General features: G+C 38.8%; 2 long non-coding RNA genes across 2 annotated transcripts; both read right to left on the bottom strand.

Annotated features, from left to right (window-relative positions):
* Nucleotides 1-26,303: 26,303 nt before the first annotated feature.
* LOC136786437 (uncharacterized) lies at nt 26,304-59,019 on the bottom strand. The gene is made up of 3 exons (XR_010825080.1): nt 58,839-59,019; nt 31,531-31,595; nt 26,304-27,710 (listed from the first exon to the last, which is right to left on the bottom strand). It is a non-coding gene; the product is annotated as an uncharacterized lncRNA (long non-coding RNA).
* Nucleotides 36,988-45,925, bottom strand: LOC106036999 (uncharacterized). The gene is made up of 3 exons (XR_007169446.2): nt 44,393-45,925; nt 40,070-40,231; nt 36,988-39,059 (listed from the first exon to the last, which is right to left on the bottom strand). It is a non-coding gene; the product is annotated as an uncharacterized lncRNA (long non-coding RNA).
* Nucleotides 59,020-72,089: the final 13,070 nt, after the last annotated feature.

Below are 72,089 nucleotides of genomic sequence, written 5' to 3'. Positions count from 1 at the left end.
CTTCCCTCCCCTTCCCTCCCCTTCCCTCCCCTTCCCTCCCCTTCCCTCCCCTTCCCTCCCCTTCCCTCCCTTCCCTTCCCTTCCCTCCCTTCCCTTCCCCCTTCCCCTTCCCTTCCCTTCCCTTCCCTTCCCTTCCCTTCCCTTCCCTTCCCTTCCCATTCCATTCTTTCCTTTTTTTTTTTTTTTTCCCCTCAACCTATAAACTTTTAAAAAGATTAGAATTTCTAGCTCAATGCCCTGGATATTCTGGAAAAACAAAACAATGAAACAGTTCAGCTTGCCCTATCTGAGCTTGAAATTTTGACTGACTACACATACTGCTGTCAGATGTTTAGAGGGTTATTTACCTTTCCCTTTATGTTACTTGAAAATAAAGTTCATTGTAATTGAAATATCTTTGCATCGGTGAGAAAATACAGTAGATATTTAGTGTTCGCATGCAGTTATGATCAAATATGAGAGCCATGCTATCTAATCTGTCCTCAGTCATCCAACTACTGTGTCTTCTTTCAAGGGAATCATTTGTCAATATCTGCTATTACACAGTGAAGATTCATGCTTGTGGGCTATGCATCATACATAGACGACACACTTTGTATATCTACAGGACTTCGTATGTCTACCTTTTGCAGAACTGGTGACACCTGTATTATCATCTGATAGACGACAGAAAGGCATGTTGGTATACGCTGTCAGGTTACAATAAATACGAAAATGCATCAGAAAAAAGAAGAAAGCTAACAACGTTTTATTCTCTTTTTCCTTGTTCTTCTTCTTTTTATATGTTGTCTCTGTGATTCTTTTTAATCATACAATAGCAACACTTATTCTAATAAAGCAATTTTGATGATAATTCCGGGGAGTAATTTTTATATCCTGACTGGGAGCCTAGTGGCCTACATTACTGCCTCATTATGGGCTAGAATTTGACACTGGTGGACAACAAAGCAGATATTTGCCTTCCTTCTTTCTTCATACTCTTTCGTAAAATAAACAGCAGGAAGGAAATTAACCAAGAAGTTCACAACCCTCCACCTAACTCTCAAACCAGACATCTTCTTGCCAGCTGCAGTGACACCAATTATTATAGGCATAATCCCCTTCTGGTGCTAATTTAGTGAAAAATGTGACTTTGAATAATGTTGAAATAAAGAGTCAATTGATTTACCCCCTATCAGAACTTTAGTAATTAGAACAGTGTTCATGTTGAATATGTTCATATTCATGTTGTTTCTAATTTAATTCTAAATAATTTTAAATTGATAATGAAATGTTAATGTTCTTGGAATATAGGCTATAAAAGCAGGCAGGGAAACCAAGATGGTTATCCAACTCTTGTCTTTTAGATCCTGTTATATCTTAGAAATAATAATAATAATAATAATTTACTTGATAATTTAGCAATGATTTTCTGCATTTCAAACTGCTGGGATTTTTATCTGTGCAGTATCAAACTGAACAAATATTCTATTCAAATAATAGTTTTTGTTTGTTACTTTTGAAGGACAGAGAGAATGTAAACTGCAATAGTAAAAGGTATAGAGCAAGTCATGTTTCCACATCTCAGCCTCACTACCTCACTATACCAACTGAAAAATGTAGCATTTATTTTAATTTAGTGGCGCAATGTATTGAATCTGTTATCACTATTGGCAGTGGCAGTAGCATTTGTCAACTTGACCTACAGAAGATACTATTCAGAGAAGAATTACTGTATTATTTCATGCTCATCTTCTCCTCTGTTTGTTCCTTCTCTCACACAGAAGTACCGGTAGCAAATGCCTTCTACTTTATAAATAAATAAATAAATTACACATGGAAGCTGTTTTTTCTAGAAACAATCATTTGTCTATGTATTTACAAAGGTGTCAATACCCAAAGTATCTATACTTTGTACCACTATGCAACAGGAACCTTATATTTTTCCTCTTTTACCTGAGAAATAGAATTGTGAGTCTGAATGTTTTATTTATTTATTTTTTCCTTTGCCAAGTTCTGTGGCTCCATTGGCTGAGCAAATACTGGGGATACCTTTTGTAAGTTACTTCACAGTTGTCAAGACTCTGAATCATACCAATATTATTAGCACTGTATGAGCCACCATGAATTTATACCAACAAAAATACTCCTCAGATAAGTATCTCTACCTGGTGAATTGTGAAATGTGATAATTTCCCAAGATAGCTGACTTATATCCTCTATGTCTCTATGAACATGGAAATCAGAAACAAAAATCTTGATTCAGAGCTCTCCATCCATGTTTACTACGAATCCCTGTGATGTTTGCAAGGAACATTATTATTTAGTCTGTGTTTTCTAGAAGGACTGCATTATTTTAAACCACTAGAGTTTCTGTATGACTTTTGTGGTTAATCTCAAGTGGAATGGTTTACTGAAGGTGCCTTATCCTTTACTATACATAGCATTGCAAGTAAGAAATGAATCAATCTTCTAACCATTAGAAAATGATAGAAGATAATCCTAAACAAACTTCATGGCAGCCAATCAAAGACCTGTCACGTTGCATAAGTCAGGAGAAAAAAAGCATCCAAATGTCAAGACAGCAACAGATTAACAATGAGTGGTATAATTCCCATGAAAGTCTTTGCCCTATTTTCTGACAGCTGTTTTTAGCATGAATTTATTTATTTGTTTATTTTTGGAGAAGCCTACTTTCCATAAACTTCATGACAAAATAGAGAAAAAACGGTTGTCCAGCTTTCTGTTGTTTGTGAGCATGTCTACTTGAATAAGATGACAATCAGCCCAGGTCAGAGGTCTAAACAGGTGAAGGCCTCACATAAAAGCTAAGCTCAAGATCAGGTCTATCTGTGAAAGTCTGCTCCAGGCTCTAACTATAGTTATTCTGAACCACAAGGGAACTTGTACCACATTAAAACTCTATTAGATATGTAATTATATCACTATCATTATTACTTTTTGCCAATGAACTAATCATAATTTCATTTAAAGGTATTTATTTCAATTTTTTAGTTAGTGATTTAATTTTTTCCCCAACTATTTTAACCCTAAGCACGTTTTAGCTATTATTGCAACCTATTCAAGTACATTTGTAAAAATAATAAACTTTATAAATATTAAATTTTATAAGCACTATAAAACACACGTGGATGTGAGCTCAGCAGAGAACAATGCTAATATCAAAGTTACACATTTGAAGTAATCATATACACGCCTGTGCTTTCAAAGCAACTTATATTTAGGTTTGACCCATTTATTACTATTATTAATTTGATGGTTGTATTGACAAACAAATTTACAGAGAATTTCTATTACCTAGAGTATTTATTATATAAAAGTATTGCCTACAATATGTATTCACAGGACATAGAGATTAACATTTGGGGACTTACTCAGAAACAAGTATTTGCAAAAATGGGTCAGGAAGCACAAAGTCTACACTTAAATTAAAAATCACTTAAAAAAAAAAAATGCAGACTAGATTGCTTGCTCTGTGAGTCCCTAGCTGACAGAACCTAAAATAACTTCAGCTATTGCTGAGGATGACAGATGAGCTGAATCTGTGTTGAGAGAGACAGAAAATGAATGCAGACAGGGAAGGAGCAAGGAGGTTGCTGTTCTCTGGAACTTTCAAAAGATGCTGAAAACAGCAGCTTTCAAAACTGTTCACAGACAGGCATTAAAAGCAATTGCCACATAACCCAAAAAACTAAAAAACAAACCCTGCTAGCTTTGATATAAAAAAAGTTAACATGACATGGTGGCAACAATACAGCCCAATATTATAACAACATACAAGTCTTCTGCGAGGGCAGCTAGATTTTTCTATTCAGTAAGGTTTTTGGTGAAATAATGCTTGATAGTGTTAAAGCCCCATGAAGGAACTGAATTTCTGCTTTTGTTTTGCAAAGAGATTTTGAGGTTTTTTTTGTTGTTGTTGTTGTTGTTTGTTTGGTTTTTTGTTTGTTTTCCCTATATTAATCTCACCAAGCAAAGGACTTATTTTCAAAGACATCAGTTAAAATAGGCAGAGAGAGAAAGAAAGAATAAAACATATTGTCTGTTGTGTTACTTCTTATAATATATGATTAACGTGCATTACCAATAACTGTCACAATGTTTGGTTTTGCCAGGCCAGGAGTAAGTTTTCCTCCCATCTTGGAAAAGATGCATTTTCCACAGAAATAAAACAAAACAAACTCATCAAACTGAAAACTTCAGTGTTCTGAGCAAACTGCCTCATCCTACAGCAAAATATTTAAATTTAAATTATTTTTTTTTGCCAGAATCAACCATTTCAATATTATTCAAAAGAAATTTTTTAATTGTAATTTCATTTTATTTCTGATTTTACATTTACACATTGCTAAGTATTAGGTGACTTTAATAATCTAAAAAGAAATAATCTTAAGAGAATATCCAAGATGTGTTCTGTCTTCTCCTCTTTTACTATTTTTTCATCATCAGTGATTTTAAGGATGTTTAAGGATTCCACCTTCTAAAAGTCATTTTCACAACAAACCTGATAAATTTGCTCCTAATTTCTTTGACACTTAAAAATACCATGGATGGCTGTTTGTGAGCACAAATAGAAAACATACAGACAAGCAAACAACAACAAAAACAACAACAACAACAACAACAAACAACAGAATGATAAACCATATTGAATACATTTGGATAATTTTTGTCCTCTGTTTCCCTCCACAAAATCCATGTTTTCTGAAGGAAAAACAAACAATATAGATATCTATGTCTTGCATTTTCTGCATATATATTTAGAGCAATTCTAATTCTAATATCTTGCTATTCAGAATTCTTCCACTATTCCAATGCATTTATTAAAAATCCCAATTTTTTAGAAGATTCCAATTTTTTAGAATGCTTGCTGTACATAGCAGCACATAGCAGCAAGCATTCCTAAACCATTCTGAGTAAGCCTAGTCTTCAGTAATGACATATGATACAGCACAGAGATAAGAAACACTATTGGACTGTAAGATCAACATATTAGAACTGAAGACATGATTTGTTGTTGTCTTTATTTTCATATAATTCCAATGATTTCAGCAGAATGCACAACTGCAAGAGAACTTTGTTTCATAGGAACATCACTAAATTTGATATAGCAAGATGTTAATGAAAAGCAAAATATGACAGACTTGTTCTAGAACTTTTTTTTTTTTTAATTAAACATATTAAACACATTTAATAATGTTTAAAGATAGGTGAATAGGCGAAATATACTTTAGTCATTAACTTCACGGCACATGCCAGTTCTACCAAGCAATCACAGATTTGTCTAAGCTTTCTTTAGTGTTGCCATCAATGCGTCCTTGAAATAATAAAAGCCTGATCTGATTAAGAGAGCTATAAACAAAATCATTTAGTAATCATACATAAATGACAGGAGAACAATTTAGACACATACCTTATAGTTGATTTGATATCTGTAGGATCATATTAAACAATATTTGGTTATTCTAACCAAAGAAAAAGCAGATTAATAAAATTAAAGACAAACAAACAATAACAAAAACAACAAACAACCACCAGAATCCACAAGTAAGGAACTTGGCAACAAGAAATATTCATTTGGTTTTATCAGAATAAGTCAAAATCTATCAATAGATCCAGTACCACATATAATACAATGTCTGCACAGCAGTGCAGTCTCTAGTGCTGTCTCTAGTGCTTCTCACTAGACACATGTACACCTCTATCTAAAGAAAGATAGGCCTTCCAGTCTAAAGAGAAAATCAAATATCTTACATATTTGCTTGTGTGTGTATATATATATATATATATACACACACATATATATGTATATAACTACAGAAGATAAGTAATGGTCAAAACCAATATATGTCTGAAATCTCAACAGAATCATATCTTACTATCAAAAATTAATAAAATTAATTATAAAATTAATTGGTTTGTCAAACTATTTTGTCCTATATCCCAATGTGAAAGATATTTAAAAGCCAATAATGAAAAACCATTTAAAGTCTAATAGCAAGCACAGGAACACCATATAAGTACTAAAAGCCAATAATGATTCTGGGGTGCAGATGTTGCTGTTTTACCTCAAAAGTAGCCTTTAATATTTTTTTTTTCAGTCAACATAACATCAACACTTTCCTTTGCCTTCTTGCTTGTGTTCTTTCACACATTTATGAGCAATTACAAGTGACATAGGTGGGATACAATGTCTGCCTTTCCATACCACAGAAATTAACAACTTAAAGTCAAAATTTGCTGCAGTTTCCTTAGTTCAACAAATATTTTATGAAATTAAGTAAGACAGTGTGGAATACTTTTTGTGATCTTGGATAAGAAAGACAACACAGAACAAAAGAGAAACTGTTTAGAGAAGACCTATCTAGCCTAATTTGATATTAGATAAGAAGACAAGATTAAAATCTTCAGTATTGCATCTCTAGTGCTCACCTGAATGTTGATCTGATGAGTAGCAGTCACACTACAGAGGGAATCAGGAAGTGGGTAACTTTGCAGGAAAGTGTAGAATTACCTGAAAACCCCAGATACTGTTTGTCTAGAGAATAAATTTACATGGTGTGAGACATTCTGAAGAACAGTAAGTAAGGACAAAAGAATAAGATATATAATTAAAGAATAATATATATCAAAACACACTGAGCTTTCATAAACGCAATCTTCAAAGCACTCTTTGTTCATTGATTTTTGCACATTGTTGGAGAAATATTTTGTCTCCCTGAAGTACACCACACTTACTCTTCATTTTCACTATTATAATAAATATTTATTTAATTTCCAATAGGGTTTTTTTTTTTTTTTAGTTATATTCTTAAATAATTCTTAACACACTGTCAGGTTTTGATTATATTTCTTTAACAGAGGAGGAAAGTATTCTTTCACTACCTAATAACAATCAAAGACAAGTAATCTAAATACTAAAATATATAGTAAAGTAATGGAAAAGTAATTGATTCAATACCATATATGCTCATCCATTATAAAACCGTTGTTAACCTGAAGGGACAAGTTCTCTTCTCTGTCATCTTGCTGTACTGGCCTTTTCCGACCTTTTGCTAACATCATCTTTCCAGCTACTGTGAAAGTCAATTTTTGTATACCTATGATTGCATACAGACACACACTTCCAAAACCAATTTGTACTACCTTAGGAATCAGATACATTCGGAGGTGCTGAAAGGGAACATAAAGCACTATTTCATCCAAAGATGAGTATAATAATCTCATGGAGAACTTTAACTTGCATTGATTTGTTCTCTGTCATAAAGTGTTATAAAAGTCATACATATTTTTCTTTGACATTGCCAGATTAAAAATTCTAAGGAAGAGTTTGGAAAACAAACCAGTTTTTTTTATTTATTTATTTATTTATTTTTCCTTTTTAAACTAGCAAAGTAATTACTTCAGGAGTGTGCTTAACCTTTGCAAGTGTTGACTATTTTCAAAGGCTACTCTCGCTGATAAGTACCATTGTAGAGGCTCTCTGTCAAGTTTGAAAACCGAAATCTTTTTCGAGTCTGCTCCTTGCAGCAAGGACAATGGTGACACTTTCCTGATAAAACTTAGACAAAAATAATAAACCACATGAAAACTTCCTAGTTTGAATTATTTACAGTTCACGTGTGAGACATAAGACCACATCAATTTGGCCATTTCAACGAGGACCTCGTGCGGATCGGCTGCAGCGAGGGCTCCTGGCAAGGAGACGAATGGAGCCAACCCCTAAACCCCCCCCAAGTAACGCGGCAGAGAGCGGCTTGGTCAGAGCCGCAGCCCCGGCGCGGCCCCCTCTCCCCGAGCAGGCAGGAGCTGTGCTTGTGCCGCCGCGGGCGTTGACGTGCTGAGGGCGGAGCCAGGGGTGACAGCAGCCCACCCACCCCCTGAATCTATAAAAGCAGTGCCCAGGGGGCGTCGTCGACCTAGGATCGCCGCTAACAGGATGTGCTAACAGGGCCGGCTTGGCAGTTAGCGCGGGCAGTTCAGGCGGGGCAGGGAGGAGTGCGAGGAGGATCCTCTCCCCCCGTTCCCACCACCCGTTCTCTTCCCCTCCTCTCCTCGGCGACCTCTGCCTCATTGCGCCTAGAGTTCAACGCGGTGGGCACCTGTCGCAGCGGCCGGTCTGAGGCAGCAACCCAAATGGAGGAGATGCTGCCTCTCTGAACTCATGTGGGCACTCAGGTGGATCCCCTGAGGGGGGAAGTGGCAGTCCAGACAGGTGACTGTGGGGAGCTCCAGAATCTGGAGACCCACCTGTGTCCTGAGGGAAGAGAGGGCTGTCATGGGTGCAGGTGTGCCCTGCTTAAGGAACTCCTCGAGCAGGTGGCTGGGCTGCAGCAAGAAAGCTGCAGCCTGAGGGGCTCCTGGGAGTCTCTGAGGGTGACAGACAGGAGGTGTCAACCTGCCCCTGCTGATGCCCAGCAGCCCTCTCCTAAGTCCCTGCAAGGGGTAGAAGTTGACCCAGCTGATCACATGCAGTACAGAGGGCTTGACTGCCCACAAGAGAAAAGGAGCTGGACCCTTGTCTCAGCTTGAAGCAGAAAGAGACGTTTGCCCCCGACACCCACGGTGCCACCAATCCCCACGGTGTCCCCGGGTAATAGATTTGAGGCTCTCAGGCAGGAAAAGGAAGAGGTTGAGGGTCTGGACAGTAGTCCGAACCTGGGAAGCAACCCTGAGAAGCGTGTCAAGATTGGGGGAAGTACTGAGCATAGGGATCGGGGCTGGACAGAGCACTGCATCACAACTAGTGCCACAAAAAAAGAATGGAGAGTCTTAGTGATCAGAGACTCCTTGCTGAGGGGCACTGAGGCTCCCATTTGTCGCCCAGATAACCAGAATATCCAGAGAGGTGTGCTGTCTTCCTGGGGCATGTGTCAGAGATGTTAGGAAGGCTCTGCCACAGCTCATTAAACCGGAGGACTACTATCCTCTTGTCATTCAGGTTGGATCCCGGGAAGCTGCAACTAGAAAAATGAGGAATATTAAAAAGGACCTTGCATCCCTGGGAAGGTTGTTGAAGGGATCAGGGATGCAGGTAGTGTTCTCCTCTGTCCTCCCGCAGGGTGATCGGGACCCAGAAAGAAGGAGGAGAATGGGACAGGTAAATGACTGGCTGAGGGGGTGGTGTCTGGACCAAGGATTTGGGTATTTCGATCTTGGGCAGTCCTTTGAGAAGCTGGGTATGTGGGCTGATGACCGACTCCAACTCAGCAAGTGGGGCACAAGTGTGTTGGGGAGCAAGCTCTCTGGGATGGTTACCAGGGCTTTAAACTAGGTTTGATGGGGGAAGGGAGGGGAGCTAAAAGTGACAGAGAAGGGCTGGGGGAAGTTGTCACTGCTGTCGCTGTTGAAGATAGTAGGGAAAAACCTCTGAGTTGTCCCATAGGATTGTCTGAGGGCTCCTCAGAGAAGGTAATGATCCCGATACCCCGTCCGGAATCTTCTTCTTGCATCCCTCCAGGGGTAACTGCTCCTGCTGCTTCCCTAAAGTGCCTGTATACCAATGCGTGGAGCATGGTAAATAAACAGGATGAGCTCGAGATCTGTGTTCGGTTGCAGGGCCACAATCTCTTTGCGATCACAGAGACATGGTGGGACAGCTCGCATGACAGGAACGCTGTCATGGAGCGCTATGTCCCTTTTAGGAAAGACAGGCTGGGGAAGCGAGGGGATGGGGTTGCCCTTCATATGAGGGAGCAATTAGAGTGTACCCAGCTCCACCTGGGGGAGGGTGAAGGACAAATGTAGAGCTTGTGGGTGAGAATTAAGGGGTGGGCTGGTATGGGGGACACTGTTGTGGGGGTGTACTACAGGTCACCAGATCAGGAGGAGGAGGTCGATGAGGCCTTCTACAAGCAGCTGGTAGTAGCCTCACAATCATAGGTGCTGGTTTTCATGGGGGACTTCAATTATCCAGACATCTGTTGGGTAAGCAACTTGGCCAGGCATGCGGAGTCCAAACGGTTCCTACAATGCGTTGAAGACAATTTTCTGATGCAGGTGGTGGAGGAGCCGATGAGGCGGGGGGTGCTTCTGGACCTTGTCCTTACCAATAGGGATGGGTTTTTTAGGAATGTGAAGGTTGGGGGCAGCTTGGGATGCAGTGACCATGAGATGGTGGAGTTCAAGATGGAACTTGGTGGAAGAAGTAAGGCTAGAAGCAGGATTGCTACCCTGGACTTTCGAAGAGCCAACTTTGACCTCTTTCGGGACTTGCTTGGGAGTATCTCATGGGCTAGGTTGCTAGAAGACAAGAGTGCTTGTGAGAGCTGGGCTACATTTAAACAGCACTTCTTCCAAGCTCAGGATCGGTGCATCCCTAAGAGTAGGAAATCCAGGAAGGGGGGCAGGAAACCTGTGTGGATGAGCAAGGAGTTCATCGATAAGATCAAAAGGAAGAGGAGGGTCTATGAAATGTGGAAAAAGGACCTGTCCCCTTGGAAGGAGTATAGAAGTGTTGTCAGGGCCTGCAGGGATGCGAAGAGGAAGGCTAAAGCCCACCTAGAGATGAGGCTTGCAAAGGAGATAAAAGATAATAGGAAGGTTTTTTTTTTAAGTAGGTAAACAGTAAAAGGAAGACTAGTGATAATGTGGGTCCCTTGCTGAACGAGGGGGGTGTCCTGGTAATGGGAGACGCCGAGAAGGCGGAGATACTGAATGCTTTCTTTGCTCCAGTCTTTGCTTCAGGGACTCCCCCCCCGGGGCTCCTTGACCCTGGCAGGAGGAGAAAGGGGCTGGGAAATGGAGGGCTCCCCCCTGGTTGACGAGAGAGTGGTTCAGAAGCGTCTGAGTGGGCTCAACGCACACAAATCCATGGGTCCCAATGGGATGCATCCACGTGTGCTAAGGGAGTTGGCAGAGGTGATCGCCGAACCACTCTCTATCGATAATCTTTGAAAGGTCCTGGAGAACAGGAGAGGTGCCTGAAGACTGGAGGATAGCCAATGTCACTCTGGTCTTCAAGAAGGGCAAGAAGGAGGATCCGGGAAACTACATGCCAGTCAGTCTCACCTCTGTCCCTGGAAAGGTGTTGGAACAGCTCGTTCTGGATGCCATCTCCAAGCAATTGGAAGAGAAGAATGTTATGATGAGTAGTCAGCATGGATTCACCAAGGGGAAGTCGTGCTTGAGCAACCTCATTGCCTTCTATGATGGCATCACCAGCTGGGTAGATGCGGGCAGAGCAGTGGATGTCATCTACCTTGACTTTAGCAAGGCTTTCGGTACTGTCTCCCATGACATCCTGATAGCAAAGCTGAGAAAGTGTGGGATAGAGGAGTGGACAGTAAGGTGGGTTGAGAACTGGCTGACTGGACGAGCCCAGAGGGTGGTGATCGGTGCAGAGTCCAGCTGGAGACCTGTGACTAGCGGCATTCCCCAGGAGTCGGTGCTGGGTCCGCTCTTGTTCAACATCTTCATCGACGACCTTGATGAGGGAATAGTGTCTGCCCTCAGCAAGTACGCTGATGACACAAAGCTGAGAGGAGTGGCTGACAGCCAGAAGGCTGTGCTGCCATTCAGCGAGACCAGGACCGGCTGGAGAGATGGGCAGGAAGAAACCAAATGAGGTTTAATAAGAGCAAGTGTAGAGTCCTGCACCTGGGAAGGAACAACCGGACATATCAGTACAGGCTGGGGGACGACCTGCTGGAGAGGAGCTCTGAGGAGAAGGACCTGGGGGTCCTGGTGGATGACAGGTTGACCATGAGCCAGCAGTGTGCCCTCGTGGCCAAGAGGACCAATGGGATCCTGGTGTGCATTAAAAGGAGCGTGGCCAGCAGGTCAAGGGAGGTGATCCTCCCCCTCTGCTCTGCCCTGGTCAGGCCTCACCTGTAGTACTGTGTCCAGTTCTGGGCTCCCCGGTACAAAAAAGACAGGGATCTCCTGGAAGAGTCCAGTGGAGGGCCACAAAGATGATATGGGACCTGGAGCATCTTTCCTATGAGGAAAGGCTGAGAGACCTGGGTCTGTTCAGCCTGGAGAAAAAAGAAGACTGAGAGGGGATCTCACCAATGTGTATAAATACCTGAGGTGTGGGAGACAGATGGATTTGGGCAACCTCTTTTCAGTGGTTTGTGGGGATAGGACAAGGGGTAATGGCCAAAAGATAGAGCACAGGAAGTTCTACACCAACATGCGAAAGAACTTCTTCATGGTGAGGGTGATGGAGCACTGGAACAGGCTGCCCAGGGAGGTTGTGGAGTCTCCTTCTCTGGAGATATTCAAGGCCTGTCTGGACGCCTACCTGGGCAGCCTGCTCTAAGGAACCTGCTTTGGCAGGGGGATTGGACCTGATGATCTTTCAAGGTCCCTTCCAACCCCTTTGATTCTGTGATTCTGTGAATTTGTTTTGAGGGGAATGGAAGGGCAGGAGTATATGCTTCTGTCCTGGTTTCAGTTAGGATAGAGTTAATTTTCTCCTAGTAGCTGGTAGGGTGCTCTGTTTTGGATTAGGATGAGAAGAGTGCTGATAACATGCTCATGTTTTAATTGTTGCAGAGCAGTGCTTACACTAAGCCAAGGACTTTTCAGCTTCTCGCTCTGTCCTGCCAGCGAGCAGGCTAGGGGTGCAGCAGGAGCTGGGAGGGGACAGACCCAGGACAGCTGACCCACACTGGCCTAAGGGGTATTCCATACCATCTGACGTCATGCTAAACAGTATATAGGGGTGGCTAGCCAGATGTGGGGGTCCGGCTGCTCGGGGATAGGCTGGGCATCGGTCAGCGGGTGGTGAGCAATTGCATTGTGCATCATTTGTTCTGTACACATTATTATTATTATTATTATTTAGTATTTTCCTGTCTTAATGAACTGTCTTTATCTCAACTCACCGGCTTCACTTTCCCGTTTCTCTCCCCCATCCCAGAGAGGGAGGGGGGAGGGTGAGCACATGGCTGTGTGGTGTTTAGCTGCCGACCAGGTTAAACCACAACAGCTTCCTACCTGTTCAGAGTGCTGTGCAACACCAGTCACATATGTGGGCATTGCAGCTCTCTCCAATTCAGAATGAGCTTTTCTCCATGAGACATAGACACCTAAATCAAATAACAGGGAGAAAAATGTGTTGCATCAACTGACTCAGGCATTCAAAGAGCTTTCTGAAAATAGGAATTTTTGTCTGGTAAAAACAGGTAAAAATAGATACATCGGGATGGTGGAGTATTTGGGAATTAATCTTTTTTTTTTGTTGTTGTTGTTCCCTTTAATGTCCATGCCAATTATTTGTCCTCTGTAATTTAAAGCATGCATTCATGCTGACAGAGTGATCTTGAAGTTACTCTGTCAGGCTGGGAAACTTGGCTCAAGTCTGTTATAGTGTCTGCTGTAAAATGGAGCAACCTTCTCCCATGTGGTCGCTTCCAAAACAGTATCCCAGAAATTCTCACAGTACCTCAAATATTCTCTAGTTAAATTATGCTATGGGAAGTTTAGCACTGTATACTTGGTGGAATTGCTGAGACTTAAGACGCATGCCAATGAAAACCAGTTTAAAGCCATTTTTCTTTTTAAAAACCTATATGCTCTCTAAAAACTTTCATCCAGTTCATGTACCTAAGACAAGTTAAATTGGAACTGTACAAAATAGCAAAGGGCTTTATTCCAGCAGTACTTCTGGATGTGTGTTTTACTTCTCCATATGAATCTATATTCACATAAGTTTCAAGAAACTGCCCCCCCCCCCATAAATAAATAAATAATTTGTACAGATATGGAATACTGGAAGTTCTTATTGGTGTTAAAGGAATTGCAAGTTTCAGCATGTTTAAAAACCATAAAAATCAGATAAGCATTTTTTCTTGTCCTCAGTGTTCAAGACAACATTCATGGAGAAATAGTAAGAATGTATCCCTGTCATGTCTTAATCCCATGTAGTTTTAATGCCATAAACCCATAGTATGTTCCACATTTTTATGATCCCAAAACAAACCTTTTTTGGTGCAAGAATTAATGCATTTTTAAAAAATTGTTAGGGAGTTGCAGGAAGTGTAAAGGATTTCATATCCGAGCAGTATGCCTTCATACCTTGGATTATTCATACGATATGAGACTTGATATTTCTAAGCCAACTCAAGAGGATTTAACAATAGAGCTGCAGCTGAATAATTAACTTTCTATGACACAATCATATAATAATTAAGATTTTCAAAAGAGTACGGTGTAATATTATTGTCCTGGTTTGGACTGAGATAGAGTTAATTTTCTTCATAGTGGCTGGTATTTTTCTCATAGTGGCTGAGAATACAGTTGATAACACATGCTTTAGTTGTTGCTGAGCAATGCTTGCACAAAGTCAGGGACTTTTCAGCTTCTCATACTGTTCTCTGTCATGGTTTTGGCTAGGATAGAGTTAATTTTCTTTGTAGAGGCTCACACAATGCTGTGTTTTGGATTTATGATTAAAATACTGGTAATAACACACTGATGCTTTTAGCTGTTGCAGAGCAGTGCTTGCATAGAGCCAAAGATTTCTCTGTGTAGATTTAGAACATAATGGCGTGGTTTAGTGGTGGATTTTAGCACTAGGTTAAAGGTTGGACTCAATGATCTTAGAGGTCTTTTCCAACCTGAATGATTCCATGATTCTTTGATTCTCACACTGCCCTGCCAGTGAGGAGGCTGGGGGTTCACCAGGAGCTGGGAGGGGACACAGCGAGGACAGCTGGCCCAGCTGGCCACAGGGAAGTTCCATGCCATGTGGCGTCATGCTCATTAATAAGAGCTAGGGTAAAGAAGTGGGAAGGTACTGAGCTGTCTGCTGAGGTTAAACCACAATACCCTGCCAGCGAGGAAGCTGGGGGTGCACAAGGACCTGGGAGAAGACGGAAACAGGACAGCTGACCCCAAAATGGCCAAAGGGATGTTCCACACCATATGGCATCACGTGGAACAATAAAACTGAGAGTGGTTGGCTGGGGGGCCTGATGCTGCTTGGCGCTGTCAGTCAAGCAGAGAATGGTGAACAATTGTGTTGTGAATCACTTATTTTGTATGTTCTATTATTTTTATTATTTTCTCTTCCTTTTCTGTCCTATTAAACTGTCTTTATCTCAACCCACTAGTTTTATCTGTTTCAGATTCTTGACCCCATCCCAACTCGGGGGGGGGGGGGGGGGGGTGAGTGAAAAGCTGTGTGGTGCTTAGCTGCCTGCCAGGTTAAACCACAACAATTAAACATTGTGTGCACTGCTGTGCACACCTAAACTAGTGTCCAGTGTGCTCAGTGCCTCATTCAAAGAGATGTTTTTGTTTGCATTAAAATCGTTTCTGTAAACTCAACAGAATACTTGACCAGATCCTCGGTCCCCTAATCTTATAATACAGCACTGAACACTATGAGAATAAAACAACATTTCCTATTATGGACCCTTGTTTTCTTAGGAATGGATCTCTTTTATTTGACAGTGTCATTATTAAAATCAGACAATTATCAAAGTAAAAATAAAAATAACTGTACTTTATCACAAAGATTTTTTTTATTATTTATTTATTTATTTAGGGACAGATGCTCAGAGATTAAGAAAAATTTTAGTTCCAACGTCATTGAGGACATATGAGGAGGCAAGAACATGGTGAAGTTTTGTAATGTATTATTTTTATTTAGATTATTTAGATTTACAAAATGCTTTCGGACTCCTTCACCAAGGGTTGGAAAGAAATATATGCAGCCATGGCGTAGGAGGTAAGGTCAGTGCATGGATAAATACTCGGCACATAGGGAGCTGGGACACATAGGGTTCAAATAAATTGATAGTTTTGGCCATGGATAGTGGTCATCAGGAAAGAACTGAAGAGACTTGTGGCAGAACCTGTAAGGATGAAAATCAGTATCTTTACTGAAATAAGACCTGAGTATCCTCAATGTATTCATTACCTGTAGTGAGGAAGTTTGTTGTTCTGTCAGCCAGGAGGCTGAGTTATGACTGTGAAGAATGGCAGCCTTACAAAACAGAGTGACTGAGCAATAAAATGGCATATGTAATTTGATGTAGACAGACGAAGTGATGCAAGTAGGACAAAACACTCCTTTATTTCATGTATGAAGTTCTGAACTGATCATTAACATTCAAATCAGGTTAAAACACATTTCCATGGAAGCATCATCTCTTTGTCTAGCAGCAATAAAATAAATAAAAAAGTGAACAAAATATTAGGAATTGTTAAGAAAAAGATAGAGAGCAAAGCTGGAAACATCCTAATACTGCTGCAAATTCATGATTCATCTACATCTGTAAATAATACTGGTCACCCTTACCTCAAAAAGAAACTGGTAGAATTTGAAAAGGTTCAGGTGAGAGAAAAAAGGGTTACCCAAGAAGACAAATAGCATTTGATGAAAAAAATGTGTAAGTTATGCCTCTTCAGCTTAGAAAAGAGATAACTTATGAGAGATATGATAAAGGTCTACAAAATCAGTAATGCCATGAAGAGAGTGGATGGTAGCGAATGAATGACTCATGCCTAACACTGTCCCTAAGTAAGGCACATCAACATTAGTCTCTGAGGTTTGAAAGAAAGAAGACAGAAAGGAGCAAGTTTCAAGCAATGGGAATTAATGAACCCATGAAACTCATTGTCAAATAATGATTTAGATGGATTTTACAGGGGTTGGAAGGAGAGAAATTAAAGGTTACTTAATGTACTGAAATCACATGTAGGTCAGGGCCTTCCTTATCCAGAGATCATTGCAAGCTAAGGGACAACTGAAAGAGAATGAATGTCAGGTGTGTGCTTTATGTTCCTACTCTCCCTAGGCACCCAATTACTTTTTATAGGCATCCCCTAAAAAAGTGGGTAGTGGTGAAGGATAGCTAAATAAGAATCAGGGAAGAAAAACAACTGAATATGGGGAAATGACAAAAGATTAAAAAAAAAAAAAAAAAAAAGACTGAGGTTGAGGTTAAAAATACAGAAGTAGTGTAATAAAGGATACTACAGTACAAAAGCAAGCCTGGACAAAACTTCTTTCTCCCTGAAGGCATGGGAACACCAGGGGACAGGACAATATCTGAGCAGACTTGTGATCTGACAGCTTCAACTGTTCAGCTGAAGCATCATCTCTGTTTCAGCAGATTAAAATGTTGCCATGGCAGCTATACAGCATCTGGAGTCAGTCTCTGGACCTTCACCTATATTCTTGTGGCCTTCTTTGAAAATCGGTACAGGCATAAGTACAGAGTTACAACTTGTCCTCAGAAACACATTTTCTTTGCACAACTAGCACCTAGACTGACTAGACTGACAAATCCTAGCTTAATGTTGGTATCCTGTGGGAATGGGCATGGGCATAGCATAGTACTTGTACTGAATGAAGGCACAGCATAGGACAGATCAAGGGTAAAGAAAAGGGCTTAACAACACTCCAAATATGATAAAACTAGAATATGGATAACAATGTTAACAACATAACTGAAAATTGCAGATAGCAATCAAATACAGTTTGCCACTAAAGCAGATCCATTTAGTGACTTGATATCAGCTGAGAGCAAACAACTATTTAAAGAGTACTCAGTGCTTTGTCTTTCCTCAGATCAGCTCATTACCATATTTTAACTGTCTGCTTATCAATATTCTGTTCTCTTTTCCTGCACAGGGTGTTGCCTTTTACCAGAGAAACCGCTTGATCTCATGAACATTCATTTGAAATTTTATTTTTATTCTTTAGAAGAAAATTATTAGGTCCAACAAAAGTTCTCCTTTCTTGCACTGTCCTGTTTTCTTGTCAGAACACAATACCCTATGAGCAGGTATTCCCCATGAGGATGGTTTAATTTTTTAACATTAAATTTACTTATTTGAAGATATTTCATGTTATATAAGATTTTGATTTAGCAGAGTTATACAGCAATGTTCTGAAATCACAACAAAAGCCTACTATAGCAATTGCAATATATAGTTGAATCACTGTTTCCAGTTGATTTCTATAACTGGTCTCTGCATGTTCACCATCACAAGGCTGGGTGTCCCCCAGTCACCAGGAAAGAACATGTAGGTTGAAGCCAGCTCTAGCCTGTTGCTCTGTTCAAAATTCATTTTGTTGTTTGCTCCATTTTTATATACTGTATTGGGCTGAACCACATACACATTTCCCCCTTGCTAGTCTGCCTAGCTCAGAAAGACAATTGTACCTTTTTTATTAATTCAGGGAAGGCCATTTATACAAACAGCTGATCCAAGTGATACAGGCAGACCCTTTTGTCTTAAGTTCAGCTTTCTTTACAACAGCTGTGGCCACTCCGTATTATCTTCCCTGAGGTTCAAGAGCACACTGCTTGTGTCCATTTCCTCTAAGCCTTCTTCCATTGTGGGGGTGTGCTGGTAGGTTACACTAGTACAGGAAATATACTGCGTATACACTCCTACATAAATAATAATACAGTAAAAGACTGTAGTTATAAACTCTGTAAAAAGCTGCAGCTATAACCCTTTTGTATTTTTCCTATGGTGTTCAATTCAAAGCAGTCTCAAGGCTTCTTCAGTGCATCATCTTGCGCTTATTGATATGACACTCATTAAACCAGCATGAGTTATAATAATAGACACACTAACAAGTAAAAGATAAAAAGAGACTATTTTAGTCACTGAACCAATGCCTGTTGTTTAATAACTGAATTTTGGCTAATAATAATAAGAAATCTTGCAGTTCTATCAACTGAAACAGCATGTGTCAAAACAAAAAAAAATCCTTTTTAATTATTAATGACATATCCTAAAACTTTGCTGCTTTGATTACTGTGTTAATGAGTACTTAGGCCCTTAAAGAAAGGATTAATGAATAACAGCCATAAGAATTTCAGGTGAACTTGGAAAAGGACTTTGGTCAGCAAGCAGTGCACTATATTTCTTGAAATCCTATTTCTTTGAAAGTATTACCAATCATTGTATATTCTTTTCTTGCATTTGAAAATATTCAGTATTTGAAAGTCTGGAGTAAAAAAAAAAAAAAAAAAAAAAAAGAGCATATTTAGTATACCATTTAAATAAAACCAAAACTTTTGAACCTTTATTATGTTTGGTAGAAGCTGTTAAGGTCCAAATCAGTCTTCCATAATTCAGCAAAATGTGACTGTAGTGTTTACAGTGAAACACAGCAGATATACTTTAATTGCAGGTAGTGTTTATTTTATAGAAATGTTAATATGTATGGAATTCAAAGACACTAAAAAACAAATGTATTTTAATTCCAGGACCTATGGGAGTCAGAATCAAAAAAATCAGATGATTTTCTGAACTTCTGAACTTGAAAACTGAGTGTTGTGGTTTAACCCGGTCGGCAGCTAAACACCACACAGCCATGCGCTCACCCTCCCCCCTCCCTCTCTGGGATGGGGGAGAGAAATGGGAAAGTGAAGCCTGTGAGTTGAGATAAGGACAGTTTATTAAGACAAGAAAATAATAATAATAATAATAATAATAATAATAATAATAATAATGTGTACAAAACAAGTGATGCACAATGCAATTGCTTACCACCCGCTGACCGATGCCCAGCCTATCCCCAAGCAGCCGGCCCCCCACCCTGGCTAGCCACCCCTATATATTGTTTAGCATGACGTCAGATGGTATGGAATACCCCTTCGGCCACTTTGGGTCAGCTGTCCTGGGTCTGTCCCCTCCCAGCTCCTGCTCGCTGGCAGGACAGAGCGAGAAGCTGAAAAGTCCTTGGTTTAGTGTAAGCACTGCTCTGCAACAATTAAAACATCGGTGTGTTATCAACACTCTTCTCATCCTAATCCAAAACAGAGCACCCTACGAGCTACTAGGAGGAAAATTAACTCTGTCCTAACTGAAACCAGGACACTGAGTAAGATTTTATTTAATTAATGTCTTATTTATAGGTAATGTATCTTGATATAAAGAAAATGGTATCAACACATAGGTAATATAACACATGGGTATCAACACAATGGCTTTATAACATAGGTATCTGAATGAAGCAAGTTTGGAGGAGGATGTGCATGTCAGTACATTTTAAAATGTGTGGATTTTATTTTTTTATTTTTTAATTTTTGTTGCAAAATGATCACCAACACAGGAGAACCCAGCCATTCCATGTATACTTTCTAGATTTATATCTTGAATTCATGAGAGTGGGATGCTGCTCAATTTGTATTTTACCATAGAAATGTCCATTTTCTGCCTACAGTAAAATGCTGAATAAATTAAGAATTAGAATAGGAAGTGCAACAAAAGTAACAATACATAGCAAAATATATAGCTTGTTTTCACACTTGCAATTAAATGTTATTACACTCAAGATCTTGTTATGGGAAAATGAGAAAAAGGCACAAAGCACTGTCAGTCTGACTAATGTTTTAATACTCATAGTCAGAATCACCTAACTAAATCAGAAGTCTTCACCGATAGTAGAGTTTTAGATTGCTATATAATGGGTACAGAAAAAGCCCACTTTGTATCTACCCAGATTTTTTTTAGTTTTATATTCTTCTATCATACCTCTTGGATGATTTCCTTTGACAGTTTCTGTCTTCTTCAGAAGAACAAGGGGCAGATGTTCAGCATCCCACCTTCCTTTCCAGGAAAGCAAGGATATTAACCAGGCGAGGGAGCCAGTCATTCTTCCTTAGTTATGGATCACAGAATCATAGGACTATAGAATGATTTGGGTTGGAAGGGACCTTAAAGACCATCCAGTTCTACCCCCCCTGCCATGGACAGGGACACCTCCCACTAGACCAGGTTGCTCAAAGCCCCATCCAGCCTGGCCTTGAACACCTCCAGGGATGGGACATCCACAATTTCTGTGGGCAATCTGTTCCAGTGCCTCACCACCCTCATGGTAAAGAATTTCTTCCTTATATTTAATCTAAATCTACCTTCTTTAAGTTTAAAGCCACTACTCCTTGTCCTATCACTACACTCCCTGACAAAGAGTCCCTCCCCAGATTTCCTGCAGGCCTCCGTTAGGTAGTGGAAGGCTTCTATAAGGTCTTGTTGGAGCTTTCTCTTCTCCAGGCTGAACAACAACAGCTCTCTCAGCCTGTTTTCACGGGAGAGGTACACCAGCCTTCTGATCATCTTCATGGCTCTCCCTAGTCTGGACCCGCTTGAACAGGTTCATGCTTTTCTTATGCTGGGGGTCCCAGAGCTGGATGCTGTACTCCAGGTGGGGTCTCACAAGAACAGAATATAGGGGGAGAATCACCTACATCAACCTGCTTGCTATGCTTCTTTTGATGCAGCCTTGGCTTTTTTTTCATGCACTTTCCCATCCCAGGCTGATGCCCTCCCCCTGCTCCCCAGGCGGTGCTGAAAGCTGCCCCACAGCCTCCCTGTGCTCCCAGGGCTGTGTGCCCCGCAGGGATGGCCTGGGGCTGTCAGCCCCTTCCCCCCGGGGCACTCACAGAGCTGAAGCTCAGCCAGGCCGGGCAATGGGCACTGGGCCACGGGGCGCCAGGGAAACCCAGCTCAGCCCCACACAGGCTCAGAGCAGCACGGCCGCCCCTGGGGCCTGGCACGGCCTCCACCCTGCCTCTCCAACAGCAATACCATAGGCACTGGGCTACTACGCATTTGCAAGTTGTTTAAGGCTTACGCACTCTTGACTCTTTTTATCCACTTTCACCTGCTGAAATTAAGAACTGATCATTAACATTTGGGAAGTCTATAATCTTTACCTCATCCTGTTGCTTGATTAGATCTAACACTATCTGCCTCTTCGTTCTCTTTGTGCTTAAAGGGAAAAGGGCAATGACATGAATATTAACTGCTATAATAGGTTTAGCTAAATTTCAGAGCATACATATGCAACTCTAAAGACCAGTTAGAGAATCTCAAAATGATTAAAAAAATAAATAAATCAGAGATCCTTGACACAATTTGAGTGGTATTTTCCCCCTGAAAAGATGAAGAAATGGAGGAAATAAAGAAGTTGCCTCTCACAGAGGCATATTTTCACACTTTCATTAAAGGGCTTTTAGAGATGAGAATCCCATTCCCAGTTAAAATATACAGCTAAGCATATTTTGCATCACATTGTAAACACCCAGTCAGGCAAGGTGTTGGTGAATTTATTGCAAGACACGAGTAAGACGTTTTGCTTACATGCATATTTAAATAAAAGTTGAAAAAGTCTACATACCAAAATCAAACGGAGCTTAAAATACGTTTTAATAATCTAAGAAAGTTTTGTTTAAAGATTTTTTTTTTTGAGTTTTGATTTTTCCACTTTGTTTTTAAGTGAACCAAAATTACTTATGAAGCAAACAAACAAAAGAAAGCAGAATACAGAGGGGGAACCACAATGGCAGTAGGTCTTGTTAATCAATAATGAAATAATACTAACTCAAATATGTTCATAAATTTAATTTTACTGGCTATAAAACATGAAATATGATTAAATGGCTGAGAAAAGAGATCTATTTCTGCCAGTAAACAATGTATGTATTGCATTTCTAATTGTCCTTTTATTCATTTTCTAATGTACACTCTGGGGAATCATGAGATCTGATTCTCACAGAGTTTCTTTTTGCACAATTGAGTACTCAACATATAATTTGTCAAGTGCCACATTATGTTATGTAAGGTTCTGTCAGCCCTATTCTTTCTCTTCCCCTGATTTGGTTATTAGCTCTGTTATGCCCATGTTGAAATTCAAAAATACTTGTCTTGAAGCACATGTTCATACTGAAAATTCAGTCTCTCGCTATATTCTTAAGGAAAAACATCCTATAATGTCTTTCTGTTGCAGTGACAAAGATGAAATCAAATGCAGCAAGAGGAAAATGATTGTGTTATCTGTAGGTTTGTCCCAGCTTGGGACTACAATTGCCTATGCATTTGTCATATTAGTTTGCATTCTTGCATATATATGCATATGTGGATGCATACATAACCATACATATGTGTTACATACATAACCATCTGTCCTCAGTCGAGACTTCAATTTAGTGTATTTTAAGTGACCTTAATTGACCTGTCATTTAAATCGTTTCAGAAAGCTCTAAATGTAGGAAAAATGCTGGGCTAAGAAAAACATGTTCTTTAGAGAATATACATTACAGAAGTATGTTAATTAGAGAACATGGTCACAGAAATCGTCAGTTAATTTGGGATAGTTATATGAGCAAAACATATAGTTTAAACTAATTATATAGGTTCTCTCTAAGGCAGGAAAAAATAAGTGAGATGACATTTGCTCTGGGGGGACATATCTTCTTACTTCATTGACTATAAAGAGATTTGATACACCTACTTAGGTTAAATGTTTTAATTTTGATAGTTAAAAGTTAAGCGAGATGAATTCCATATTGGCTACCAGAATACTGTTGAAAATTTAACCTAAGTAATTTATCTAAGGTCATATAGAAATGGCAACATATTTAATTGAATCTTATTTTCTTAAATTCATGACTGGTGCTCTAATTATTGGCTCATTCTTCCTTTATGTGAAAAGTGACTAAGTAAAAGGTTTTTTATGGTTTTTAGAATGTCTTTGAATTTAGTTGAGAATGTCAGCCCTTAGATCAGCTCTCAAGATCAGATAAGAAACATCCTCAAGCAACACCATATATTTATCACCTCCTTTGTCTTGCAAGTGGAGACAGTAACAGAGAGAGATAAACTACTGAAACAGTGAAAAAATGTTTGTCTCAACAAACATAGATGTTCATGAAGAGGCAAAATAGCTCTGTAATTTTGTCTTTATTTATCATGAGTATGCTATTCATGTATGCCCTATTTACTTGGTGTTGCGTTAAAGGGTGTAGCCAATTAGCCGTTTTAAGTCTGGTTGTATTCAGGGTACTGAACTATCACAGTTATCGATTCACAAATAACGTAGCACACTCTCACTCTAGTCTCGTTGCATGAACTACCATGGCTACACTTAAAGAGTTTGGTTGCATTCGATGAGAACCATCACAGTTAGGAACAATGCAATCTAGTGCAACTTACTACAGCAATAGGTACACAGGTTCTTTGGATTGCTGGCGATAAATTCACTATCTGCAAAAGCACACTAGCATGCCAAAAGTACACAGGTACACAGCCTGGCCATTAACGCGTTAAAAGGCACAAAAACTGTATAGATATTTCTAAGTTTCTGCAGAGACACTGGGTATAACCAAGTGTTCAAATCTTACCCAAAGGCATCCCAATGGGGAGGGGTGGGGTCAAGTGTGGAGGGGTGGAGAGAGACTCAGCCCATCAACTGATCCCAGGCGTCACAGTAGCATCTTCCCTCACATCCCCTCTCTCTTAAATCAATTTATATTATTTTCTATCTTTTAGGTGGAGCTTGAGTGACTCTAGTCATGTGTATCTTGGTTACGATTGGTGCAAAGTTTTCTCGCTTTCGTTTAAAGATATGGGCTCCAAGAAATTCAGAGTGTCTGCTCAGTGAGGGGTTGTCGCACCTTGGAGGTAGGTAGCTTTTGGAGTGGAGGTGTGTTTTGGTGTTACAACGGTATTATAATGAGTAAAGTTCACTAGAGTACAGCATTTTGTCAAAAACATGACAGGTCGTTGGCTCAGGGTAGCAAATGTGCAACCTATTGGTCTCAGTGTGCACAAGAACGCTCGAGTTCCCATCTTGTCACAGAGCCTAGCTGTAGTGTCTCTGCTCTGCTCTACACTCTGTGCTGTTCCTTAGAGTCAGCACACCACGTTCCCCCAGTGCGATAGCACGGTTGGAGGCCTGGGGAATGTTCAGGTAGTGCAGCTACACTCCACCCTGAAGCTTCTTTTTTTCTTTAAAATGTGAATATCAGTTTAATTTCCAAGTCCCCTTAGGCAATTATTCCACAGTTGGGGGTAAATGTTCTCTGCTCACTCATGGAAATAAAAGATTAGATAATACATACGGAAATGACTTAAAGTGTGGTACTAAGAAGTTGGGAACAACAAAGAGTGTAAAAGAGAAGTGTGTTCTTACTTTTTAAATTGTAGCAGTAGCAAAAGAACTTAAACCTAAAGTAGGTTAGGAAGTACTTATGGGGGAAGTTTGCAACTGCACAGAACCAGCTGAAAAATTATCAAGAAAAAATTCCACAGGGAGATATTTTTTATTTAAAATTTATGAAAATCAAAATATTAATTCTGAAAGATTTTAATTTTAAAAAGATTAGGAAACATTCTAATTTTTCCCTTGCATATTTTCAATTTGAAATTGCATATAAAGAATAAAAGTATCAACAATGAATCAAGAATTGAGACTTTTGAAACATTTTTTTCCTAGTTACCGTTTCCCATTTTTTCTCTTTGATTCCAGTTCAGGATTGTTGTCCTCAAAACTGAAAATTATTTCTGGACAGATTCACAAAAAGCTGTTAAGATTTTAAAAGGAAATTTAGCTATTAACAACTATCTGCAATTGCCATGTAAAAGCTATGAATTAATTTTCAGTAAATTCTGAAGTTTTTTAAAAGAAATATAGAGAGAACCAGAGTTCTTGAACCCATAAAACATCCTTAAAACAGATCTTAAAACATTAAATTTGGGTTAAAAGCCTCAATATTTTTTATATTGCAAGTTACCACATGCCATCTCAGAAATACCTTTTATATTGAGATATCAGCTATATATGGCAAACAGTTCAAAAATGAAAATACTATTTACATGCTTACAAGTCCAATGTTGAACTTTTCAGTATGAATGAATTTTTGAGTTTTCTCAATGAAGTGTCATAAGAACCGCACTATTTTCCTGGGAAAACACAACAACCAAGCAAACAAAAAACAACCACCCACACTGAACAACACTTACCTAATGTTTTTCAGTTGTGACAAAAAACGGATGTTGGTATTTCTAAATCAGCTCCAGGAAAAGTTCTTATTTTTAGGTCAGGCTGCCTCACATCATGATTTTAGTTAGTTTTGATAAATAGATAAATAAAAGAAATAATAAGAGACTCACTAATATCCTAATGACCTCCAAATTTGATTCCAAATTATTATATTATTATTACCTTATGATATGCTTTACTTGCAAGACTCCCTCATGATTTGTATAACAAATCACACAAAATTATTATTATTATAATATTAAAATACCATCATATTGCACAAATGATAAAGTATTTTAGAATAATGCAAACATAGCTTCAAAGAGTTCTGATCTTTTTCCTGCAAGCACAACAGTTCAAGTAAGTGACATTAAGGGAAAACAAACAAATTGGTGGTTTGGCTGTTATAATTCCACAGAGCTTAAATGCCTGAATACAGATATGCAATTGTACAAATAACAAAATTAAAATGACACAAAAAGCAAAAAGCAATAAAAACCAACCAAACAAACACTTTTTTAATGAGAAAAATCAGAAAGATTTATTACCGAGGCCTGCTCTGTAGAAATCACACAATAAATAATCATTTTGGAGACAAAGTGTGTTCTCTAAAGCATATTACTTTGTCTGAATTTTGCTTTATTATTGCATATTATTTATGAATTTAGTCAATGAACTCTGAATTCATTACAATATGTACAAGTTTAGTGAAGATTAGGAGTCCCTTGACTAAGACTGTACATAATCTGTATTTCATATGTGCATAAAAATACTTTGCTTGTGGTGCCCTAAGTATTTTCTTTGCAGTTGATGTCTCTGTGAAAGATGCCTATCTTGGTTTCCTCTAAAAAGCAGGATAATAGCAAGTTGCTCAGTTTCCTCAAAAAATAAAAGTCATTAACTCAAGACAACAAAACACACTCTTTAAAAACATACACTTTCTGGGATTCTGGGTGATTTTATGTCAAATTTCAGTCCAACCATTTATTTAGGAAGTCTCCTCTGCACTCACTTGGATCACTCTAGCAGCCTGGTTTGCCAGTCCAAACAGAACACGGAGGACAGGAATAGCATCACTCATTGTGACAATCCAGGATGTTTCCTTCTCAATAAAAGTCTCAATATACCACAGTTTTTATTAATCCCAATGGTTTTTGAACAAAACCACTTGTATATGCATAACCTGCAATTTATACAACTTGCACAGTAACATGAAGAAGAAGGAAAAAAAAAACTGGTATGACACAAAGACTGTTGAAAGTACCAGTTCTCAAAAGCAACCATGCAAAAACATATGCAAACTGCTGTAAAAAGTTCAATGAAATGTGCTTAAGCAATATACTTATTTATACTTACATACTTCATATATACTTCAGAACACATAAGCTTATACATAATAGCACCTTGCTTCTGAAAGCTGATGAATCACATCCATAGCCAGACTTAGTTTACTGAGACATTACCTTATTTTCTTGTATGCTCTTGTATGCTCTTACTAAATGTAAGCTAATGGAACATCAAGTATAGAAACTCAGACAGAGGCTCATCAAGTCATATCTCCTATTTCTATTTCTTTAGAAATTCTCAGTAAGGTATAAAATAGAATTAGTATAGTAGGCTACCTCATACAGAGAGAGATGTAGCACTTTTAAACCTATTTAAAATGCAACACCATTTGCGGGGTAATAAAATACACAACTTCAGTTTACAAACATCTTGAAGCATGTTTCTGGCCTGGAAAATTTAATTTTATTAATAGCACAGTACAGAGATGAATACTAACAGTTTTCAGTGATTTAAGAGAAAATGGTCAGGATGGTTAAGCATTGTTAAGCATAACTCAGCCTGAGTGTCCCATGCCTTGCTGTGGTCTTTCCTTCTGTTGTGGTTTAATCCAGCCAGCAGCTAAGCACCACTCACCCTCCCCCCTCCCTCTCTGGGATGGGGGAGAGAAACAGGAAAATGGAGCCTGTGGGTTGAGATAAAGACAGTTTATTAAGACAGGAAATAATAATAATAATAGTGATAATAGTACTACTACTAATAATGTGTATGAAACGAGTGATGCAAAATGCAATTGCTTACCACCCGCTGACCGATGCCCAGCCTATCCTCGAGCAGCCGGCCCCCCCACCCCGGCTAGCCACCCCTATATATTGTTTAGCATGACGCCATATAGTATGGAATACCCCTTTGGCCAGTTTGGGTCAGCTGTCCTGATCTGCCCCCTCCCAGCTCCTGCTACACCCTTAGCCTGCCTGCTGGCAGGACAGAGTGAGAAGCTGAAAAGTCCTTGGCTTAGTGTAAGCACTGCTCTGCAACAATTAAAACATGAGCATGTTATCAACACTCTTCTCATCCTAACCCAAAACATGGGACTCTACCAGCTACTAGGAGGAAAATTATTCTAGCTGAAACCAGGACACCTTCTCATTTGTCAACCTAAACAAAAACAAACAAACAAACAAACCTCCATAAACAAGGACAGGCTGCACTTACACCTGAGCCAACATGTCCTGAGCCTTCAGTCCTTCAGACTAAAGATTAACACAGAGCAAACTTAAACAACAGAACAAGGTGACGTCTGTCAACTCATCTATAATTGCTTTGCTTTCATATGAAAAAAAGTCGTGATAACATTTTTTTGTCACTGACATCAGCATATATGGCTGAGTAACTCTAGTGTCTATATTCTAGTACGATTTTTATAACAGAGTGCTCTGTATTTCACAGCAAGATTACATCTCAAATTTAAACTATTCTGGTAAATATAGTCAACAAAAATATGTATATTTTTCTTTTTTGAAATAATTTTAATACCAACTGATGTAAAAAATACGTCTTCATTTGGTCTGAAAGAAAACTTGAAATTGAACAAGAAAAAAAGCATGTTTAACTTCCTTTTGCTTTTCAAAGACAGCAAGTAAGTCAGAAAAAATATTATTTAAATAAACTAAGTATCTGATAATCTGGTGTATTGGAAAATCTGGAAGGCCTCAAGTACACTTGCAGCACATAAACTCTTGTGAGCTAGCCTAGCAGGCTTTTTGCTGCCTAAATTCACATCCCCTTTGGGAAATGTCTGCAACTGACATATCTTCCTTGCATTGCACACCAGGGAAAGTTTAGGTAGAAGTGAAGAATGCCCAACCATTTCAGTTTTCTTTGCAGATGTGGAATAAAAAGGTACATTTTAGCCTTTTCTCTGAGCTTTACAGTGCAACTGGTTTAGGATTCTCTGTACTAACAATTTCCTTCCTTGAAAAAAAGTTAGTGTTGGCAGACAAGTAGAAATAACTTGTTATTAAAAATAAATCGTGCTTTTGTCTGATTTTTCCTCAGAAGGACCTATTTTTTTGGCTGAATATCACATACAAAAGTAGTCCAATTAAAATATATATATATATATCCTGCTATGTCTTATGAGGATTGCAGTTTGATTAGTTTTGCTCTAACACATCTCTTCTGGTCACATTCTCTGACATTGTTCTATTTTCCAAAGGGTGCTTTTATATTTTCTCCTGGAAAGAAGGTCATGGTGAATCATCAGAATGGTACATTAACGGAAGCATTGTCCAGGTTGAGAAGCTAGCTCCAAAAAAAAAACAAGTACATAAAGGCAATTAAATTACAATTCCCTTGGAAGCCTATGCAATTCAAAATGCATTTATTCTGACATACCATTTTGAGGACATTTCTTCTTCTCAATACCAACATAAAGACGTTTTCTGAAGAGAACAATTATTACTCCTTCAAGATTATCATTATATTAAAACCAAAATTTTTCTACTGAAATGCTATTCCCACTTTTGAAGGGGATTTTTTTACTGGTGTAATAAGGGATGTACCGAAGTTGGCTAGCAAAATGAAGAAAATGAAACTATACAGAATTAAGATTTAACTGAACACATGACAAAGAGATCAGATAACAAAAATAAATAAATAAATAAAATCTCATACCACTAGCAAACCAAACAACAAAAGGATTTGGAACATGATTTGCAAATAGTGTAATCAACCAATCTATCTATCTATGTTTGAAGCATTTTATGCAATTATTGAAAACCAAATTATCTAAACAGCATAATGCATTTACTATTGCTAGACCAGATGTCAGAATATGCAACTATGACTTAGCATGATAAGCACTGAATGACTAGTGACAAATATTTCATACAACTCTTTTATTAACTATATATGACTATAGACTGATAGCATGTTCTGCATTTCAATAGAAGATGCAAATTGTTTTTTTTTTGAGTAAGTGAATTTCTACCTCCACTAGAAAGACAACAATGCTTATGTACTTTTAATTGTCCAAAATTGAAAAAATGAATATAGGATTCATTTTAAAACATGCTTTACATCAGCTTCAGAAATTCAAGTTCTCCTATAAAGACTGCATGTATAGTTTTTCATCTGGCAGTTAAACATAAATATCTGCTTTGATTTATTTTTCCTATTTTATAACATACAAATGCACATAAGAAATATCTTTAAGGAAAAAAAAAAAAGGCTACCTGACACTGTATGTTATGAATTTAGCAGCTGCCTGCTGAATTTGTAAACCTCTTCATTCAAAAATGATATTTTCTGGGATCATTAAGAATGAAAGATGCATGGTTCTGCTGTAAAATTCACCTTCTGTAAAGAATAGATGCACAGAGAAAAAATCTCTTAATAACTGGAATCATTGGTGTCTGTTTTCCTTATGTTTTCTTTACAGTTCTCTCTCTCTTAACAGCTATATTTTAAACAAAGGTTTGATTTTTTTTTTCCTAATCATTTCACTTTAAAGTCATAGAAGAATGGAAAGGATATAAATTTCCCTTTAGATCTGAGATATAACAGATTTTTTTTTTTTTTAATTTAATTGAATAGTTTTGCTGCCAAAAGAGTAGCTTTTTATGAAGTGGCCCACAGTGAAATTGGATGATTTTTCTTTTTACACCTTCCAAATGATTCTCTAATCCTGTTCATTGGCAGTGATTTCCTATAGGTCTCTAATATTCATTTCAAAATGCAGTTGGCGCTGAGCCCTTTTTAAAAATGCACATTATAAGTACATAAAGAATTGGAAGTACATACAGAATTACAACCTTCTGAAAATACAGTGATTCACAGTGATAATTTCCTAAAAGTGATTCATAATATGTAAAGTCATGACAAAGGTTAGGATGAGTTAGACCTCTGGCTTTCTGTTCTCATAGGCTAGCTAAACCATCACTGGTCATTTAAGTTCCCAAGTACCTCAAACTGTATTGCATATTTAATACAATTTTCCTGAGGACAAATGCCCACTCTTGTGGGTTTAACTTTAGAAATCTGTGAAAATGTTTCATATTATAGGAAGAGATTTGGACCATTTATTTTAAAGAAAATACTTCTCACAAGTGAATTAATTCCATCAAATTCAGAAGTAAATTAATTCCATCAGTGGGGAGGAAAAAATAAAGTTCTACAGAAATTGCCAAGTTCTTCCACTGAATAGCAATACCATCCCATTAATTAATTTTCCATCAGATTTTATTTTACAGTTTTAAAAGAAAACATATAATATTGTACTGATAAAAGACTTTCAGTAAAATTATTTTTTTCCTGTAAGAGAGGTATAAGTAACTGAAGATTAGATTTCAAAGTCAGTAGGTTACTAATTATTTTTTTTACTCTGAGGATCTCACTAATGATAACTAAATGAATATAAATATTTTTTGTAACTCTCAATTCATACTGCATTTTAAAATTATATTGATCCAGTAATGTAATGATTTTATGGAAAATATAAATACTTTTCTACTGTAGTCAAAAGTTAGGAATTTCATGCCATCTGTTTTTTTCATCCTTCTTTGTTTACCTGAAACAAAACAAAACAACAACAAAAAAGGGACAGTTAATAATCTCCTTTCTGTGTTTGAGTGTTTTTCAAACATATCATATATCTGTTTTTTTTTTTTTTTCCTCCAAAGATTCAGAGAGGTTAGAATCTTAACACCAAAAAAAAAAAAAAAAAAAAGTGAAAATGGGAGATGTGACTTTCACTTATAATGTTGAACATGTCCAAGGGGAAAAAATAATGAAAAGGATTGCTAGGAAAAAAAAAAGAAATACACAGAACTTCCTATTCTAAAAACACGTTTGTAAATTAAATAAAACCTATGACAGAAGAAACAGACAACACTAATGAGTGTTACAACCTTAAACTGTGATTTTTTTATGGCTAAAATAACTAAGGAAAAATATTTTTGCATTGTCTGTTGAAAGACAGACTGAAGTCATTGTAATACTCAGTTTCTTAAGGGGAAAAAAAAAAAAAAGTAGTTATGACAATGAGTATACTTCACCAGAAAATGCTATATGAAAAATCTGATTTAATATTCAATAATGCCATCCAGTTTTTTCATTAAACCTATAAAAACTGCTCCAAGTAACGCGTTTTTTAAAAGGCTTCAATATGCACTTGTAATAGAGTTAAATGCAAATAATATTTAGTAACAAAGGATTTACAAACCACTTAGGAGATAAAGTTGTGAGTCTCAAATGAAATGATCCTGAAAAGGATTTAGAGACCAAGCGGAATGCAAAGTCTGAATGCTGCTATAAGTGATCATAATAAAGAGCATTCTTTTTACTAATGGTATTAAAGAAGAATAACTCAATCTTTGGAAGAATATGAAAGAGAATACCAAATAGAAATGGGGATTAGTTCTTCATATCCTGTAAGATACATCACTGCTGGAATCACTTTCTAGTTCAGTAGTCACATAAAAAAAAAAAAAAAATCAAGGTTTCATCCTACCTATCTGAAACTTTTAGAAGCGTACTACAATCAGCTTCTACAAGAAATGGACATACAGCTTATTCTTTCTCAATGTATTCCTGCTTCTTTATTTTTTTTAAAATAGGTGTTTTTTTGAGGCTTGAAAATTAAGAGTGGATGTTCTCACAGTAATTTTGAGGCATAATTTAAACACCTGAATCAGAAGTTATAGTAAACTAAAGCTCCATTTAGAAACAAGAATTCCCAATAATCTCTTTAGGCCTCCTTGAAAGTAAAGCAATTCACATTCCAATTCAGGAAGCATCACAAACAATATCTGTATTAGTAAATAGGGCAGTATTTAAGAGCATTCCCAGGCACTGGCATTTTCTACAAGATTTTTTTTTTTAACAAAACTGAACTGATACAATTTTGTCCTGTGTCAATGGTCAGCCTTTCAGATAATTCCTGAACATAGTTGGAAATTAGCAGATTGTTAGAGGAAGTTCTTAAATATTAATAGCAATTAACGATAATTGTTGCTATACAGTTGTTCAGAATTGTCCTCCAGTAGTATCACAACAGGCATCACATCAGTACACACTTCTGTCCCTTTGACATGCCACACACGTTCCAGTATCATGTTACAAAAAGCTAACTCTAGGAAGCTACAGAACTTGCCTTCGTTCCGTTGACACACCAAACATGCCCAAGTCAGAGTGTTTTTGACAGGTGTCTTCAGAAGAGGGTATCTGTCATTGCTGTCTGAGAGAAATGGGGTAAGAAACAAAGTAGATCCAGATTTGTCTGGATCTCCCTTACACCATGTGCCTGACTTATCCCATGATTTGGAGATATGTGCGGGGGAAGAAGGTAGTTATATTTTGCAACTCAGATAAGTGATAAAATTCAAAATGGAATAACTGAGAGGGAAGTATACATCATCATTTCAGTGTACTGAAGCACAACTGCAGCTGCATGTCAGCCGACAGATCTTCAGATGCCATTGAACCCACTGGTCCTTAGGTACTTAAGGAACTTAAGGTATATAATATATATAATATATAATACTAAAGATATTCTTACACCTGCCTCCCACCCACTCTGCTGCTGCAACAGTAGCCTTTCTCCAAGGCCTGCTGGTCAGTCACTAGGCACTCCTCTCTCACCCACATGCTGCCATCAGCACCACTCTGTCATAATCACCAGGATTTGGTAAGCTCTGTGGTTCAGAACAATTTTCTAGGAAAGCCTCTTTTCCTTATGGGAGTGAGCAACTCACCCCGTATCACAGTGCTCCAACTTTTTACTTAGCCTTTGTCAAGGAAATAGTAAAGGTTGTTGACTTATGGGACAGAGGCCCTGTAAATGTTTGAATATCCTAGATATATTTCTGCTACAGAGGTGGTGGTGTATAGGAAGGAAGGAGGTCAGAATAACCAAGATATTGTGGAGAAGAATGGGTTTGACTGTGGAGAAATGGCAAACAAAACATTAATACAGGACAGAAGGCATTTTCTGACAGTGCTTCTTTTTTGTTTAAATTACAGAGATAAAGAAAGGAGACCACAGAGTGACAACAGAAGGCACAGAGACCTGTAAGTAACTTAAGAGATCCAACTGAGAGACACATTACTAAAAAGAGAGGAAAGGCTATAATCTGTGTCTGCATCCTCATAGCTGCAAGGACAGCCTGATAAACAGCAGTGGAAGGACTAGTTCTGCTCTGACACTACATTTTGAAACTGCTCACCAGTGGCCTTCCACAGGTAATTGAAGGCACTGCAGGAAATCACACACCAAGACTGCCCCTTGAGAAGGAGTGACATGATTCTTGACATCAGTGTGATCAGCTGAAGCAAGTATGATGCTTCCGGTTGTGGCCAAAGTCATGTTTGTAACTGGGAAATGGCATCTTTCATAGGACATTCTACTCACCTGCAAACTGACACCTTCAGGCAGGAAAAGAATTTTCCTTCGGATTACTCACAAAGGGCAGACAAACCGACATACTCAGAGTATTGTTCGTCGGTGTTCTGTGCCTATGGGTGTTCTGTGCCTATGGCGGTTCATAGAAGGGAACAAGAGGACTAGAGGCCTAAGAAATACCACTGACACTAATCATGTGTCAATGGCCTTGCTATCATTTCTCTATCTATCACCATTGTCCTACTGTTGTGGCCTTGAAGACCAGAAGCCAGCTGCACACTGTATAGTGACAGCCAGAGATAGCAAAGCGCAGGAGCACAATGGCTATTCTCCCTTCTCCACAAAAAAGGGTTCACTGAAGTGGTGTCTAGGGAGATGGGCTTTCTTGCATCGGACCTTAAGCACCAGCTCCCACGGGACGCCACTTTTATCACGTAACGTCATCCCATCAGAAACATACTCTTTACCTAAAGGTGCTGAACCTCAAGCATCTGGAGGTTCTGGTGGACTCAGAAATCCAGGAAACTGGACTGGACCTCACATTGCCTGATAAATGTCACAGCATGGACATGAGCAGAAACGGCAGGAACCCCAGAAGCCTAAAAATCCTGAAATGGAGAGAGGGAGAACAAATGTGAGAGGCATGGTGGCAATCTCTAGTAAGCAATGAGTGCCACCGCCTGAAGCCTTGTGGAGCTGAACCTGTTTTTTAAATCAGCTGCAGCCATGATGACATGCCCTGCACAGTGCAGATGAAAGAGGAACACTGTGTGTCTGCAGTAACAGAACGACATAGCTGTGAGGATGCAAAAGCTTGAATGATGTTTTCTGTGCTAAGGCTGGGGCCAATAGCTTGCAGTTGGGACATATTCAATTTATTCTGGGCAACAGCAAACACAGTAGCACAGACTAGACTGAGTTCAGTAGCCCTCAGCATCAAAAAATGATCTCGGGTGCATTTACATTCTTCTTATAGAAGTCATCTACTTTCCCTCACTACAATTACTAAGTTAGTGCTCTTGTATTAGGTTTTATCATGGAAATCAAGTACCCTCACATAAAATTCATAAAGATTCAAGTAAGGTGATTACAAGATTCTTTCTGTCATAATATTCATTTTTTTCCTATTTTAAACACAGGCAAACATAGACAATTTTTAATCAGAAATGCAAATACAAATTTTGCAGCCATAACTGACTGAAGAGTTGTTTCAACTTCCAATACATGTTTATCACTGTGCAATGCAAATGACATTACACACACTAAGATCAGTACTCAACCCAGTCTAGCCAAATTTGAATATGTTTTTCCCTTAATCTTTTGCAATGCATGAACACAGGTTGACTTGAATTTTAATCTGTGATTTTGGAACTTGTTTGTGCTGCTAAGAAATGTGCAAATAAATGCCAGTTTCTTGCTGAAATACTTTATCAGCAACAATAAATAAAGCAATGCTTCAAGCATTATTTTAAGTTATTATTTGAATGCATATGATATTGATTCACTTCTTTTCTTTTTTTTTTTTTCCTGATTTATAGTGGCATAAATGCTATATAAAATATAAAGCTTTATTTAGGGTTTGAAGACCAGCACCTATTTAAGTTAATGGGAATGTCTCTCTTGACTTAATTAATACCTAATTAGGCAAAAAAAGTAATTGCAGAGGTCAAGTTCTCCATCGTATGTCCATGTAAATTAAAGTGGTTCACTATTTCCACAGCAGTATTAAGAATATGCATCATCTTTTCGAACCTGAATGATTCTATGATTCTGTGATCATTTACATGGAAAGGAAGCCAAGATCATGCATTGTTCACCATTCTGTCACACATACAGAAGTCTATCTCAGCATCAGAATAACATGCAGCTATAAAAGCCTGTGTATACATCACTTCAAAGATCTGTCCAAGACAGTAAATTCAGAGTTTTTCAATACACTTTGTGAAGAAATTGAAAATTGTAACCCTAGTCACTTTTCAGCTCAACTTATTTGACAGAAATGTCCCAAACTCCAAATTAATTATGGCCTCAAACAAATAAACAATTTTATCAATAATGTTTTTTATAAGGGATAGAAAGACTTTGATATGGATACAGTAAGAAAATTGAAGTTCTTTTCAACATTAGCAAAGTAGTAAGAATCTGTCTTAAAAATATTATGGTTTTGATTAAAAATATTAGTTCTTTGTAGGTTGCTCTTTCTTAGCCCCTTTCAGTTATAAAGTTATTTCACATTTGCTATAGCGAATTGACTGAGAAAGCATTTCTACAGAAAATTCTAAGGATCAACAAGTGCTTGACAACAAGCAACCTGAATAAGCACAGGTTGTTAATGTAAATGAAAGCATCTGTTTAATGCTTCTATGCTAACTCTCCAGATCAGCAGGAGAGTTGTGTGACCTGCTTCCAGCCACTGACCTTAAATAGAACAGTTGAATCCAGGGAAAGAAATACCAAGGTCCTTGAAATGCAGTATTATGTTCAGATGTACTTACTCTCCTTTCATAACACTGGAGTGTGCAATAACTCATACCCTCTAAGTATTGAGAAAGGGGGGAACTTCTGATGGTCAGTCACAAATGTGCTACATAACCACATACGTCTTTCCTCTACTATTTCAGGGTCTCGTTTAAGTTTGTTGTTCTGTTTAATTTCTACTTCAATTTTTTTCATGTTTGGAAAAATCACTTTTATACAACGTGCCTTTATGTCCATTCATCATTTTAAAACCTGCTACGGTATTAGGAAAATAGTTCTATACATGATGATGAATTTGTCATTAGTTTTACCTAGCAACTTCCTCTCATTTTAATGTGAAGTAGAAGTTAACCTCTGGCTTGTAAAAGTCAAAAGCAAGTAAGGAATTCATTGTCTATGTCCTGGAGTTAGTACAGAAGCCAAAGACTAAATTACCCTAAAACTCTTACTAAGCAATTAGGTAAGACCTTTTCACTTAGACAATTTTCTTTCAGTCTAGATTTTTTTTCCTTTCTGATTTAAATTAACTATTAACTATTTTAGTTAATTTAAAATGACTTGTTTGTATTTACATATTCTCAGCTTTAGAGGCTGTTTATTTATTTATTTGCTTTTTATGTTTTTCTTTTTTTTTTCTTAAACTATTATGATAAGAAATCAAATGAAACCTATATAAAGTTTAATCAAAATATGAGCCATGTAATAAACTAATTTCAAAGGTTACAAAAAATGGCATTAAGGTATTTTATTTATTTTTTATAATCTCATCAGAATCAAATCTAATTTGGATTAATTCCACTTTAAGTGAGCAAAAGGTCATTAAAGGAACTCTGTTAATTTTCATTGATCTTAGACCACTTACCCAGATACTTTTTAGAAGAGACATTTTCGCAATAAACAATATTACTTAGCTTATTTTACAGTGTATTTTACAGTGTTTCTTTCTTTAAAATCAGAATTTTATCTTTAAATGAACTGAATTTATAGACAAGTAGATGTAATATTGTCAGTTGGTTATGAGAAAAATGATAATTTCTGTATGTACACATTCTCAAAGTTAAGGCTTTATAGCCAACCTTAAATCTCGATTTTAAAATATTATTGGCCATTTAATACCAGCACATAAAACAAACTCTTTTTGTAAACAGATAAGTTCTAATTCATGTAAACTCCAAATTCTTAACAATGACAAAGAAAAGTCCTGACTGGATACAGCAAATGATTAAAGAATAAAGATTTGAGGACTATTACATGTAAAACAAGGCACGTATGAATAAAAAAATTGAATGACTTCTACAAACATTTTGAGAATGATTTTGAGAAACAAACTTAAGAAATTATTACAAAATGATTGACATTTTAGCATTTCTGAAATAAAGCCCAGTGTCTTATTTTTGAGTATTGTGGCAAGTCCTGCAATACAGAAAATGACTCATCCTTCTGAACTCTCTATCAAGTACTAAGACTTTTTGAGGTCAGCAGGGTGATCAACATAGACAATAAGTTTGGCACTAAAGATTTTTGCTGTCTAATCTACTTCATAATCAAGGTAAGTGATTATCTTAATTAACACTCACATGTTAATTAGCTGTGAACACTCACTTCATTCTTTTTCTACCCAATTGGCACCACCGTTGCACAAACTTAGTCCATCCCAACCCCAGGACTTCACCTTTGTTTTGTTGAGCTTCATGATGCTCCTGTCAACCCATTTCTCCCGCCTCTCAAAATCCCTCCAAACAGAAGTCCTCCCCGCAGTGTGGCATCATCCACAGACTTGCTGAGGGTGCATTCTTTCCCATCATCCAGGTCATTAAATAAGCCATAGAACAGTACTGCCAGTGTTAATATCTGAGAGACACCACTTGTCACAAACTGCCAGTGGGACCTTTCATCCTGATGGTTCAGCCACTTTTCACCCACCTTACTGTACACTTACACAGTATTTCCAATTTGGCTATAAGAATAGTGTGAGAGGCCTTGCTAAAGATCCTACCAAAGTCAAGAAACATCATCTGCTCTCTCCTTGTCCACCAAGGTATTTGTTTCATCAGGAAGGCAACTGAGTTGGGCAGACACAATTTGCCTTTGATAAATCCAGCTGTCTGTTCTCAATCATCTTCTTGTCCTTCATGTGCCTGTCATCCACTTTACCTGACATTTTTCAAGAAAATATTTCTGTTTACCAAGTATGATAGAACCAACAGTTTCCTTTTTTAGCTTTAGCAAAATGTAAAGCATAGGATTTACTATGTTAGCATTATAATTTTATCCATTCTGTAGCCTGTTTTGTCCATTCTTCTTGGATGTTGTCACACAGTAGGAAACTTGGCCTCCAGGAAAAGTGTTTTGTTCATGACTTTACAAAAGCCAAGCTTTCTGCCCTAGGGCTTTAGTCTTAATGGATTTATTTTGCATTAGTATACTGTGAATTATTTATTATGTCTGCTAATAATTGTCAAAATAATTGCATCCCAAGTAGCTATGGGACATAGTGAGCATACTATTAAAATTGAGGTAATTGATGCAAATGGGTGGTCTAAATGTAACCTCAAGTGTAAATTTACCTAATTAGTAGAAAGCTAACACCAGGACTTTGTCCTCATGGCAGTCTGCTCCCAAACATGGTACTGTTATCTGCCACTTCTAGGGTTCTATGGAGTGTTCTAGGGAAATGTCAAGCAGCTACATCTGTTACAGATGTTTTTACAAATGCCAACTTTTGGTTATCAAAATAAGAAAAAATAGTGAAAATATGGTGTATCCTTAAATGAAGAGTAACTAATAACTGTCAAAATTTTGTGAATGCAAAGGGAAATAATAAAATGAAGAAATACTTATGAACTTGTGAAAATACCTACTACAGAAGGTTTCTGGCAGAATGATACTTTCTTTTAAAAGTATTTTTTTTTAAAAGTATTTTTCTTTTTCTTTTAAAATTTCTTCTTCTCCCTTATTTCCTTTCATATTGAGAGTTTTTGTTAATACATTAATGAGAAGATTAATGGTACCAACTAAAAAGGCAGCTAGTTTAAGGGGATGTTGGCAGTAAAAGCAGATCTTTTAAGAATTTGCAGTATACTGAATAAATTTGAACCTGATAATCTCTTCTGTATCCTATTTTATTACCTCATCTATCAGTTGCATTCTCATCTTCTACCCACCTGTTATTTCTATTCTTGTTACTGGATCTTCCCTTTCCACACACAAGCTGAGGTCACAATATATCGCTTCCCTGATTTTTCTCCAATAATCAGAAAGGCCTGAACTGATTTCCTCCTGATGCTCTTTTCTTCTGTCACATGCTAGGATGTTTTCACCCACAGCTATGAGAAAGCAGAGGAAAACTTTCTGGGATTTAAAAATAATTTCAGCAAGTCTGGCAGCAGCAACTAGTAATTTAAGGAGCAGTTAAAGATGCACTCTCTAATAAAGGTTTGTTTTTTTGACAATTTATGTCGGAAAACTAGAGAAAAAAGAATTGTGTTCCCTATTTACAAGGGATTTGCTCTCAAAAATAATAAAAAGACCTGGAATAGGACATAAAAAAAGTGTCAAAGCAGAGTAAAAAAGATGAAAGAGTAAATGACTGATCTCAGTCCACTAAAGGCAAAGTCTTTTGTGAGACACAGTAAACTATCAAAGAAGTTAGAAGCTGAGGTATTTATCAGTATGGTCAGGTTAAAGACAGATAGGGACAAGAAAGAACAAACCGCTCCGTACTTAGAAGTGTGATTTCTTCCATGAGGTGCTTTCCCCAACAGATATTTCGATTTTACCAATCTGCATTTGCCTTACTGCAATATAATAGACATTAGGAAAGCACCTGTTATTTTGGTATATCCTTATTTACATTGTTATTTATTTATTTCAAAATAAATAAATAAATAAGATCCTCTGCAAACTGTAGTCTGATCACACTGTAAAACATACAAATAAAGGTAGAAGAAAGAGAAAGATTAATTCCTTTTTTCATGAGGAACAAGAAATTATTTTCAAAAACAATAAATGATTTTCAAAGATGTCTCAGGAGTTTGCGGCATAATATTTAAGTGCAGCATGAAGTAAAATACATTGAGTACTTTAAATGATAAAGGACAATTTCTTAAAGTAATTCAATACATTGCTAGCTTTTCCAGGTTATATAGTGTTTCCTTTTGAAACTGTTACAAGAAAATCAAAGCAAAATGTTGATTTTTTTTTTTCATGTTGGTCTCTCATTTTTCAAAAAAAAATTTCCTCAAAAAAAAAAAAAAGGAAAGGGGAAAAGGGAGGGGGAAAGGGAAAACTAAACAAAACAAGTAAAGGTATTCCATACCGTCATATGGTATGGAATATCCCTTTGGTTGGTTTAGGTCAGCTGCCCTGGTGATGTTTCTTTTCTCGCATTTTTTGCCCACCCCCTAGGAGGGTTAGAGAGAGTCCTGATGCTGTGCCAGCACTGCTCAGCAGCAGACACAACACTGGTGTGATACCATTGCTGTTTTAGCTACAAGTGCAGAGCACAGCACTGTATGGGCTGCTGCAGGGAAAGTTAACATCCCAGCCTGACCCAGTACACATGTAAGGCCAGGACCTGCTGCAGTGTTAAATGAACTGTTCTAAACCTGGTGTAGCTTGTTATACAAAATCTTTAAACCTAGTTTTTCAGGTCATTCAGTCATACTTAGAAAAAGTATTTATCCAGTAACACATTGTGCCTTACATGGCATGTAAACTGCTTGTACTTCCCATGCCCCTTTGGGATCTCAAACATGAAGCAGAAGCAGCAGCAGCTCTGGAGCAGGACAGCAAGCACCAGGTTAGCGCACTCCGCCTCCCGACCACAGGGGAAAAGATACTGCTGCCTATAATGAACTACTGTTTTTAAACCCTGCACCGCTGAATTTCTCATGAGAAGTTTATAAAGCCATTTTGATTCTCTTGTCTCAGAAGAAGAAATTGGCTCTTTGGCATTTTTTTTCAGCTCTATAACCTCTGATATACAGCTTCCTGTAGCTAAATGAATTAGCATAGTTCACAGAGCTCCCCTACATTGCTACCAGTCCCTTGGAACTTACTATTCGCACCCTGCCAGACTTCTTTCCCTAGTAAAAATGAAACTAGCTCAGAAACCCATTCAACCACTCACTTTATTTCATTATATTTTAATTAATTCTTTTGAAAACTCCTATGAGAAAAGGATCTGAACTTTCTCAGCATTGAGTTTAAAACTAAAATTAAGGCAATGAATCAGGCTGTAGGAACTTGGAAGATAATATTCTAAAATGTATTTGCCAGGCAGCACAACAGAACTGGAAACTGTGCACATTTATTCTGAACACTGAAATATAGTGATTTTATTTTATTTTTTCCCAAAAAATATAGCTTGTTTCTGCTTAGGATGAGCTTTGTCCCATTTTGTACTGCAAGTAGAAAATGCCACTACTCTTCAATGTTACTATAAAAAACTTTACCAAAATTACTCTTCCATAAAGAAAATACTAAGGCACTACATTTAGGATTGAAACAATTTTCTATATATATAGTGAATGCATTTGGTTAATGAGAAAGAACATAATTTGTCTGTTATTTTGCCATGTAATATAGAAAAGTGTCAAAAGAATAAAGTGTCATTGTGACCAGATTATTTCTTCAAGTTGATAACTTCCTACTGATTTCTAACAGACAGATTATGGTAATTCTAACATTATCATGACTCATTTTAGCGTTTCAGTGATCTGAATCACTATAGCTTATTACCTTAGGCACTTGTGACCAAATATGTGATCTGTTCCAGTTTTTAATGGACAATATATTTTGGGGAATTTTATCCTATTCTGATACCGGGTACTCCAGCATACACCAAAAGCATGGCAGAGGGATTTCAGCATAATCTGCATATTCAATACTCTGATAACAAAGAAGGTAGGAATATTTGTCTTTTGGTGAACTCCAAGTTGGGTCTTATACTGAAATGCAAAATACCCAGGCATAAAGCCACCCTGCTCAAAATGACCGAGACTGCAGTGCAAACAGCAGCTCTGAGAATGTTGAACCTGACAGCTTTGTGGAAACTTCAGTGTTCAGTCTGCTTGACAGAAAAGGACATTTCAAACCAAAATCAAAATCTGGCTTGCCACATATTTCCAAAATGTTTGTGGGAGAACCAAACAATAGGTCTCTTCTTTGTTCTTTCAAAATTGGAGAAAGAATGTTGTATTTAAAGACTCATGTCTTAGAATTATTAGATTACGCTGTACTCATTTGAGCCTCTTGTGTGTGCCCCAGAGGGAGAGGCAGAAGAACTTAACTCTGACAATTGAGACTAAGTGCCAAAACTAAACAAATAATTGGGTACAGGTCTGGGCAACTCCTGTAGGACAAACTGAGTGTGAAGGGACTTAAAACATACTGATTAATTAGAAGGACGAATAAAGAAAGTAAGTTTAGATATTAGAAGTTCACTGTTGTCGAAGATTAGTAGGAGGAAAGTCAGGAAAACACACATACTTTTTTGATTGATGCTATGTTGCTTTATCTGTTTTCCTCTGTATTTATGTTCTGACAGATAAGTATTCTGTTTTGAAGAGGATCTCCCAAGTCACCACAATTTTAACAGGTCAGATACAGCAAATGGGAAATCTATAAAGGCAGCCAAACAGCTTGGGACCTGAAGATGTGATAAGCTTACTAAAGAGCACTATTGTCATTTGGAGACATAACAGAAAAAGAGGGATAAATTGTGGAATATCATCCAGAGATACAGAGGCAGACACAGGGTCTGACACAAGGAAAAATTAAAGTGAGAAAAGGACCTATAGCTGCTAAACTATTTAATTGGAATCTTAAAGTTGTCTCAAGTCCTTTGTATACATTTTACTATTTTTGCTGTTAAGAAGATACTATTTTGTTTTTCAGAAAGAGAACCAAAGATTATTATTCTTACTGTTTTATTATTCTGTATTTTCCATATAATTTCTATAGCTATTTTTCACTGTTTACTATTGTTGTTCATTCTTACTCACTTTAATATTTAAAGAGGAACAAAATTAAAGTATTTCAAGATTCAAATAATAAAAATAACAATAACAACACCAAATGAAAAATAAATTATTAATTTCCAATTTCTTTAGAGTAGTCATTTATTTAGAAAGATATAAATTAGAAGTATACCTCATTTAGATAAGCTAATTCCAAGAGGCTGTCAATATTAGATGCAGTACTTGAGTAAGCATCAATAATTGGGATGTAGCTATGTACTGAACCTTATTTTTAAGGTTTTTGTTTTGCTTTGTTTTTAATAACAATTAGTGATAAGTTAAAGGAAAGTAGAATTTGGCAAACCTTGTTGCTTATATATATACTTATGACTTAAACACCTCAGAAATGTAAAAGTGCTAATCTAATAGAAACTGAACCTCACTGTCACAACTGAGAGAATTAAACAGTAGGTTAGACTTCTTATCTACATGGCAGTTTTGAGAAAAAGTTGAAAGAGCAGGTACCTCAGAAAATTGTAGAAATTTGCAGTACATTTGGCAGACTCCATCAGTCAGTTTGAGAAACAGTACTCACCAACACAGCCCTGAGGACTGGGTTGGGGCGGAGGGGAAGAGTAGACTCTTAAAAGCCAAGACACTGCTACCAAGTTGGTGCTTGTCTTCCAAGGAGAAGGAAGTCTAGAAAGATCAAAGCGTGCTTCATTATTTACCCACTTTCTGTTCACATTTTTGCCAAGCTAACTGTCTGCTGGCAGCATACTAACTTCCCAATGCTTATCAGTCACATGGAGGTCAGCGACCACTGGAGGCACATCCTGGCCTCTGTGCCAATCACCCTAGCAAAAATTAGCCAAGATCAGAGGATGCCTTTCACAAACAATGGAGTCATAACATACATAGAAATTGGGAAATGCCTTTTATGGAGAGATGTCATTTAAAAAAGTAATCACATAAAATGTCATATTTGATTGACAGAGCTTCACTTTTTCACCTGTCAGAGCTCTGTCAGCAAAATAATTTCTGGAAATCTATTCAGATAGCAACCACTAGTGTCAAAAATTTCTGGATCTCAGCTGCATGAGAAACTGTCATACCAAGACACCTATATTTCCTTACCACGAAAACAGTGAAAGAAAGCAACGAAATTGTTTGCTCATTGTGAAAAACATGTATGGGAAATTATGAAATCTCTCCCTGGTGATATAGCTATATGGATTTTGGTAGAGTAAAATATGTACTAAGCATATTTATTTCGTTTAGCGTGCATTACTTCTCAGCCTAACTAGAACACAAAAACTGTATCAAGGTCACAATAAAAATTTCACTCTAATTTGTGCGTCACTATAACTTGTATGCTGGGTACAGGTGCCCAGGTGGTGTCAGGGGTCTGGGGTCTGCTGTGTGAGGCGATGCCGGGGCTGCCCAGTGCTGGCCCCAGCCACCCCAACGGCCCCACCACAGGGCACGGCCGAGCCCCGCAGCCAAGATGGCGGCACCTCACCTTGGGGGCAGCCTGGGGAAGGGAGGGCAAACACCGCATGGCAGGGGGCGGTGAGGGGAATGGTGTGAGGAGCAGCCCTGCACAGACAGCAAGGGGAGAGCAGGAGAAGGAGAAAGAGGTGCTCCAGGCACTGGAGCAGAGGTTCCCCTACAGCCTGTGGAGATCAGGGAGGAGCGGGCAACCACACTGCAGCCCATGGAGGATCCTACACTGATGCAGGGGCATATATCCTTAAGGAAACAGCAGGCCATGGAGAGGATCCACACTAGAATGGGTTTATCCAGAAGGACTGCACCCCATAGGAAGTACCCATGCTGGAGCAGGGGAACAGTGTGATGAGGAGAAAGGAGCGGCAGAGGGGAGCTTTAATGGACTGACTGCAACCCCAACTCTCCATGCCACTGCACTGCTCGGGGTTGACAGTGAGGAAGTAGAGGAGTTGGGTAGTCACCCACTACACCTTGTAATCAGCAGACAGTTTTACTTCTGCTGTCTCTTGCAGCTGCTCCCCATACTAGTACTGCCTCCAACTACCATTCTTTTCTTCATGACTTTTACCCCTTCTAAAGACTCATAAGAACACTACCTTCTTCCCTTTCCAGTCCATTTTGAAAGTACCTTCAATAATATAGTTAAATAACTGTGCCTAATAGTAAACAGGTACTAATAAAAAAATACTGTAACAATAATTAAAAAAAATGCATACATACTTTTATTCATTTAGTTGACTTCTGTTAAATGCAATCAGTGTAGAAGAATCTGATCCCATACAGGCAATAAAAGTGAGACAGATTACGTAAGTGTTTTGACTTTTAGGGAAAAAGACTCATTTTACCTTGTTGAGAAGTTGAATCACCTACTGTTTTAAATGGATCCCTTAAAAGTCCAGTGATTTTTCAATTCTTTGCACAGTGTGCAAATATTCAGTATAAATCTTAGAGATCACATTTAATACCTATTTTGTTCATCAGAAATTGGCAAAGAAAAAAAAAGTCTCCGTTAATCTGATTACAATGTGAATGAAAAATACATTTCTATTTTAAAATGAGATTAAGATATTTAATATCATCAGCATACAGGAATCTGAAATCTTTGAACTGGAGGCTCAAAACACGTCCTTCAGGTTTCTTTCTATGCCCTGAAATAATTAATGTTTGATTGATTTATTATCTTGGTATCTAAAATGCAAAGTATTAAACCCCCTACATAAGCTTCATATTTCTAGTACTTCTTTGAAAGCTCATGTTATTTTTTCCACTATAGCTAGATAATTCTGTGAAAGACTTTAAAACAAAACCAAACCAGTTTTTGAATACTTGTGTAGATATTGAAGAAGCAAGCAGCTCAGCTACATTTCAAAAGAGCCTTAAACCTACAGGAGCTATGGGACTTGGCAGCTTTACTCTGAGCAGGTGTTTAGCTTCTCTTGGGGTATCATCAGTGATACATCAAGCCACACCCAAAGCCAAATCTCAAATCCTCCAAGACAAATGACATCCAAACCAGTCTTTTATCAATAAATATCAACAAAAGATTAGACTGGATACAGATTTCACATACACAGCAATCTCCCTTTTCATTCCTTCTCCCCAATACTTCATAGTCTGCTTTGATATGTTTTTTTTCATCACACCACAGTGTGCTAAAAGCTACTAAAATATATTTAATAAATATAGAATTTGTTGGGAACTAGGATTTTGTTAAGGACAGCTTCTATCTTTTAAATATAAATAAGAAATTGTTAATCTTTTACAAAAGATGGCCTGTAAAATATAAGCACATTTTATTCTATTTTATAGAAAATTACTTGGATTTCTACCCAATTCATACAAGTTTCTTCTCTATTTCCTCCTCTGCTCCATGTTCTGATGAATATTTTGCTAGAGAACCCTAATTATCTCAGAAAAGTGAAATTCTTTATCAACAACTACATATAGCAGTTATCAATATGGATAAAAGGTCTCTAGCAAACAAATATTCACAGAATTAAGAAATACAGTCTATTAAAAGCAGTCAAATTTCAAGAAGAGAAAAGAATAATATTAAGAATACTACTGTGGGTCTAAATCTCAAATTTGAAGCTCTGTTGGAATGTTATTGAAGGAAGTACTGCCAGTACCTTTGTTCAAAAGATGGATTAATCTGAGAAAAACAGAAGGGAAGGAAGCTGAAACAGACTTAATCAGTAGCATCTGAGTTTTCTTGGGAAGTCTCTTATTTAAATACTAACCAGACCATATGGCTTCAAGATCTTACCAGAGAGGTTTCAGGCTAAATTTAACATAATGCAGGAAACAAGCTGGCTAGCATTTTAGTCAGATTGCATTATAAATCTAAATATAACACCTAAAAGCCTTAAGGGATGCCTGTAGGCAATTCTTGTGTATCTTTATCTCTTTGATGCCTATTTATTCCACTTGAATACATTCACCACCACCACCACCACCCTTCCCAACCCCCCCCCCCCCCCCCCCCCCCAAAAAAAAAGCGAAAAAAAAAGTTTTGAGAATTCAGATCTAGGTTACTTCCTATTGGCTTAATCTGACATTCATATTACATAAAAATGATGATGGATTTGGGTTTCTATGCCTAAATATTAACTTCAAGTGATGTCAGGTAAAAATACAATAACCAGATAATGCAACTGTTGATGCCAAAGAGGTGACGAAGTTTAATACTCTGATGTATTTGTCTTTGTACAGGATAAATTAGCCTAACAGACTTAAAAGGCTTACAACTCTGTGAATATCAGGTATTTTCAGAGATTAGAGACTCTGAACTGTACTGAATCAAAGTATATTTTAGTGCCAATTGCAGGGTCAAATTCTGCTCTTAACTTGAATTACTGACTGAAACAAGAAGAAGCATAAAAGCTGTGTTTGGTCTTTCCATGACACTCCGTTTCTTCCAAAATATTTCCTTTGTAATTAAGCAAACTATAAAGTAGTACCTTCCACATAAGTCATCAAACATTAAATTTAGGACTACTTTACATTAATGAGTTACTAATGGCTGTCTCTCTCCATGGACATACTGTAAGGTTTAAGCCGATATTCCTTATTTTCCATGTATGTCACATTTAAACTCATAACCATACAACTTAAATTGTGAAACTCACCCACACAACTCACAATTTTCTAATGTTCACACCACTTTTATTAGTCTGACAGTACTGTGCTGAGTTTAGATAATCTGATTGGAAGCAACAGCTTCTGAGGTCTTTATGACCAACCTAATAGACCTTTTGCCTTTGCATACTATTCTTCCTTCTATATGTTATATCATTGCTCTTAAATCTGCTCTATTTATTAAAAAATAAAATAAAATAAAAATCCTTTCTCCTGATACTAATTGATATACTTGCTTATGACAATGAGTTTAAGCATCCCACTGCAATTTTGCTTAACTTTCACATTAAAGTTGAACTTAAGTTGAGCTGCTGTTTTCACAGTATAGTTAGCTATTTCAGTTCTCCATAACCTATGCTGACATTCTTCCAGAAAGAATCCTATTGTCACAAGGTTCTCTTTCTCTAAAAAGTCTTTTTCATCATAGCTTCCTGTGTTTTTTAAGTCAATTCTGAATACCTAGATGATGACATAAGTTCCTAGGAGACATACAGCTTCTGAAAATCCATTTTTTGAACCAGAATGCAGTTCTGAAAGTATGTGAACTTTCTTAGCCTCGCTGACATAAGCAGGGGTAAGCACTTGTGGTTTGCAAGAGCAGGAGTGGAAGTCATCTAAGTATTTTCTTCCTTTTTTTTTTTTTTTTTTTTCCTCCTGTAGTTTCAAAGTGCAGAAACATCAAAGGGACCAGCTGCCAAAAGGTCATTCAAGGGCAATTAAAAAATGAAGTAGTGCAATTGACCACAAGCTATGAAACATCAGCTTTCCACATCTAATGGTACTGTTTCTATGTTATCAAAAGGGGAGACAGAAATGGAATGAAAACTGATGCAATAGAAAATAAAAATAAAAATAAATAAAGGTCTATGATACGTGGATAATTAATAGGCTTCTGTAATATATTTGTATTTAAGTACAAAGTCAGAAAAGGTTAACTTAGGGAGCTATAAAACATTACAACTTCTGAGGTAAAGGCCAGGAAACTATAACGCAGGGTTAATGGAAAATCAAATGCAAAATCAATTTTTTTTTTGAGATCTTTGTTTAAAAATATATATTAGATCGTGTAACAACTTGTAAGGTAGAATATAAGATATACCTAAATGACAGTAAGACTTATCCAACTAGGAATCTCAAAAGACAATAAAGTTCATAAACTCCATTATCAAAACCATGCCATATAGTCAAAAGGAGAAATTACATTTCATAAGGATAATCTGTATTAGGATTTTGTTATTACAAACTTGACAAATGACTGTATGTGGTAATAATTTTATTAAGTTTTGCAAGCTTATTGTGTGAAAACATAAAGGCCCAGAAAGCCAAAACAGATAATTACAATTTTTATTCAAATTTGAGAAGTTACTTCATTTTTAGTATCATCATTCTGATACCGAACAAGATGAACAGCTGTACTGGGCTTACATGGCAATGTTTTGGCAGCTGGGAGCCAACACAGGTGGTCTCTGTGAGCTGCCCCATGTCAGATCAGAGCCAGCTCCAGCTGGCTCTGAAAGGGACCTGCTGCAGGCCAAGCCGAGCCACTGAGTCACGCTGGGTGGGCCTCTGGGAGAGCAGATTGAAGGAAGGAAAAAACTGCTGAGACACAGCAGTTGAGAGAGAAGTGAGAACTAGCCCTGCAGCCCTCAAGGTCAGTGAAGAAGGAGGGCAGGAGGTGCTCTAGGTATGGAGCAGCAGTTCCCCTGAGGCCTGTGGAGAGGCCCCTGGTGGAGCAGGCTGTCCTCCTGCAGCCTGTGGGTCCCACATGGAGCAGATCTCCACGCTGCAGCCCGTGGAGGAGCCCCCGGTGGAGCAGGTGGATGTGGCCTGGAGGAGCCTGCAGCCCATGGAGAGCCCCTGCAGGAGCAGGCCCCAGGCCGGAGCTGCAGCCTGTGGAGAGGATTCACAGATTCACAGATTTCTCTAGGTTGGAAGAGACCTCAAGATCATCGAGTCCAACCTCCGACCTAACACTAAGTACTCCACTAAACCATATCCCTAAGCTCTACATCTAAACGTCTTTTAAAGACCTCCAGGGATGGTGACTCCACCACCTCCCTGGGCAGCCCGTTCCAATGCTTAATAACCCTTTCGGTAAAGAAGTACTTCCTAACATCCAACCTAAAACTCCCCTGTCGCAACTTTAGCCCATTCCCCCTCGTCCTGTCACTAGGCACGTGGGAGAATAGACCAACCCCCACCTCTCTACAGCCTCCTTTCAGGTAACTGTAGAGAGCGATGAGGTCGCCCCTGAGCCTCCTCTTCTCCAGGCTGAACAAGCCCAGCTCCCTCAGCCGCTCCTCGTAAGACTTGTTCTCCAGACCCCGCACAAGCTTGGTCGCCCTTCTCTGGACTCGCTCGAGCACGTCCATATCCTTCCTGTAGCGAGGGGCCCAAAACTGAACACAGTACTCGAGGTGCGGCCTCACCAGAGCCGAGTACAGGGGCACAATCACTTCCCTCGACCTGCTGGCCACACTGCTTCTTATACAGGCCAGGATGCCGTTGGCCTTCTTGGCCACCTGAGCACAATGCTGGCTCATATTCAGCCGACTATCCACCAATACTCCCAGGTCCTTCTCGGCCAGGCAGCTTTCCAGCCACTCATCTCCCAGCCTGTAGCTCTGCTTGGGGTTGTTGCAGCCCAGGTGCAGGACCCGGCACTTGGCCTTGTTGAACTTCATGCAGTTGACCTCAGCCCATCGCTCCAGCCTATCCAGATCCTCCTGCAGAGCCTTCCTGCCCTCGAGCAGATCGACACACGCACTTAGCTTGGTGTCATCTGCAAACTTACTGAGGGTGCACTGGACGCCCTCATCCAGATCATCAATAAAGATATTAAAGAGGACCGGCCCCAGTACCGAGCCCTGGGGGACTCCACTAGTGACCGGCCTCCAACCAGATTTGACTCCATTCTCCACAACTCTCTGGGCCCGGCCATCCAGCCAGTTTCTAACCCAGCGAAGCGTACGCCAGTCCAAGCCCCGAGCAGCCAGTTTCTCGAGGAGAATGTTGTGGGGAACGGTGTCAAAAGCCTTACTGAGGTCAAGGTAGACCACGTCCACAGCCTTTCCCTCATCCACCAAGCGCGTCACTTGGTCATAGAAGGAGATCAGGTTCGTCAAGCAGGACCTGCCTTTCATAAACCCATGCTGACTGGGCCTGATCGCCTGCTTGCCCTGCAAGTGCCGCGTGATGACCCTCAAGATAATCTGCTCCATGAGCTTCCCCGGCACTGAGGTCAAACTGACAGGCCTATAGTTCCCCGGGTCTGCCCTGCGGCCCTTCTTATAGATGGGCGTCACATTGGCTAGCCGCCAGTCAACCGGGACCTCCCCCGATAGCCAGGACTGCCGATAAATGATGGAAAGCGGCTCAGCCAGCTCCTCCGCCAGTTCTCTCAGTACCCTTGGGTGGATCCCATCCGGCCCCATCGACTTGCACACATCCAAGCTCCGTAGCAGGTCGCCAACCATTTCCTCATGGATAGCGAGGGCCACATCCTGCTCCCCATCCCCTTCCACCAGCTCAGGGCACTGGGTGTCCGGAGAACAACCGGTATTGCCGCTAAAGACTGAGGCAAAGGCGGCATTAAGCACCTCAGCCTTTTCCTCATCCTTAGTAACTAGGTTTCCCCTCGCATCCAGTAAAGGATGGAGATTCTCCCTAGTCCTCCGTTTCGCGTTGATGTATTTGTAAAAGGATTTTTTGTTGTCTTTAACGGCAGTAGCCAGATTGAGCTCCAGATGAGCTTTGGCCTTTCTAATTTTCTCCCTGCACAGCCTCGCTACATCCTTGTAGTCCTCCTCAGTGGCCCGCCCTTTTTTCCAAAGATTATAAACCCTCTTTTTTCTGCTAAGCTCCAGCCGCAACTCTCTGTTGAGCCAGGCCGGTCTTCTTCCACGCCGGCTCATCTTTGGGCACGTGGGGACGGACCGCTCCTGTGCCATCACGATTTCCTTCTTGAGGAGCGCCCAGCCTTCCTGGACTCCTCTGCCCTTCAGAATCTCCTCCCAAGGGACTCGGCCAACCAGCGTCCTGAGCAGCTCAAAGTCAGCCCTCCGGAAGTCCAAGACAGCAGTTTTACTGGTCCCCTTCCTGGCCTCGCCAAGAATAGAGAACTCTACCATTTCGTGGTCACTCTGCCCCAGACAGCTTCCGACCACCACATCTCCCACCAGTCCTTCTCTGTTTGTGAAGAGAAGGTCTAGCGGGGCACCACCCCTGGTAGGTTCACTGACCAGCTGCGTCAGGAAGCTATCTCCCACGCTCTCCAGAAACCTCCTAGACTGCTTTCTCTGTGCCGTGTTGTGCTTCCAGGATATGTCCGGGAAGTTGAAGTCCCCCACGAGGACAAGCGCCGACGATTTTGCAACTTCTGTCAGTTGCCTATAAAACTCCTCATCCGTCTCCTCATCCTGGTTCGGCGGTCTATAACAGACCCCCACCAGGATGCTAGCCTTGCCGGCCTTCCCGCGGATCCTAACCCACAGGGATTCAACCTTATCATTCCCAGCCTGGAGTTCCACAACATCAAAAGATTCTCTAATGTAGAGAGCCACGCCACCACCCCTTCTGTGCTGCCTGTCCCTCCTGAAGAGCCGATAGCCAGGCATTGCAGCACTCCAGTCGTGGGAGCGGTCCCACCACGTCTCCGTGATGGCAACCAAGTCGTAGCCTGCCTGCTGCACAATGGCTTCCAGCTCCTCCTGTTTGTTACCCATGCTGCGTGCATTAGTGTAGATGCACTTCAGCTGGGCCATCGCCTTCTTCCCCGGCCTAGCCATTGTTTCCCCCGGCACAGCTCCAACAAGCCTTGTTTGAGCCCCGTCCCCCTTCTTACCTAGTTTAAAGCTCTCTCTATGAGCCCCGCCAGCTCCTGGCCTAGGATCCGTTTTCCCCTTGGAGATAGAGACCCATCTGGGGCCATCAGGCCGGGTGCCGAGTAAAGCTCCCCATGGTGAAAAAAAACAAAATTTCTATGCTGGCACCAGCCTCTGAGCCACCTATTAACCACATGAGCTTTCCGTGTCCTCTCCGTGCCTCTCCCTTCCCCCGTAGGGATAGACGAAAACACCACCTGCACTCCCGCTCCCTCCACCAATCGTCCCAGCCCCCTATAGTCCTGTTTGATGGCCCTGAGGCTTCTCTTTTCAACATCATCGCTGCCAGCCTGGACTATCAAAAGCGGGTAATAGTCAGAGGGGCGAACCAGGTTTGGAAGCTTCCTGGTAACGTCTCTGACCCTGGCCCCAGGGAGGCAGCAGACTTCCCTATGTGTGGGGTCAGGCCGACAAATGGGGCCCTCCGTTCCCCTGAGGAGGGAGCCGCCCACAACAATCACCCTTCTTTCTTTCTTGGTGGAGGCAGTCCTGAGGCATGGAGTCAACTTCCTCACCTCAGACATCCTCCCGGGTAGGCTTCCTACCTCATCCTCACCCACGGGTCTCTCGAGCTCCAGGGCCTCAAACCTATTGTTCAAGGGCACCTGGGAAGGCGGTGCCGGAAGGGGAGGGCATCTCCTGCGAGGTCGAGCAGGGACCTGCCTCCATTCCTCCTCAACTCGCAGGTCCCCTCCCTCTGCCCGATGGCAACAGGGCAGGGGGTCCACCCCCCTTTGGGGCATCTCACCCTGGTCCCTCTCCCTCCGGTCCTGCAGGGAGTTGCTCCACCAGTCTATCTCCCGCTCGCACTCCCTGATATCCCTCAGCCTCTGCACCTCTTCCTTGAGTTCCGCCACCATGCGGACCAGGTCGTCCACCTGCTCGCACCTCACGCAAGCAGTCTCCCTGCCTCCCGCCGATGGCAGCAAGAGGCTCATACACTCCCCGCATCCAGAGACCTGAACTGCCGCATGTTTGGACGGGCAGTCGGTCTGGGTGTGCACTGACTTCCTAGAGAAGGCACCGTGCCTGGTGGAGACCATTGTAGCCCAGCTGACAGGAGAGTGCCGTTAGAGGAATTGTCCCTATGGGCGGGTGTGAGCGCTCCGCCCTGCCTGCCCGCCCTGCCCGCGCTCACTGCCTCGCTAACTGCCGCCTCACTCCCACCGCGTCGCTCCCTGTTTGCCGGCCCTGTTCGCCGCGCTCCTGGTCGCTCGCGCTCCCTAAGGGCTGCCTTTGAACGGCCGGGGGGAGGAGCTGTCGCTGACGCTGCTGGCCCCGCCTACGCCTCGTCAGCCTCCCTCACGAGGGCTGCCGGTGCCTGGCGGCTCCCTCACGTAGGCTCGATGCCCGAAAAATAGCCCTGCCTGTCCCGATCCCGCGCTCCGCTGCAGCGCACGTCTGCCCCGGAGCCGGTCACCTCGGCAAGTGGCCACAGGATCCCACAGGAGAAATTGCTATAAACAAAGGGCTGAAGTGTTTAGATAATGATGGGGGAGATTGCTCAGAAATGAAGTGTTATGGACTGACCATGATACCCATTCCCCATTGCCCTGTGCTGCCTAAGGGGAGGAGGTAGATGAGGGTGGATGGGGAGAAGGTGTTTGCTTTTAGTTCTTACTGCTGTAGTCTGCTATCAATAAGTAAGAAATTACTTTGATTTCCCTATGCTGTCTGTTTTGCCTCTGACAGTAATTGATGAGTTTTTTTCTCTTTTTTTTTCTCATCGTATTTTTCTCCTGCTGTTCTGTTGAGGACAGGGATTGAGAAAGCGGCATGGTAGAGCTTAACTGCCTGTTGGTGTGGAACCATCACAACAACTTAAGGGAAGTTTTGTTCTGTTTATATCTGTTCAAGTTGATCCCTGAGTTTTCAGGATTCTTAACTGACTTGAACACTAAATCCATTTTCACTGAATGTGTGGGACCTGTAATTTTTAAGAAGGTCCCCAATTGATTTTAGCCTAAAATTCAGCATTTGTAAACCTGCATATCTTGAAATGAAAAGTTTAGTGCTAGTTTATTTTAGTATTTATTAGACCTTTTGGTCTTAATGTTATCTAGTGACCACTGTGTTGGAGGCATCTTGACTTTAGGGCCCTTCAGAACAATCTCATGTAATGGTCATTTTAGAAGGGACATCTTAATACAATGCAAACATATATCTAACTCTGGAAATACCACAGGAACATACACATTAATCAGAACAAATTGGTTATTTTGAATTAAACATGCTTATCTGCCTAATATTTTCTGACTGTAATAGACTGAGAAAAATTAGAAATTGCAGACATAAGAGGATAGGAAAAGGACGTGCTTTTTCTACAAGAAATCAACCTCAGTCACTTATTAATAAATCAAAAACACTGATGTATTTTAAAAGCACATTTCTCAATGTAGCTAAGATGTTCTAAAAACATTGCTTCTAAGATTTCCTTCAGTAAAAGAAATGGCCTACCATTTCATGTAAAAATAGCACATGGAATCAAGAGTAATCATCTTCTAATTGTGTCATATCCATAAAATCCAGAGCAGAAAAATAGATGGAAAATAAGATACTAAAATGTAGTACTACCACATTACTCCAACATAGGTACATAGAAATTAACACTCATTATGTGCAAATTTTTCCCTAATCATCAAGGACGGTTTGTTTTCTTAGAAAAGATTAAAACCCTGCTAAGAGTCTCTGCTTCATAATTCCAGGAATTCTATCTTTAATATATTTATAACAAGTTCATTGTAAATTACTGTGATTTAGTTAAATTAATTAGAAGAATGACACATTAGCCATGAGATCCATCATCCTCATTGCCTTAAAACCACTATTATCTTCAGAATATCTCCTAAAAACCCATACAGTTGAGAATATTTTTGCCTTGAACACAAGCAGCTATTTTATTTCTCTAAGAAGGGCAGTAATATGACAGAAAATCTAAAGTGTAATTGGAAAGAATGGTACTAGAAGATAGAAATCAGAGTTCATTCTGAGCAGTGTCCTTCAAAAAACTAGGACATGGCATTAAAGTTAACAGCTAATTGTAGATTTTCTGTCTTATATCCATTCTTGTTTTAAATACAGTTTTAGATATTTGCATTACACATTTAGTTACTGTTTCTCCTGGTCTTAAAAACTCTGAAGGGAGGTGGAAGCGATGGATACTATTGAACATTATGCACAACCTATATGGTTGAAGAGTTACTTACTATAAAACGTCCACGGAGTAGAAGACAAATCTATCAGTTCCGAAATATCCTTACCTACATTGCCTGCTGTTTGTTCTTCACACGCTTAGGGACACTGAAGAAATCAGTCCTTAGCCATATACATTTATGATCTGCTTATAAAAACATTCTTTTGTGCATTTAAGGAAGTTAGTACCTAACAGGTGGTTGTTAACTGATTTGTGGCCAGACAACTTGGCTGTCTGCTCTTTTTATAGGTGAATTTTTTAAAGAAACTTTCAGGTTTTGCTGTCATGTTCAACGCATATCTGTGATTTTTTTTTTTTTTTTTGACATTGACACCAGGAATACTATATAGGAAGAAATATGCTTAAGTACAGTTTTCAAAGTCTCATCTGTGCCATCACTGCATTTATCTCTTGAATTTGAAGATTTTAGACTCCATTAGTACTTCAAATGTTACTACGAAGAAGACTCCTGTCGTGCATTGCTGAAAATGGATCCGTAATAGTTCTTTCTACAGCAGGGATTCTTTATTTGTACTGCATATCCTACTACCTTTTTTTATTTTTTTCTTCCTCCCAGGTTTGCCAGTATTCATAGTTATGAAGTATGTAAGACAAAGGTAATTCTAACAATTATAGTTCAGTATAAAAACCGATTTTCTTATGCTGTGTGTTTTTCATGAAATGCATTTTCATTTTTCTTAAAACTCCATACATTCAAACCACTTACAGATAAGAACCATCTGTATGTGCTCTACTTCCTTGGCTGACACAGCAAGATATGACATGCCATAAATCATTGCATCAATCTTTTCAGGATATTATTGTATGACAATACAATATGACACAACTATTAAGAACCAGATGCAGTGCTTCATAAAATCACAAGTCAGTCTGAGGTATAAAAAAAGACAACTCTCCTTCAACTATGATCAGAGAACTAATCCTTAGGAGTTAATTAGACCCCAGTCTGTCACAAAGGTCATAAAAGTAGCAACTTTTGAAATAATATTTAATGTGCATGTCTGCAACCAAGCTGCTGCCATGAAGTAATAAAAGGTTTCACAACGTTTCTTTTCCTCTCCAATTGCTTTGAATGATGAACTCAAAATTCTCATATAACAATTTGTTTCTCACACAAACATAGACACAGGCATTCACCTAATGAAACTCCTTACTTTAATGAAATTCCCAAGTTTAAAATAAGTACATCAGTAGCGTCAGTTCTGCTCTCATTGTTCATGTTCAAGGCTCATAGCCTTAAAACTATCTCAGCTGACCAGTAAACCACTCACAAAACAGCCTGAAGAGATCTTGTCAGCAAATCTACCCTATTTAATGACAACTGAAACGACAGTTCTGTACATGCTCTGCTTTCTAATACTGACTTCAAAAGGGAAAAAGGAAAAAAAAAAAAAAAAAAAAGACTGATTTGCCCAGTTTATTTTAGAGAGAGCTGCTCAGTTGATGGGAAGAGCTATGCAAAGGATGACAAAGAACAAAAGGGCTTGCTTCAGATGCTCATGAAAATGCTCGAAGACTTCTCAGAAAACCATTCTGTACAGAGATAGCCAAGTTGTAACTCACACACAGTAAAGCTCACTTACCAGCTATACAGACTGCAGTCTGAAACAATCCTGTTTTGAGTTCAACAGTAATGTACATGCATATAAAAGCAAGTAAGTACAAAAGTTTTTGCCTTGCACAGGAGCAAGCTACCACTTGCCAGCTGACACATGTCTATGGCTACTCCACAGTATTCCAGTTAGTGATTTCTCCAGAAATTCAGCCATTGCCAGGACCATGCTCTATACTGAACTGTTTCTCACATCAGTGATACATGGTGTAAGGAGCAGGTTAGGAGGAAACGGGAAATAAAGAAGTTGGGAGAAATAAGCTCAGATAACAGAATGGTGAATATGGGTTCAGAAAATGTATACAATATTATAGTTCTAGTACACTTAAGGAATCTGCACCAAGAGCTGATCTTTTTGGATTTTAACTCCAAAGAACTGGAACACCTGAAATGTGAAGGTGCACTATATATGCACTATATATGCATTTGGAAATTTGCAGACTAATTAAACTCCTTTTCCCATGTCCCTGTGCTTATCCCCAATAAATCAATAGGTTAATAAATGTGGAGTTCCAGAAACGATTAAAATCCAAAGGAAATTAAAAAGGGAAATCAAATAACCCTACCCCTCACACCTGAAAAAAAAAGAAGAAAAAAGAGTCATTTTGTTACCAGAATAGTTCACTTCAGTCTCGCCTGGAGTCCTTTTAGAGTGATGCTCTCAATTGCTGCTACCTGAGGCAAGGCCAGGGTCTGTAGAAAGGAGACTGTTCTCCCCAGGGTCAGCTGCTGTCACTGCTCTCTTGTTCTACCTCCCCTCCCTGTCCAGTCACAAAACAAACACAAAGGCACCAGTGACTATAAACAGAGCAGTGCTTCTGCAATACCTCTGAACTTTTCACTTAGCAGAGAAAATGACTTGTAGCCTACTTACAGCTCCCTTGTACTCCATGGAGCCCTGGAACCTGTGCTGCTCAGAGCTGAAGCTACACCTATTCTCAGCTTCTGGCTTTCCAAAACTACAGTTGATATTTCCTTGTCTTTTTGCTCTTATCTTTCCAGAATCCACTGAATAGTTTTGCCTACTCTGTTGAGAAGAGTTGAGCCAGATCTGACTAGTATCAGCCACTGCTGGAAATGAGTGATTGGACTACATATGCCACTGATATGATAATGATAACTGCCTAAGATTTCCATCCTGCAAATTTTGAAAATATACCAAAAGCATATTTGCACCAAAATGTGTCATGCAAAAGTCACGAACAATTGACATTAAATATTATCCATTATTAAAAAAAAAAAAAAAAAAAAAGATTACAAAGGGCACACTGACCAATCACAGTCAACAAGGGAAAAGAAATTGCTTACAAAACCTCTTTTCCTCTTTTTATTTTTTTATTTTTTTTTTCTGTCTTCTGTGGTATCATACATGTCATTCATTTCTCGTTAGTGGTTCTGGAAAGTGCATGCACATAAAATATTTAAACAGCAGACTGTTACCTATTCTTTTTTTTTTTTTTTTAATATCAATTTAAAAAATGAATAAGTTAATACTGTGTTTTTATTTAATTATGATTGGGAAGTATATAAAAGAATAAGACTGAGATTTGAGAGCTAGGAGGTTCTAATAGAAGGCTTTCTGATCTTTGTGTTCTTGTCAGCCTGCTTGCAAGAAAGCAAGAGAGCACTAATGAAACCATGACATTAGAAAATAACCAGGGAAGATTTCATTAAGTAGCTTAGTTAAGACTGAGAACAGGAGGAGAATAAATTTGAGTCAAACTTAATTGGTAAGGTATTAAGCACAATGTTCAGACGAAAGTCCAGAGTTACTAACGTTACTCTTGACAGGCTGATGCTATATATCTGGAACACAGGATATGAAATACTAATGTTTGAAATTTTCTTTGCCTGTATGTACAAGTCATTGGACAATGAGTTTTCTCACCTAATGGTGACAATAGCTGGGAATTTAGAGGAACCAGTTCAATAAGACTTATGAGATAATGACTACACCAAGTGAGCCAATTTAACAGTTCACTGCTACTGAATCCTTGTTTTAACTCCCTCAACACTGCACTTCCAGGATATGCTTTCTTGTGCCAGAATGGTTGTACACGAGACCACTCCATAATCCGATTTAATTCATTAAAACACAAAACAGAAAACTAATCCATAACTTTCAACCATTTCTTACTTAAATCTACTCAAGAACGTGTTTGTAGCACCAAAGCACCAGGTCGGCTGTGGTATCAGAACCTTTTAAACTGCAAGCACAAGCACCCAGTGTCTGTAGACATTAAATTATGTAGTATTCTCTAGGACAAATTTGTAAAGAAACAGTTAAAGGTCACAATCTCACAAATAAGTATCTTCTGCTTTTAAAAACTATCTTTCTGCATACATGGTGTTTCATGGCACTAACTGTGAAACAAGTTTACATGATATCTTCTCCAGAAGCCTGGCCCAGAGGGCAAGGTAAGTGCCAAGGCAGCACAAAATAAATTTGAGTGGTGTGCAGTAGCTATTCAAAAACAGTAGGAGAAGAAGACAGTGGATTTAGATAGATTTGGGAGTGTCTGATTGCTAAACTGAAAATATTTCATGTAGCATAATGAAGAAAAAAAAAATTAATGTATACCTATCTACCACTTATATAATTTTATCTACCGATTTCTGCATCTGCCTCGATAGAACTATACCTATCTATTTTAGAACTGATTTCAGAGGTTCAAAACAGACCTGCAGCAGCAAAATTGAAATCTGAAAACCTGGACAGATACACATAAATCACAGAAGAATTTGGAAGTACAGCATTTATATATATCAAAGCAGGCTGAAAAGGAAGAGACAAAACTACTTACTAAAAGACAAATGAAATTTGAGAGTGAGTGTTTAGAGGTCATACATATATGGTGTAACTGAGGGTTCTGGACGTCAAAGGAGAAATAGATTATTATAGCTAGCTCGTTCACTATTTCCTATTCATTCTTGCCCATAAACATTACTTTGGTTCTATATTCCCGGAGATTTCATGTTTATGGAATGGGGAAAAGCCACATATAAAATGTGATTAGAAAAATATTTTCATTTGTCATCAACAGTAATTAAAATAAGATTCTAGATAAGGGTACAACTGAAAGGTATAAAACAAATTACAAAATACAGATAAAACAAATACTTAACAGACTGAGATCATACTGCTGTCATTGGAAGCTTGTTGTACATGAATAATTGCAGAAAATAAGCATCAGACTCCCATACAAAAACATGTGCATTTCAAATTTCTTGCTTACTATCTGTGATGGAACAAGCACCTATGTAAGAAACTGAGATTCAGCATCAATGGACACCTTCAACATGGCTTAGAAAAAAAGTAGATTTTGTGATCTGAACATAGATCAAAATGCTCACCCTGCTGCTAGGACACATACATGCACACCGGTCAATGCATGTCAGTGACAGTAGCCACAACAGAAACACAATCTACACTGGAATTATTTTGTGCTTAACACACTGTGACTATAACTTTATCAGAGCTCTGATAAAGAGGTAATTAATTGAGCCAGACATTTCTGAGTGAATCCAATGTGATTAGGATTATACATGCAATTTTGCACAACCATAACAAGAAAAAAAAATATCAGTTTGAACACTACACACAGGCAATACATTTCACAGTAGTACATTATTTGTAAAAAGCAAACAAATAATAAAACAAACCTCCAGCAGAGTCCGTATATCTCACTAGGTATTTCTTTATAATAGATTCATAGAATAATTTTATTTGGAAGGGATTTGTGGAAGTCACCTCATCAGCAGCAGTTAGTCGTGCTCATGCCTATGTCCACTTAAGCTTTCAATACCTCCAAACACTGATATTCCCCAGCACCTCCAGTCTGTTCTAATGCCTAATGACCCTTGTTATAGCTTTTGTTACCTTTGGGCTTCCCTTGCAGCTGTTTATGACTGTTGGATTATATCCTTTCACTGTTCACCACTGAGAACTGTCTGACTACATCTCCTTTATCCATTTGTTAGATAGTGAAAGGCAGAAAACTAGGTCCTGCCTTTTTCCTGTCTGAAAAAGCCCAGATCAAGATTTAGTAACCTTGAGCAATCAAACTGAAACCCTCAGCATCTCAGAGAACTCAACAGATGCCCAGTTTGGAAAGGTTTCTAGAACACCTACTCCATCCACCTACTCTCATTCACCACACAGATCAGAACAATCTTTTTGAATATCCTACAGGGAAAAAAAAAAATGTACTGTAGGAAAGATCAGTGTACACTACAGAGTGTGTACTACAGAAAAATAAATCAGTCAATCCAAGGTATTCGCTAGACAGGGGAAATTTACACCTTGCCTTGCCTTCAAATCCTATCAGCAGCTGAACAACACTCAAAAAGTGGATTTTTCTTAAATAACAATAAGAAAAATAGGAGTATAATCTGCTCTACTGCTCATGTTCAAGTATGGTTAATTTATATTCAGAAGCATATGAAAGACATCAGTCAAACTATTTTTCCTCTTAACATGGATTATTCTTTTTTGGTCCCTGAAAACAGACAGCAGACTACCTGAAGCATGAGATTAATAAACACAAATTCATTTCAAAAACCTTGGTCATGGAAAAGACTGTATTCATTATTACTGTTTTGAATTGCTATAGGGTTAATTAATGAACCTTTGTTTGTTGAAGTTTTATTTTGCAGTAAAGTGACTCCATACAGTCTTAACAGATTTTCAATTAGTGTGCTGAGTTTTTAACTGGCACAAGGAAAAATCCATCCATATTAAACTAACAGAACAGTTACACTCTTTAGTAAGTTGACATGCTAAAAATACTCATCCTACACAGTAAAGGTGCTAGATGTTTTTACACAGCTGTTAAAGAATATCTGGCCTAAAAAATCTAAAATATTAAAATACTAAAGTACTGTGTTACTAAAAATATTTCTAATTGTGACTGATTGCAGTAAGGTCAGACATATTAATGTCATTACTAAATAAAATGGAAACCCCTAATTTATTATACTTTATATAGAGTAGTCCATCATAACTTAATGGGAGCAATCCTATTCATATTTTTCATGTACCATGTAAAAATGTAATTGTTTTGATGAATGATTCTCAAGGTACCTATAAATGTTTCTGATTTTGCAGGAGGTGCGATGCAAAAGTGATTATCTGGGTTATTCAAAGCAACCACATTTAGAGAAAAACTTTAAAGTTTCATTTGTTTAAAAATACTAGAATGATGTCAAGTACAGTAACTCAACAAAATATATTTTTGCATAGTTTTAGGTGAAAGCTTAAAACAGGGAAAACTTTTCCATCTGTAATCTCCAAAACTTTTTTCCAACAATGTCAAAACCCCTCCAGAAGACTTTTACATGAAAAAAAAAAAAAAAAAAAAAAAAACATTTCTTCTTCTAATGTCAGCAAGGTGTTTGGATAATTTTATGAGGTTATGTTGACACAAGGTCACTTGAAAAAAAAAAAAAAGAATTGCTTCAGTTATCACAAGCTATGCAACCCTTTTGTATTTCTTGTGTCTTCACCTTTGATGTTCAAGATAATGGAGTTTGGGGCTTGGAAAAACACTTGTTTATATGTCTAACTATAAGAATACAGATTAAGAAACAGACATTGTCAGAATGAGGAATTTAGTCCTCAGAGGAAGCTAATCTGAACATATGCTCTGTTCTGTCTCTTCTCAGATCGTGATCTAACAGAAAGAATGCCCAGGAAGACATAAGGCACAAAGTTGTGACATAGCAGAAAAAGAGATTATCGTCAGTGACAAATCTCTAGTTATAAAACAGATGTGCAAAATCACATATATTTTAGTTGTAAAGCAAGGCTGAGATTAAAAGACAAAAGACTTCAGCAGAATTGCAAAATGTTATTATTCCTCCCCTGAGAAAAGTGTATATATGTTTAGTATGCCATATTATCTCAGGACATAACTAAAAAGTCAACAATTCAACTGAAATCAGTGAGTGAACTGAAGCTGCTGAAGTCAATCACAGCTGCAAAAATTGTCTCTAAAATGTGACTGTGAGAAACAATAATATATCCAGATTCTTTGTTTTGCAGCTATTTGGAAAGCCATCTAAGAAAGTCACAAAGTCACTTATAACAGTAACATTTGTCAGCTAGAGCTCCAAGTCATTTCACAGGATCATTATCAAATTTAGCAAGGTTGAAACACAGTGGGGGAACTTGACAATAGTGGATTAGTCACCTTCCCAAATGGGAGATTACGTTTATGAGTCTTCTTATTTTGAAAAAGACCTTTTTATTTTTGTATTTATTCTCTCCTTTTTTTTTCCCCCTCTCATTAGCTTCCTCTATTCATTTCCTATAGGTCATTTGAAATAGTTATTTGTTTATGTCCTTATTCTATTGAACAAATGGTAAATATTTATCATTCTTGCTTTTCACCTGGTAATGCTTTGGATACACAAGAATTACTGAATTCTAGTCTTGGGACTTAAACATTATCTCCCTGCTGTCACCGACTATATTTAACTAGCTCAGATTGTTTCAGAAAAAAATAATTGCAATTCCCAGCTATTAACTTAGGCTTCCAAATCCATTAACATAAAATCACATTGTTAGTCCCAAAGTCAAACCTCTTCCCAGTGTCCTTACAAAAGAGTTTGTACTTTACCCTCACAGACAGCTATACTGTACTATTTAAGAGGATTACAGAACTAGTTTGCACAAGCTCCCTCATGTACTTGGTTCTCACTTCCCCTGACCTCACGCAGTTGTGTTTTTTTTGGGGGGCTTTTTTGTATTCAGCAGACCCTTCAGCAAGTCAGATCTCTCCAACAACTTCTAAACCATGTCTAGAAGCTTTTGTTTCTGCATTTTATTTTGTTTCAGTAGGTTCTACCATGGCAACAGCAGCTCTGTAAGGTGGAAGTTTTCTGTTTCGTTACTATGGACAAAAAACAGCTTTTGTAAAAGCCTAAATAAATGGGAAAATGTAGTAGGAAAAAACAAACAAGCAAAACAAAACAAAAGAAAAAACACAAAAGCAGCAAAAGTAACCACAACAAAACACACACATACATGCACACACCAAAAACAAGCAAAACTAACCCCCTAAACTACGTAAAGAGCACAGTTTTTCATAATTATGATTGGCAGTAAGTACTGATGAGCTGTATGCATGTCAACTGTCACTCTATTTATAGCCACAATAATGTTACGGTTATAAAGCTGCTTTTGATATACCATTAGTATTTTTTCTTACTATTGGGCCTGAAGAACTGTTATATATATCTCAAATAATTTTTAGTCTAATTCTTATCTCCCTAGCTGTTGTAACAAGTATCCCCCAAATTACATTTCCATTCTTTAAACTAAGAATTAAAATGGTTTGATACTTCTTTTCCAATGCCCACATCTTCGTTGTACATACATTTGTGTATGCTTTTTGTTTGTTTATTTAGTTTAGGTCTTATTATCTCCTCCATTGTTCACAAAAGTATTTCTACATATATACTATTCAAGTGTGCCCTTGATTTTATTGCTCCTTAGGGCTCTGTTTGTGGAGGAGAAAAGGTCATTTTTTTTTGTATCTTGCACAATGAAATTAAACACATACTTGCAGAATAACGAAATGTGGCAAAATGAAATGTGGCGAAATGGCCCTTCTCTTCAGAACAGAAATCATTACAATTACTATTAGCCACCCAGAACTGTTATTCAGTGCTAAAATGAACTTGTATTAGATTTGCCTGATTTTTCATACACCTCTAAGAAGACATTTATAAAACACTACTCAGATGTAAACATACAAAAATATGAATTAATTTAATATTAAAAATATGTGAAATGTAGATTATGATAGCATATTAAACTCTTTAGGACTTTATTACCAAAAGTGAAATTATTGAATGATCACTTTATATACACATATGAGTTAAAGTGGCCTTAATTAGGTCACCTGAATGTGTAAATATCCCACCATGTAAAGTCCTTTTGCAATTCTAGACATCAAAAAATCCCTGAAGACTGTATTGTTTTATATAGCCATTTTTAAATATAAAGGCTTGCAGATTACAGATTGAGAGAAAAACAAAACATACTTTTCAAATTTCAGTTAGCCACTATGCCACTGACCATAGCAATATAAATCCAGGTTGACCTTTCTTAATTCAAAGTTAATCCTACTACAAGTGTCCGAAAGTACAAGTGTCTATCAAGTGGAATATTTTATTCAGATCTGAACAAATGTTGGTATTTTCTTTCTTTTTTTTTTTTTTTTTTACTACTTCCCCACTGATCTAAAGAGAAGTTTTCAACAATTAAGAACAATTCTGAGCCATTATGTATACTGATGAAAAGACTTAACCCTAGAACAGACTCTTGACCAATACTGGATTTATATGCTTCTGCTGCAGAACAGAAAATTCATAAAATAGAGACAAAAACTCTGATGTTTTACCAGCTATTCCTTCAATCCTGCAATGCAAGATATTAGATACTGTGTACATGGAGGCATACGCTGCTCCCAACACAATGGTCATTATAGGTTTTAAGGTTGCTATAAACAATATTTTACAAAATGAAATTATTTTGTTTCTAGGTTATAGATGAAAAGCTGAAAAATGACACATTATTATTACTAAAATTTCTCTGAGGGCACAGCTTGTGGCTGAAAAAACAGAAAAGCCCATAATTTAATTTTCTTCATAAATAAGCAATTCCAAATCTTTCAATGGTTAAATTTTCAGAAAAGGAATCTTTATCTCCAAAATAAGTAATAAAGATAAAAGATATGAAACTTTTTTTTTTTTTTTTTTTTTTTTAGAGTTAGAAACAATAAACACTTGATGGAGTCTGCTGCATGAAATTTTATTCTTATGTACATACCTATCTACTGTTCTCCAAAATTTTGCTGAACAGCAAAAATTTATAATGCTGTTAAACTTTTAGTTATTTTTTTTTAAATAGATATTACAAACTAGACAACTCCTGTACTATAAAAGCAATTTAAAGGATAGACAAAATACTTGCTTTAACAGTTTCAAAATCTGACAAACTAGTGGCAAACTTACACAAAAGATGTACATATATACTTAACAAGTTGTTTAAATGTTTTTAAGCCTAAACTTGACAACTTCTGGCATACGACAAATACATTTATGTTCATACCTGTTTCAGGTGATAAATTATTTGCCTTTTAAAACCTCTGACTCTTCAGAAATTCAAAGCTGAAAGTTTTTCAAAGGTCAATTAAAAATCCACTGCTTCATCTGCCTGGCATAATCAGTTATTAGAAAGAAGCATTATTCTAAGTCATAAGACAATTTCATCCTTCTTCTTTAAGAGAGAGAAATACCTGAGATAGATTATAAAGGATTTTTACTTTCTGCTGATTTTATTAGCGGTTTCATAATCCTTCAAATTTTGCTTTCCTGGAAGCAGAATTTGGTTCATCATTTTGCATTTTTCTTTGAAGTTTCAGATATTGGTCTCTGTCAAAAAGAGTAGGCCAGACAAGATGAATCTCCAGTTTGATTTAACGTAAGAACTATTTTTTATGTTCCTAGTGCTTACGGTAGACATTGAATTTATTAAAGGCTCTAAGAAGCATACAGAAAAAAAAATAAGAAAAAAGAGGAAAGCTACTGGGTTATGTGGCAGAACAGAGTACACTAACAAAAGAACCATATACAAAGACATTCAAGGGCAAGATAATTGAACAGTACATCTTTCAGTTACGATTTCTTAAGTGGGAAAGTCAGACTACAAAGAGGTCACTTGAGTATTCCAAAATCCAAGTAAAAATTATTAGCTTTTGTACAGGATTTATGTGGCAAGGTTTTGGCAGCTGGGAAGGGGCTGCAGGGTGGGCATCTGTGAGCTGCCCCATGTCAGATCAGAGCCAGCTCCCGCTGCTGGCCAGAGCCAGGGAACGACACTGGGTGGGCCTCTGGGAGAGCAGAGTTAAGGAAGGGGAAAAACTGCTGCCCAACAGCAGCTTGGAGAGAGGGGTGAGAAGCAGCCCCGCAGCCCCCAAGGTCAGTGCAGCAGGAGGGCAGGAGGTGCTCCAGGCACGGAGCAGCAGTTCCCCTGCAGCCTCTGGGGTGGCCCCTGGTGGAGCAGGCTGTCCCCCTGCAGCCCATGGGTCCCGCATGGAGCAGATCTCCACGCTGCAGCCCATGGAGGCACCCACAGTGGAGCAGGTGGATGTGGCCTGGAGGAGCCTGTGGACCCCCCTCAGGAGCAAGCCCTGGGCTGGAGCTGCAGCCCGTGGAGAGGAGCCCATGCAGAAGCAGGGCTGCCGCCCATGGGGGACCCGTGCTGGAGCAGTTTGCTCCTGGGGGATGGACCCCGTGGTATGGAGCCATGTGGGAGCAGTGCTTGAAGAGCTGCTGCCTGTGGGCAGCCCACTCTGGATTGGTTCGGGAAGGACGGCATCCTGTGGGAGGGACCCCATGTGGAGCAGGGGCAGAGAGTGACCGTGAAGGACCGGTGGAGGCGAAACGTTGGGAACTGACCGCAGCCCCCGCTCCCTGTTCCCCTGCGCCACTTGGGAGAAGGACATAGAAGATGGTGGATGTAGGGGGAGATGTTTTTAGTTTGCTTTTGGTTCTCACTGCTGTAGTCTGCTATCAGTAAGTAAATTATTTTTATCCCCCTGTGCTGAGTCTGTTTTGCCCATGACAGTAACTGTTGAGTGATCTCGCTGTCCTTATCTCAACCCATGAGCCTTTTTTCATCATATTTTCTCCCCCTGTTCTTTTGAGGAGGGTGAATTATAGAGCAGTGTGGTGGAGCTTAGCAGCCCATCAGTGTGAAACCACCACAGCTGTGAAACTCAACCAGAATTGAACAAAGCACAATTTAGATTAAAAGCAAAAAATGAAAACCCTGCCATAAATGTTAGCTTAGATCAAGACTTGTTTGTTATATCTGATGTATGTGAACCGAGAAGGAAACACAGAAACCTAAAGTGAGCTAGCTGCAGAGTATGGAATAACTTTTTGAGCCATTAGCATTAATAACTTGCAATTATAGAACAGAAAAATGAGAAAGTGATGTAATCACCTAATATCTTGTGTACAACATTATTTGTTAATGAATGGACCTGATAATTGGAAAAGACTGGAATCAGTTGCTAAATAGAAACAATAATGGATTCATAAAGAGCAAATTTCCCAAGCCATCTTGATCACTCTTCTGGTGTTGATACAATTGCAGAACTATGAGAAACGCATGCAGGAGATCTATCTGGATTTCACATTACTTATTTGATGCTATGTCACACCATATCCTATGGGGAAATTAAATCAAATTGGTTCGGAGAGAAATACAATTAAATGGATCACAAGCTGTCTGCCTAACTCAGGAGAGGGTAATTATAAATAGTAGTTCCATCTAGATAAGGAAATAATGTCCAGCACTGTCCCCCATGGATGCCCTTGGGGTCTCATTTTATCCAACATCTTTATTCAGAAAATTCATAAAAGCAGGGATAGTTGCATTCACAACTACTAAGCACTTAAGCCCGTGTTAGAGAAACCCCACACTGTTATTCAAACCTTGACAACCCCATCTGTATCCATACTGCAGGTCCTTAGGCAATAATCCTGGAGTGCTTTGCTGAAAACGCAGTGTAGACATGACAGGAATGCGTTACCCCATACGCCTTGCTTCTGGTCTGGGCAAACTCTTTTGTGCACTGCACAGTATTAACAGTTATAAATGACTTTATCCATGCCATAACAATCTTTAAAAAAAGCCCTAGGCACTTTTCACTGTGACCTGGAAAAATGAGAGGCAGGATCAGACAAATACCATTTTCCTCATGCATCAGTGAATGCACCTCACTGTCTTGTAACCCAGTCACTGTGCTTGTATTTGGCATTGGAGAGGCAGGGTGGAGGCCGTGCCAGGCCCCAGGGGCGGCTGTGCTGCTCTGGGCCTGCGTGGGGCTGAGCTGGGTTTCCCTGGCGCCCCGTGGCCCAGTGCCCATTGCGGGGCCTGGCTGAGCTTCAGCTCTGTGAGTGCCCCAGGGGGAAGGGGCTGACAGCCCCAGGCCATCCCTGTGGGGCACACAGTATGAGGGGCTGCTGGGCAGCTTTCAGCCCTGCCTGGGGAGCAAGGGGAGGAAAAACTTAAATTCCCACTGTGAAGCTCTGCATTCTGCTCACAAAGACCTCAGGATGCTGCCATCTGATTATAACTTCCCACTCTCCCTTTCTTTGGGATTTGGAGGAACTTTGGAATGGTGAACATAACACCAGAGAAAAGGGAGCAGAAAATAGTAAATTATTTTGTATCATTTGCCAGCACTTTCAAAGGTATTATTAATGAGGCTTTCCTGCATTAATTTAGTCTGTGAGTGCTAATGTTACTGAAATTGGACTAATAATTTGTCCTCTTAAACTGTTAAAACATTAAACGGGTTAAAAACAAAATTCCTAACTCCACATAGACAGTGTGCTCCTTGCTTACAGCAAGATTTTGAGTACACTAGTCCGACACCCTTGCTGCAGACAGTGCTGTAATCTCTGAAATTGATGTTACTGCCTGGGCTGGCCATTGCTGGTTGGTGGAAGCGGGTATGAAGGCAGTACCTAACAAATCCTTCTATCCAGTTTTATAATGTTATAAAGTGGAAAATATGTGTAAATTACAGAAACATGCACATCAGTTGACAGAAACAATTTTCACAATAGTCAAGTTCATCCAAGGCTCAACATTACTAGGGCCATATACTAACGTTCCTAGAACATTTTATTTCTTAAAAGTAGGATCCACGTACTCTGTTGCAACTGTTTCTGGAGTGAGACCATCAAATTATTTGTCACGTCTTCCTCTCTGCAGTACCATACAAAAGCAAGTATCTCAGCCTGCAGGACACACAGAACTAGGGATATGCAACATGATGTCTGTAGTTTACTTAATTTTTGCTTAAAAACTCCATGTTAGCTGTGGTCTGGATTTGTACACAGATGGGTGATTTTTGCTTCCATCACCAGCAGACAAACAGTTGCAGATGCTGTTCTTCACAATTCTAGAACCCACTTGGCTCTTTCATTTTGGAGCAAAAATAATATTTGTTGGAACAATCTCTGTCACTCACATAGCCTTTTTTAAAATTAGAAAAATCCGTGGAAGGAGAGAGAAAGGACAGATTTAGCTAACTGCAACTCCACAGGTTCCCCCCACACACACTAGTCCTTTGCCTGTGGAACAGACTCTTTAGTCCTCCCACTGCCCCTTCTCATTTCTCCACTTACAAAAACATGTTCAAATACTGCTCTGGATCAGTTCTTCCTGGCTCTCAACCACCTACTGCCAAATGCTGATGTTTCTCTGCTGTTCCTTCAAGTTCAGGCTCTCCAGGAGGACATGATCAGCAAATTAACATTATACAACAAAGCTGAGCTTCCTGTAGTCCTGCTTCAGGAATCACTTCTCCACTTTACCCCCAAAATGTGCCCTCCTAATGCTGTAAGACTGCTTAAGAAAACTTATAGACCTGTAAGGAGTTTTTATTACATCCCCTACTGTTTCCTCCAGGCAGCTTCTGCTGTTATGTATTTCAACTGCTTCAGTGTTTTCCAGTTCTCTACCTCTCCCCTATTCACTTGTTCCTCATCTTCCCACACCCTAAAGATGTGTAAATGGGCTGTATCTCACTTATCTGAGGGGGCACTACACTTATTTTTCTTAAAATGGCATGGATATATGTGGAAACAGTAATCATGTAACTCTTAAAAACATTTAATACAGTGATTTATTCTTGGAGTGTTTCATTTGAAGCAGTTTACTTTAAAATAATCTTTTTTTTTTTTTCAGAATAATTTCTTCTGAGTTCTATAAATAAGAGGATACACATAGAAGAAAACTTAAGTAAACAGTAAAGTAAAAAAAACTAAAGTAAA

Source organism: Anser cygnoides, chromosome 1 (assembly GCF_040182565.1).
Source record: "Anser cygnoides isolate HZ-2024a breed goose chromosome 1, Taihu_goose_T2T_genome, whole genome shotgun sequence".
Classification (NCBI taxonomy): domain Eukaryota; kingdom Metazoa; phylum Chordata; class Aves; order Anseriformes; family Anatidae; genus Anser; species Anser cygnoides.
This window is presented reverse-complemented; position numbering and strand designations above follow the sequence as displayed.